The sequence below is a fragment of the Staurois parvus genome, unplaced genomic scaffold, assembly GCF_062004578.1.
Source record: "Staurois parvus isolate SC_StPar_1 unplaced genomic scaffold, SC_StPar_1.0 ptg000970l, whole genome shotgun sequence".
NCBI classification, from domain to species: Eukaryota; Metazoa; Chordata; class Amphibia; order Anura; family Ranidae; genus Staurois; species Staurois parvus.
The window spans coordinates 625,708-697,796 of NW_028318766.1; the positions used below are offsets into that span (position 1 = coordinate 625,708).

At 43.0% G+C, this 72,089-nt stretch overlaps 1 long non-coding RNA gene across 1 annotated transcript; it reads right to left on the reverse strand.

Annotated features, from left to right (window-relative positions):
- Positions 1–10,398: 10,398 nt before the first annotated feature.
- Positions 10,399–28,143, reverse strand: LOC149441588 (uncharacterized). Its single transcript, XR_016307325.1, has 2 exons — positions 28,024–28,143; positions 10,399–14,754 (listed from the first exon to the last, which is right to left on the reverse strand). It is a non-coding gene; the product is annotated as an uncharacterized LOC149441588 (long non-coding RNA).
- Between the last annotated feature and the right edge of the window lie 43,946 nt (positions 28,144–72,089).

The following is a 72,089-nucleotide window of genomic DNA, read 5'->3' on the forward strand; positions in this document are numbered from 1 at the left end:
TGTGTCTGGGTTTTGGGGTTGCCAGGAGAATGGTACTTGCCTGACTGTATTGTGCCAAGTGTAAAGTTTGGTGTGGAGTTGTTTTTCAGAGGTTGGACTTGGCTTCTTAGTTCCAGTGAAGGGAACTCTTAAGGTATCAGCAGACCAAGACATTTTGGACAATTTCATGCTCCCAACTTTTTTGGGGGATAGCCCCTTCCTGTTCCAACATGACTGCGCACCAGTGCACAAAGCAAGGTCCATAAAGACATGGATGAGTGAGTTTGGGCTGGAGGAATTTGACTGGCCTGTACAGTGTCCTGACCTCAACCCGATAGAACACCTTTAGGATGAATCAGAGCAGAGACTTTGAGCCAGACTTTCTCCCAGACTTTCTCGTCCAACATCAGTATCTGACCTCACAAATGTGCTTCTGAAAAAATGGTCAAATATTCCCATAGACACACTCCAAAACCTTGTGGACAGCCTTCACAGAAGAGTTGAAGCTGTTATAGCGGCAAAGGGTGGGACAACTCAATATTGAATCCCACAGATTAAGACTGGGATGCAATTAAAGTTCATGTGTGTGTAAAGGCAGGCGACCCAATACTTTTGGCAATATAGTGCTTATCAGTCCTTGCCTTTGCCTGCATCCACAAAGAGACCCTCTCTAATTCTGCTACCATCAGTCAAGGGGGAGTTTTCCTACTACTGTGCCTTTTCTTATTCAGGAAATTTTGCGGTTACATAAAAAGGGACCTCATCCAAGATGTGCACCAACTAGGACCCCATCAAGCACACAGAAGAGTTGTTTTTATATTATGGGGTGATACTAAAGGGGACATTATTATTTGCATATCCATCCTAAGAGTCATTGAGAACCCAAAGTATGTTAGCCCAAATGTTTGATAGCCTATTTCAGCTCATTTTGGAAAATATATCTCAGTGTGTTAATAACATTTAAATTCTGGTTCTGCAGGACATTTGTGTTTGAGGTGGAACTGTGCTTAATTATTTGGCTAAGATTTCAAACAGAGTGGCTAATGTTTTACACACTTACTGTTATTCCTTTTGTGCTTGCACTATTTATACCTTCACCTCAATATAATCAGAGTATTGGTTCACCTTAAACTGTGTGATTATTTTGTGTTTCAAAGCCAGGGGGTTCTCCTGATCAATGTTTGTATGGTGGTATCAGCAGGGGCAATGCTTCCAAACTAGGTTCAGAATGAACAGGGAACCCAAATGCGCTACACATATAAAGTTTTTTCGTGCTTAAGCAGGCAAGCAATTTCAGAAGCTGATTTAACCATTAACGGAGTATGCAACTTTATCTTTTAATACTATCCTATGTTCCAGTTTAAGCTGGTGCTGTGATCACTGTCCCAGGTTTTCTGTTTCAGGGTAGTTTCTTTCTCTTAAAACATACTATGGAGTCACTTTTGCATGCAGGAGCTAAAGTTGTGTCTCTCGACACTGTGTGCATCAATAGAAACATACAGCAAAGTAGCTTAGGATGCTCCCCCTTCCTGCTTGCACTTCCTTCTCCAGGCTAACACTGACTGGAGACTGCACTGTCCACTATTATCTCTTTCCTGAAAAGACCAGAGACCCAAGGAAGAAGTACAGAGCATGACGTCACTTCCAGGTCATGGCCGTCACTATTCTAGCTGTAAAGAGATGTATTGCATTACGATCTGCATTGCAATACATCCAGTGGAGCCCAGAGAAGACATGCAGGGTCTTTTAGACCCTGCATGTATCATTAAAGAGAACCTGTCACCTAAAAATCATCACATAGGGGACTTTGGGTACCCTATGTGATAAAAAAAAGTAAAAAATGTTTTTTTGCAGTGAAAAAAATGTACACTTAAGTCTAACACAAGTTACATTCAAGCACATCCCCCCCAAAAAATTTTTTTTACAGAGGATGGAAGAGGCATTGGTGAAGTCTTGGAGATGTGCATGGGAAGAGGAGACGAGAACTTCAGAGCAGGAGATCATGAGAGGAGCGGAGAGGACAGTTTGGGCAATATTTGGAGACAAGATTGGTGATGTACAGTAGCTCGGGGCAGAGTTGTGAATAGATTTGTATGTTGCAAGCATTTTGAATTTAATTTGCTGGGCAATTGAAAGCCAGTGGAAGGATGGGCAGAGAGGGGTGACAGACATTGAGCAGTTGGTAAGGTGGATGAGTCTGGCAGCTGTATTCATAATGGACTGAAGAGGGGATAGCCTACAGAGAGGTAGGCCTATGAGAAAGGAATTGCAATAGTTAAGGCAAGAGATAACAAGGGAGTGAATGAGTGAGTATTTTGCTGGTTTCATTAGTTAACCGTCTCCCGCCTGCCATATAAGGAAATGACGGGCGCAAGGCGGTTCTCTAGTTCTGGGAGGACCTCATATGACATCCTCCCATGCTAACCGCACGTGCGTGGCTCCCTCAGAGACAGCGGATCACCGATCAACGGAAAGAGCTGAAGATGTCGGCTCTGTCTTGTGATCAGCTGTGTCCAATCACAGCTGGTCGCATGTAAATAAGGAAATGCCGCTTATCGGCATTTCTATCCTCAAGAGCTGTCATGCTGACAGCTCATGAGGAGAGGAGAGCCGGTAATCGGCATTCCTCAGAGAGAAAATCTACACTGATCATCAGGGCACCGATGATCAGTGTAGCTCCAGCAGTGCCACCTGTCAGAGTCCGTCAATGCCACCTGCCAGTGCCCATCAGTGCCACATCAATGCCACCTATCAGTGCCAGTCAGTGCCACTCCTCAGTGCCGCCTAACAGTGCTAGTCAGTGCCAACTATCAGTGCCATATATGAGTGCTGCCTTTCAGTGATGCCTGTTAATGCTGCCTTTCAGTGATGCCTGTCAATGCCCATCAGTGCCACCTACCAGTGCCTCCTCATCAGTGCCCATCAGTGCAGCCTATCAGTGCCCATCACTGCAGCCTCATTAGTGCACATCAGTGAAGGAGAAAAATCATTTACAAAATTTTATAACAGAAACTAAGAAAAAACTTTTTTTTTTCAAAATTTTCAGTTGTTTTTGGTTTGTTTAGCAGGTGACTAAATACCACCAAAAGAAAGCTCTAACTGTCTCAAAAAAAATTATAAAAAATGTATATGGGTACAGTGCTGCATGACCGCGCAATTGTCATTCAAAGTGTGACAGCGCTGAAAGCTGAAAATTGGCCTGGGCAGGAAGGGGGAAAAAGTGCCCTGTAGCCAAGAGATTAAAAAGGGGCACATTTTAGAGATGTTACGGAAGTGAAGTCTACAAGCTTTCAACAGTGACTTGATTTGGGACTGAAAGGATAGGTCACAGTCCAGGATTACATCTAGTGCCCTGGATTGAGGGGAGGGACTGATAGTTGCATTACTGATCTTAATGGAAAAAGCCATGAAGGAGGGCACAAGCAAGGGGTGGGGGGGGGGGGGAGTGATATTATCAATAAAATCCACTTTAGTGTGTTTTTACCTGAAATTTTGGGTTTCCTAGACCTCTGAGGAAATATCGTGTGACATAAAAAATTGGAACTACCACTTTTATTTTCTTGGGTGTCTTCTTTCAGAAAATATATCATGTTTGGGGGTTTTGTGTAATCTTCAGGCCTAAAATGATTTTTTAAGCATGTGTGCAAAAAAAATGCCCCTGGTAGCGAAAGGGTTAATACTACTTCACGTTCTGCTTTGAAAATTGCCCTGTGCACAACTAACATGATTAGTAACAGGTGTTTAGGGTGTTATGCCCCTCCTGTTGTGACCCCTCCTGGTGTGACGTAATTGACCTATTAAGCAAGTACTAGGTTTCCAAGTTCTGGCACCACCAGTGTTTCCAGTCAGCAAATCAGGTGTGGGGGCTGGCAACAACATTACTATGATCTTAGACCCTATAGGGTAGATTTATTAAAACTGGAGCACTCAAAACCTGGTGCAGCTGTACATGGTAGCCAGTCAGCTTCTAACTCCAGCTTCTTCAATTAAGCTTTGGCAATAAAACCTGGAAGCTAATTGGGTTCTATGCAGAGTTGCACCAGATGTTACTTTTAGTAAATCTCCCCCTATGTGACCTCACAAAGGGACCCAAAGACCCCTTTACTAGTTCACTTACCATGTACATCAGTTTTCGAAGCAGATTATGAATCTATGCCAAATTTTCAGCCACTATTAGTCAGTGCAAAAACAAAATCACATTGTGCAAAACGCACTTCCAAATAGGCCTGTCTGTATGAATAATACAAAAAAAATCCTGATCAAGCCCATTGAATTGGCTTATTTTATTGAATCTATTTTGTGACCTGCTTACCTTGCAGAATGAGGGTTTAAAGCTAGATGAAGCAGTGACAGATCCTATAATTACTGTAAAAAACAAGACAGTTAATCTGTTTCTAATGAATCTGCATGTTCTGAAAAATAAAATACATTTATGCAATCCATATATTTGGAGAAGTTCCCCTTTACTCGCTTGCCTTAGCGGTGGGTGCAGGCCCCTTCAACTCCAATATGCACAATCCCCTGGGTTTCTGTCATCCCCTGGACTCCTGGTCATATGCATTCGCTATAATTCTAGCTTTTCCTGTCTTCTGGTGCCCAAAGTGGCCACACCTGATGGGACGGCAATGACTGGACAAATGAACTGTCACCAGGCGCTGGTAGTTTCAGAGTGGTATCCAGCGCATGGGACACTGGTACATGTAAGACAGATGACACTGTGCCAGCTGGTTGTGGAATACTGCCTTACGGTGCCTGCCTGGCAAATCCCACAACCCACTACCTAAACAGCTATGGCCAGCATCCTACAGGAAGAAGGGTCAGCCGCACTATGGAGGATGATGAATATAGTGTATATTTATTGATCCATCGGACACACAAAACACCAAGTCATGAATAAAGGACCTGTTAATGCGTTTCACACGATCTCGTGCTTAATAATAACAAAGAAAACAACAAAAGTGCTGTCTTATATAGGTATTAGTTGAAAATTTCCATTTTAAGCAGGAGATATTACGGTGGGCAGCTGACCCTTCTTCCTGTTGCATCATGTGTGGTGGCGAGCCAGAGCCTGCACCTGTCGTGGATTGATCTGGATTGTTTGCTTGAGCTGTATACCTCTGTTCTTTGGATATGGCCAGCCTCCTAGCAAGAGAATTGTTATGATCTCATTTACCGGGAACTGCAGGTAACTGTATTTGTTGTAATAGATGCTACACCTTTTGTTTCACTTACCCACTTTGGTCCACCTAAGGAAATTAGCTTAACAAACATCTGAGAAAAATCGGGTATTGTTAGGGTCATCACCCTAGGGCAGGGGTCTTCAAATTTTCCAAGCAAAGGACCAGTTTACTGTCCTTAAGCCTTTATGGGGTCCAGACTGTGGCCAGTGGGAGTAGAAAATGCCCCAGTATCAGTGCTTCTTCATTGGTTTTAAAGGGAGGAATAGTGCCCCATTGTTGGTATCAGTGAGATGAATGATGCCCCACTGATGTGTCGCATCATTAGTGTGAGTTGGTGGAATACTGTCCCATAATTGGTGACAGTTGGTGTAATAATGCCCCAAGTCTAAGATAAGGGCAAGCAAAGGGCCATATTCAACCCCGGAAAGCAGTTTGGAGACCACTGCCATAGTGCAAGTTAATTCTATGCTTGATCTCACAAACAGGTAAAGGCAGATCCTGTTACCAATACAGACTGCCCAAACCCTTCTTGCATTACCCTCCTCCTCCTTGACTTGAATAGGGGGGGACCTAAAATTTAACCATGTGTGAACCCCATCCATGTACAGCTACAGTCAACATCATTGTAAGAGAGGACTTACAACCCAATTTCCAGGGAACCACAAGTATCTGTACATGGGCATGTGCACAGGGTGTGCCGGATGTGCTTAATCACCCTGTTCATATTAGCATTATTGCTCTGTGTGGCGGTGGGAAGATGGGAAAGTTCTCCCACTGTATGGCTCTCCTTGTAAGAGGAGTGTGGAAGCATTTCTCTCTCTCTGAATCTGCAGGCAGGAAGACAATGTGCCAGTGGGGCAGAGTGCCACAAGGAAGGGTGTGTGTGTGTGTCTGTCTGTATGTATGTATGTATGTGTGTGAGTATATATATATATATATATATATATATATATATGGGTTTAACCTTTGGTGTGCACACCCTAATGCAATAGGTTGCGCACACCACACAAATTCATTCAAGACCATGTTGCAAAATTGAATACACGCTAATGAAATTCTTAGGAGCAAAGCTAAATTTTAGACAATCAAATCCTAATTAACAAGAATTCAACTACAGGTGAGTCTAATTATTCATTAAACAGGTGTCCAGCAGACAGTTGGTTATTAAAGGGCGTTACTTAAAGAAAACCCCTTCCAATTTCATGCTGTCAGCAATGGCACCACATGGAAGCAAAATGTCACAAGGCCTCAAAAAATAATTTCTTTACACAAGAAAGGTAAAGGGCAGTAAGATCAGCAAAGCTTTACTTATCAGTCAGAATACTGTAGCAAAAGTGATACAAAATTTTAACAAAGATGGAACTGCAACCATCTCACAGAGATGTCCAGGCTGTCCATGGAAGTTAACACCTTGTCAGGAGCGTCTTCTGATGAGAAGTGTTGAAGAAAATCACCAAGCAAGTTCACTGAAGTTAGCTATAGAAGTAGAAAGTCAAACTGGGGTGATTGTTTCCCCTGACAGAATATGGCGTACACTACAGAAGAATGGCATGCGTGGGTGTTGGTTCAGCTTAGAAATTGCCCCATTACCTGATAGTACTGTACTTAGTATTGTGTGAATAACTAGATACGGTACCATGGGAATTATTAACAAAAACTGGAGAGTGCAAAATCTGGTGCAGCTCTACATAGAAACCAATCAGCTTCCAGGTTTTAATGGCAAAGCGTAATTGAACAAGATTAAGTGAGAAGCTGATTGGCTACCAGGCACAGCTGCACCAGATTCTGAGCATTCCAGTTTAAGTAAATCTCCCCTTATATATCATCTGTACCTGAGATGTAAGAATAGGCTGTACTCACCCAGAACAAGTAGCTTGTCACCCTCTTTCTGAATTCTGTGAGGAACTGAATTCTCCTTTTTATGACTTTTTATGATGTTTGCTGCCTTATTTCTGGTGCACTTTTATGACCGTCTCAACTAAGACAAATGCGCTCATTACAATTTATAGGCAAACACCTTTTCTACTGTACGTTGTCCAGCATATTCACATAATCTTTGGCAGTGTCTTTGTTAGTAAAATTGTTTCATTTAATTTCATTTATTACCAGTTACTTAGTTAGTCTGGCTGAAAAAAAGACAAAAGTCCATCCAGTTCAACCATTAAAAAAAAAATTAAAAAAAATTGGAGGAACTTGATTGGTCCAACTCCTGAAAAACAACCCCACACCATAATCCACCCTCCACAAAGCCTTACACTTGGCAAGTACCATTCTCCTGGCAACTGCCAAACCCAGACACCTCCGTCAGATTGCCAGACAGAGAAGTGTGATTCATCACTCCAGAGAACACGTCTCCACTGCTCTAGAGTCCAGTGGCGGCGTGCTTTACACCACTACATTCAATGCTTTGCATTGCACTTGGTGATGAAAGGCTTGGATACAGCTGCTCGGTCATGGAAACCCATTCCATGAAGCTGTTGCTGTGCTCATCTAATGGCCACATGAAGTTTGGAGGTCTTTAGCTATTGGCTCTGCAGACAGTTGGCGACTTCTGAGCACTCTGCGCTTCAGCATGCTCTGATACCACTTTGTAATTTTATGTGGCCTACCACTTGGTGGCTGAGTTGCTGTTGTTTCCAGCTGCTTCCATTTTGTTATAATACCACTAGTAGTTGACCGTGGAATATTTAGTAGCAAAGAAATTTCCCGAATGGACTAAATGCACAGGTGGCATCCTATCACAGTACCATGCTTGAATTCACTGAGCTCCTCAGAGCGACCCATTCTTTCACAAATGTTTGCATGCCTAGGTGTTTGATTTTATACAGTATTGTGTATGTACACCGTGAACGCACCACACCATGAATGTAAGGGCGAGAGCAAAAATTCTAGTGTCTGACCTCCTATGTAACTCTAACTCTAAACTGATAACCTGTAAAGTCTTTTTATCTGCCTCCCATCCAGAAACGTACCAGTACATGACTAGCTAGGAAGGGTGATATCTTGGTCATCGCTGGAGCTGAAGCAATGACTGAGGGATCAGTGTTTCTAGCCAAAGCTGGTAAAAGTAATCCAAGTGGCTAGAAAGCTACTGGATTACTTTTTACAGGCTGCGGAAGGGGGTCCCGGTGACACCACTAGCACTCCACTAATCAGGCGTCCCCAGCGCACGGAGTCTAAGTCCCAGAGTACTTGTTCACCAGGGCCCCTGATGGTGGGGATGGACTTGGAGTACCTCGGGACCAGGTCGTGCCTACTGAGGATACCCGTCAGTGGTAGGGGTGTTCGCCAGGGGCTCCCACGGGAGAGAGCCTGATATGAGGAGGTCTGGAGACCCCGTTTAGAGAGGGATGGATGGCTGAGCAAGTGCAGAGTCAGGCAAGCCGGGTCGGTAACGGGGAGGACGGTACAGTACAAGGCAGCGGGCAGAGAATAGTCGGGTCACACGCCAGGTCAGCAACAGCAGGTCAGATCCAATAGGGGGCATTCAGGAGAGAGGTCAGGCAAAGCAAGGGTCTGGGCAGGAGAATACAGCAGTGGTCAGGTACAATCCGGGTCAGCAACTTACAGGTTCAGGTTACAGGATGCAGGACAAGGATAAGCCCAGAAGGCACCGAATGACAGCTCAGGGCCGTTTAAATATCGCGCCCTGTGCTACCATTGGTGCCCAGCGGGCGGATTTCAAATTCGCGCGCCGCGGCCGGTCCGGACCTAGAGCTCGCGTCCCTGCACAGGGCGGCATACTGCGCCTGCGCCGGGACCATCGCGGCGGGGATCGAGGAGATCCCTGACAGCTACATCCCACAGAATGAACACTTATATAAGGAACAAAAATAAGGCACTGTGTTAAAATATCCCACATTGATTAAAAAAAACATGTAATTTATTGAGATCCATTAAAAGGTGGATATAATATACCACCAAATGTATACATCATAACATATTACAAAATATTCAACATAAAATTCATCAGATAATTTGGCATCAGCAATAGCATGTCCCACCAGTAGAAGCCAACGCATTTCGCAGTTCACATCTGCTTCAGGGACACTGTGGACCACCTAAGAAAGATAGAATGCTTTACAGTACAATACAGTGATACAAATATGACAATGATTCTTATGATGTTCATCAAGATTTACAGCTTACAATGATATTGAGTTTTTCTTGGGGGGTATATTGTGGAAATTACATATTGGTTTGTCCCTCTTGATGTCCCTTCTTTTCCCTAGTCAGTTTTTACCTATATGGATATGGTTGGATATTGAGTGTGTAGCATTGCTGAGAGAACATATCAATTGGGGGTTGAGCTGTTGAATGGTTGGTCCACTATTCTTTTTATCATAGTATGAATTTAGGATAAGGAAGGGGGTCAAATTTGTATTCTGATAGGTTTTTGTAATGTCCTTTGAAGAGATGTATCTATACACATTGAACTTTTGCCCTAATCATATATTAAACTTTATATCTATGTATAGGAGCTGTTTGCGATCCCTTAGATTTTATGGTATTATTCTGACTATGGTTACCTTTGTAATGCATTACAGCAGAAGACTGGCGGTTGTTGGTTGCCTTCACCTCTCTCTCCCACCTCTGGCCCAGGCCCTGGCTTTCCTCTTCCTCTCCTATCCAGGGGCTAGGGTTGAGAGGTGTCTCAAATTAACAGACCCTGCCCCTATCCAAAAATGCAGCAGCTCAAAAAAACATGGATGTGAACATGCAAAAAGCACTAAAAAATGCATTGGTGTGATTGGAGCCTTAATGGATCTCAATAAACTGAAGTCAGTGTGCTAAAACATCACACATTTTTGTTCCTTGTATAAGTGTTTAATATACTGTAGTTTGTCACCATTCCACAGGCATGCACAATTTCAAAGTGTGACATGTTATGTAATTATTTATTCGGGGTAACATCATCTTTTCTAAATTATATTGTGTTTGTGTGCACTAAAGTTCAGTTTTTTCCCTGAAAATTTGCCATTGATAAATAGCTGCACAAATATTGTATGATATAAAAAATTGCAACAAAGACCATTTTATTCTTCAGGGCCTCTACTTTCAGAAATTTATATAATAGTTTTCTAGCAAAAAATGCTGATTTTAAAATGTATGGGAGAAATGTCAGAACTTGCCAGGGCAGATGATATACACAATGAGAATTTAAAGCACAGTGAGGAAGTCTGTCTGATAAACACATAAAAAGAACATTATATAAAAGAACACACAATCACGTACTTCATAACTTAAAGTGCAATTTTATTGAAATTATTTCTAATAATTTCTAAAGACTGATAATGTTCTTAATGATTTTATAATCACATTATAAAGGCCCACCTGGTCATAAAATTATACAAGCTAAAAATAACTCCTTGAAGTGAATAGAAAAACACATTTTTTTAACTCATAGAACCAAAAAACCTCCCAAAATATTTTAGAGGATACAAAACTGACTTTAAAGGCACCATTAAAGTACGTTATGCTTGCATCTTAAAGCAAAACTCCAGCCAATGTATACATACAGTATATATTTCGATTTTTCATTTTGAATGCATTTGTCAGGACCTGGATCACCTGCTGGTGGCACTGTGCTTCCCAAAGCAGAAGGTTGTAGTTTGTGTGTCCACCAGTGGGTGTCTACCAGCAGCCAGCCGATCCCAATAATCAGTTTACACCTGATGCTGGCTGCTAGGTAGGGTATTTAGATCCTTCCCTATGAGTGCCTTTCGCTCCAGTGTTGCTTGCTGCCAGATACTGCTAGGTTGTTTAGTTAGGTATTTTATGTTTGCTGGTGTTTGGATGGATTTTTTTTTTTTTACTGTAAATAAATCTTACTTCCCAGATTCAAAACCCATGATGCAGAAACTGCGAGTGGCAGGTTTTTGCTATATTTGCAAACTGTTCCAAAAGTAATACAAAAATGGGCATAACTTTTTTATTAACTTATGTAGTTATTTCAAATGTTGGTTAAGTAACTCTTCCTCTATAGTAACTCTTCTTTTTTATTGCCGGTAAATGAAAGATTTCTATCAGAAGCAACCTGCTGTCATTGCGTTCTTGATGAAGGAGAGATGTCTGACATTGGTATCCTACTACTACACGGTTTGTCTTGCATGCTGATTCCCACTTCTTTAAACTCCTTTATCCATCTGTGCCCATTGCTTTTGTCAATGGTGTCATCTCCATAAACATTCTGTAGCCTTCTGTGGATGTTGGACAGCCCGCACCCCTCTTTTGGCAAAAATTCAATGATGGCACGTTGCTTCTGCTGAATCCATTATTTACCTGCAGTGAGGAAAAGGAAGTGTTACTTTACCAACATGCGAAATTCAAATGCCCTACTGTAGGTAAGTTATTAAAAAGGCTATGCCCACTTTTGCATTACTTTCAGTACAAACCTTGTACAACTTTCATTACCGTCCAACTGAGTCTAGCATAGTACATAAACCCTGACGAGGGGGTGACTCACAAAGCACTTCTTTTTTACCAGTTTATTTAATTAAACTATATATGACTCTTTGAACATTGGTGTGCTGATCTTACTGCTTTCTATATAGTTGAGGTTTTTATTCATGTCTGTGTCCCCCATTGAAGAGATTTTCTCCATCTCCTGTCCTTAGGAATCCTATACAAGTAATGTAAGGGAATGGTTATCATCGGTACTTGTAGTCCAGACACCAATAAAAACATTTCTAGAAATTCTAGCTTTTCTCCAAGGGATTGAAGAGATTTGCCATCAAATGGCAATGACATCATGTGATGGTCTCCAACCATCTTTGCTGTATCCGGACCGAAATAAACATTTTTGGCTGGAGTTGGGCTTCAAAGACTTCTTGAATCTATTCTCTAGACAGATAAATACAGCGAGTATCAGATTTTTGTTGGGCTTTCCATACAGCTATTTGTAGAGATTCAAAATAATTTATAAAATGAATTCATTTATACAAAAAATACATCTTTATTTTAATTAGAGATATGTTTAATGATCATAAAGAGATTAGTCCATACATAATTATTTCTTTTATGTTGAAATTCTACAGTTCTGTACTCCAAGTGTATCCAGTACATCTCTGCAATACACTTTAATTTCCCCATGTTACATACCTTTTAAAATTCCTGCAAGCACAAAAAAAATCTGTTGATGTGCCAGGAATGTATTGAATTTCTTTTTGTGGGCTGAAAATGTACCATTTTTTTTTCTGCCAGCATAGTGTAGATAAAGGACCCTTTTTTGCTGTGTGTAGACTGTGGTCTCTCTGCATAGGTCCACCACCTCCTGTGAGTCAGAGCCATGGCTTTCCAATCAGAATAGACATGATCTTGGCTGATTGCAGAGCTATAGGCCTGACTCATCAGGGGTTGCATCAGACCTTTGCAGAGAGACTACTGCTTCACCACAGCGACCAAGTGTTCTTCCTTGGAGCATGCTGGCAGGGGTCATGCTTTATTACTCAGGCCATGGCTGCTCTTTAAAGAACACTCACTGTAAGGGCTCAGTCTCAGCAGTCTAATCTGCTGAGGTGCATTTAATGCAATTTGGTCAATGAGTGAAATGTTGCGTATTAACTTGTGTCAAATTACTGCATTCCATTCAGCCGAATAGGCTGTCTAATCCACCATAATGCATCTAAAATCTTACTTGCTGCATTGTTGTGCCTTGCAATGTCATTCAAAGTGAATAGCACCAGATCACACCAAAGCACATAATGTTTTACCATGCATTGTCATAATGAGCAAGGTAACATGTCCATTGCTGGAGCACAATTTTTGTGAAGACTTAGTATACCTTTTATTTTATGCACATAGCATGTATTTAATTATATGTAATTGTGCTTTAACTTTAGAACTAAATGAAATCCTCTCTCAAGATTTTGCTCTATGTTTCCAGACAGGAACCATCTGACCTTGTGGGCCCACGGACAGTTGTACCCTTCCATAGTTGCATGGGCAGGATGAAAAGAAGATGATGGTGTGAAATTTAATCCCCAAAAGTCAATGCAGAAACTTTTTGGTGGCAGGGACCTAAAAATGTACAGTTATCCCTTATTTTCAACTTTAGGGGTTTGCTTCCTGGACTGGGCAAGGGAAGGAGAGCAGATCTAGAAAAGAAGAGTAGTCCTTCAGGTGCAAAAACACAAGCAAAAACATGTTAAACCTTGGCATCACTCATTTAAAGGCACTTCTATTGAATATGGCCAAAAACACTTGAACATGCTTAGAAAAAAGGCTTATGCACCTTTTGAAAGTAGGGCATAGAGCGCAGGGCAACTAAGCATACAAGTGCAGGCAGACTTGATGGACTGCTCAGTCTTTTTCTGCCATCACTTTTCTATGTTTCAGTGTGAATGGGAACAATTAGAAAGAATGGGATTCTGCATGTTGAACATAGTCAGGTGTAGGGAGGCAAGCTTTCCTGATCACTTCACCAAGGATGAAGGTGATGGTAAATCAAAAATTTTGAGTTGCCACCAGAACAGGAATAGAGAGGAAATCTTCGAATGGGACACTAGTCCCTTAACAGCTGTTTACGAGAGGATATCCCTCACAATGGAAAGATATCTTCTTAGTTTATGTTGCATCTAAAGGACTGGAAGTAAGGGAAAATCTCCCTAATGAGAAATGAATGACAAAAAAACAGACTGCAGCTTTAAACCTCCACCACTGTACCCATAATTTAAAAAGTGCTTTGGCTTTAGGTATAATTAGTGACATTATTCAAGAAGTTCAAACTAGCAGGAAAAGTTAAAGGACAGCTGATCTTTCAGAGAAAGTGCAGCTATCTTTTTAACCTAAACCAGTGATCTACAATAGCCCCCCCTTACTGAACCTGATGGATTAAAGCATGGGACTGAAATTTTCTTTCCCCCTGGGCAACCAATCTCCATTGACTTCTAAGGGGCTGCCTGCTGATCTTGAAAATGTTTGACAATGGTGCCCATGTAACTTTATTGATATCAAATAGGCAGGCATGACCACAGGATTAAAGAAAGTTGTTCCCCTTCCAACTTTTATACCGTACACACTTACTCAGCATATTACCCACCAAAATGTGTGTATGTGCGCATTTCAATGTGTATGTGTAAAGGGAAACAAAGATCTGAGGTCTTGTTTTAGGAATACATTTGAATCTCCCAAAGAGAGTCAAAAGCGGAAACATAAGTTTTGGTTTGATTTACCCTTGAAAGACTCAAAGAAGACCCTTTATGTGTATTGATCATGTTAAGGGTCCCATTTCTGATCAGAACTTCATTGAAGGGATACGTGAAAAGGTTAACAGTTAATAAACCATATGAAACGGAAATCAGCAATTTTGTGGGAAAGTGGCATGCATAACCACTTTAGAAATGCAACCTGATGAATCTCTAAAATCTAGTAATATCATCTGATTCCTCAAACTAGTATTCATAAGTCACTGATTCCTAACCAACAGGCTGCACTCCCAAAGAAAGTGATCCATGCCGTAACATTTGTAGGTGTCAGGTTCTCTTTAATATTCCGGTGTAGCTTTGACTTCTGTGGCTGTATAGGGTGGTGGCTGAACAGGAAATTCAGGAAAAGCTTCAGGCTTTTTCATTCCATCATTCGGAATCACATACACCTTGAGAAAAAACAAAACATAAAAGTGATCAAGAAGTTCCCTCAAAAGGTAGGTCCATCCAACATTGATATTTTCTTGGGATAGGAACTGGCAAGTTTGGTTACCTGCTGTCTTCTCTGGAAGAAACCAGAATCCAAAGAGCTTTCCCTGAGGCGCCAACCCTCTTTTAGTGCTACTTAAACCTGCGTGTTGAATGAAAGAAATCTAACAGATTCCATCATCCAATGCTAACAGAGCAGATGAACAAAATCTCTCTGTATGGCTATCATACTCTCACAGACAGGGCTGCAGGCTCTCAGAATACTCAAACAGTGCCTGAACCTGATTGGATATAAGTGTTGTTCTACTAATAATTTTCCTCCCAGCACCTTTGATTTTGATGGATACATTTTGGAGAAATTGCCAACCCTGTTCACTAAGCCTTTTCTGACACTTTTTTCCATGTAAAAATCAGTTTTTTTATGCTAGAAAAATTACTAAGCATCCCCAAACATTACATATGTTTTTTTAAAGCAGAGGTCCTGCAGAACAAAATGCTGGGTGTCACAGTTTTTTAAGCCACACAGTATTTGTGCAGCATTTTTTTAAAAAGTAATTTAGAAACAAATTCTTGTTATGTTAATGCACAAAAACACAATATAATACCCACTTGTTTGGTAAAATATAAAAGATAATGTTACGCCAAGTAAATAGATACCAAATATGTCACGCTTTAAAATCATGTGCAGATGCAAGGACGACAAGCTACGTAAGTTTTATTATTCATAGGTGACACTTTAAAAATCTTTACAGGTTACCATTTTAGATTTACACAGGAAGTCTTGTGCTAGAATTACTGCCCATGATCTGATGTTCGCAGTAATACCTCACGTCTGAGATTGCTGTTTATGCACAAGCAAGAGGGTATGGGGGCGCCTTAATATTTGTTTTAATTATTTAATTATTTGTAATGTTTACTTTGTACATTTACAGTTTTTTTTAATCACTTTTATTGTTACCACAGGGAATATTTATATTCCCTGTGACAGCAATAGGCAGTAACTGGTACTCTTTACTGAAAGATCTGGGATCTATTAGACTCCAGATCTCTCCTCTGCCCCACAAATCTTTGGATCTAACCAAGATCAGTATTATCCGATACTTTTTTCAAACCACTAAGGGTTTGTTTACATCCGGCAAAACCAGAAGTGATGAAATACGGTACGCATCACTTCCACCTTCCTAGAACATAGAGATGATCTGAGCCATTCCAGTCTCCAAACAGCCCTATGGTCAGCTGTGGTCCCCCGATGGGGCTGGAGAGTCACGGAAGGAAGTGGAAAGGGGAACGTTCCATCCAGCTGCTTGTTAAAGCAATCCAGAGGCTAATTAGCCACTCAAGAAAACTGACCACCAGCTGAAAAAAAACTATTCTGGTATGATGCCTGCAGCTGAACGCCCAGCTATGTACCTGTATGTGGTTAAAAAAGACAACAACAGGGGAACTGGAATTGGAACCTCAACAGAAAACCTTTCCACTTCAGTGGCCTTTAGCTAGCTGAGATTTTAGCTTGCTGAAGCCTTAAGGTTTGCTGTAAAACTGAAAAGCGGGACAGGCTTGAATGTTATGGCGGAAGACCATACTAAAGAAGGGGACACCAAGGCCCTGATTCACTATTGGGCGTGGGCGCATATTTATGGGCTTAAGCCCAATTTTCATGGGCGTCGTTAATTTTTTACCCTGCAACCTAATTCACTATTGAGCAGAGCCCATAAGCAGATGCCCAATCTAATTCACAAAAAGACACACGCCCGAAATCAGACTCACAAAACAGACTTGCTAAGAAGCAAGTCTAAAACCATGAAAAATCACTGCAGAGACATGTTCACTTAGAAATTTGCTTTGCCAAATATCAGGACTTCACTTTAAACAATATCTGCTATTTCCAAAAAAATTAAGAATGTGTTAAAAATCGTTTTTTTCAAGGAAATCGACACAGTAAAAATCTAGAAGCCCGTGCAGTGTCTTTGGCAGATACAACTGAGCATGTGCAGAACACATTTTAGACCTCTGCCATGGGCGTTTGCTTTTTAGCCACTGACTAATAGTGAATCTTACTGTGCATTCCTCTGAGAGCCGGCACTCGGTCGTGACTACTGTGTTTAATAAACAGCACTCAGCATATCTTCATGTAATCTAACTAGATTTCCTTAGTTCTAGTGATTCTGTTTTTGTTTCTTATACTTTATAATTATTTCTGTAATGATTTTACTTATTTCAAAGGTCTAGATAATATTTATTTTGACAGCTGAATGTAAAAATAAAGGTCCGCAATAAAAAAAAAAAAAAAAAAAAAAACAGCGTGGGTCCCCCCTCTCATCCTTACCAAGCCCTTCAGGTCTGGTATGGATATTAAGGGGGAACTCCACGCTGAAATTTAAAAAAAAAACAGCGTGGGTCCCCCTCAATATCCATACCAGACCCTTATCCGAGCATGCAGCCCGGCAGGTCAGAAAACCTGAACCATACCAGGCCACGTGCCCTCAACATGGGGGGGTGCTTTGGGGCAGGGGGGGCTCCCCCCCCAAAGCACCTTGTCCCCATGTTGATGAGGACAAGGGCCTCTTCCCCACAACCCTGGCCGGTGGTTGTGGGGGTCTGCGGGCGGGGGGCTTATCAGAATCTGGAAGCCCCCTTTAACAAGGGGGCCCCCAGATCCCGCCCCCCCTACGTGAAGGAGTCTGCGGTACATGCTCCCGCAGACTCCTTCACAAAAAAAAAAGTGTGGTGTAAAAAAAACACAGTACAGGGTCCCCCCCCTTTTCTGACCTGCCGGGCTGCATGCTCGGATAAGGGTCTGGTATGGATATTGAGGGGGACCCACGCTGTTTTTTTTTTAATTTCAGCGTGGAGTTCCCCCTTAATATCCATACCAGATCCGAAGGGCTTGGTACAGATGGGAGGGGGGACCCCACGCTTTTTTTTTATTATTTCTGCAATAAAGGGAATTATTTTACATTCAGCTGTCAGTGGGGAACCCCGCTGACAGCTGAAACATTAACACATGGCTGTCGCTCCTACAATCCCAAATGATATGTTATCAACTCATGTGGCGTTTTAGTAGTGAAAACCAATGCAGCGCTCATGTTTCAGCTGTCGGCGGAGTTCCCCACTGACAGTTGAATGTCAAAGTATTGCAGGGAATTATAAACAGTGTTTTAAATAACCGGCGTGGGGTATTCCCTCCCAACCATACTAAGCCCTTCGGGTCTCGTATGGACAGGAAAGGGGGGGGGGGACGAGCGAGCGCCCCCCCCCCCTCCTGAACCATACCAGGCCACATGCCCATACCAAATTATTCAAACATTTGTAAACAGAACAATGAACTGAAATGGTTTGGCATTTGTACCCCAAATATGACGTTCCCTGAGGCGTTGGTAAACCGAGGTACGCCTGTATTAGTATTCCAATCCTTTGTATTGGGATACATAGAACCAACATACATCTGAATTGGCAACATACCACAACATTTGTGTCACATTGGAGATATCTGGCTAGTTACACTGACCTTGCCCAGGGACCTAGTATTGATTCACAGCACAGAAATACAGGCTGGGTTAGCAATGTAGCTCCGTGGATTAGTGGTTAGCACTACTGCCTCACAACTCTAGGGTTGTCGGTTTGAATCCCAACCATGGCAAGGAAGTAGCATGATCTCCATGTGTGGCTGTCTTCAAATAGATGTTCTGGCAACATCTTTGCTTTCTGTCTAAATGATCCCTAAAATGTGAATTAGAATGAGGCCTTGTCTGTTGAAACACCTTCAAAGCTGCACCTTATGTGAATGTCATACAATAGGATAAGGTAAGGGCCTGAATCACTAATAGATTTGATAATGATGGTTTACACTCCACCCACTTTTGTGAAGGATTTGGCAAGCAAAGAGCTGACAGAGAGAGAGAAGAGCGAGCCAGTGAGCGAGATATACATACTGAAGAGTGATAAAGAGAGACATTCAGAAGAGTGAGCGAGAGAGAAAAGACTTGGTTGGTGAATCCACACATCAAACTTGTCACAAATCCTGGTGTGCATTTTTCCCCCAAATGCATAGCAGACCCTTATCCCAGCAGGCAGGTACCGCACGCCTTCAAAGATTTATTTCCTTTGTTGATTTTCCTGCTTCGCTCACACTATATACAATTGAAAATTACTCTTTAAGTTGCCAATTTTACTGTGTTTTCTAGAGAATTACTAACTAGTTGTGTTTTCAATTGTGTGTAGCATTGCGATTTCTATTTGAGTCTAGATGTTAAATTGCTAATAAATGGCCACAATTCTCAAATACCTTTGAACTCTCGCTGCAACAAATGGCGTTTGTTAATACACTCACATTCACATTCATTATATCCAATATCAGGTACGATGTCAATGCACAAATCGCACCTGAAATTGCACACCCTGGATGTGACTTGTCATGTGATTGGCATGGCCAGCAGCTTGCTCTTTGCATGGCAAATTGCACACAATGATACTGGGGGCCAACACCACTGTCACATCTAATCCGATGCGGCAATTGCCTAACTTACAGTGAAGTTGCACGAGTTCACAATCCAATTGGATGTGAACAGAGCCTACAGTGGCCAATAGGGTGCGACTTGGTCTACGATTTGCAAGTCGCCTGTCATGCCAATTGCATGGCAATCGCAAACAATGTTACTGGGGGCCACCCGGTCACATTAAAGCAGATTTCTAAGTGGTGTTATTGACATTACAGTCACATCATGTGACTTGCATAGAAGTTGCATGATTTCAAAGTCGGGGTACATGGTGATTTCAAGTGCAATTTGCAAGACATCCGACACCGATCTCTCAGCAAATTGCATGAAAAGTAGTGTATTCATTACTCTATTATTACTTGCGGCTCCGACCAAGTTTGAACCACAACAATATGAACGCTACAATAGCGTGCACATTTAGTGGGACTTGGCATGTGATTTGCACAACATGCAAGTTGTAAATCGTCTGCAAAGTCGCACCCTATTGTCTGCTATTAGAGCAGTGTTTCTCAACTCCAGTCCTCATGGACCCCCAACAGGTCATGTTTTCAGGATTTCCATTATTTTGCACAGGTGATTTGATCAGTTTCACTGCCTTAGTAATTACCACAGCTGTTTCATCTGAGGGAAATCCTGAAAACATGACCTGTTGGGGGTCCATGAGGACTGGAGTTGAGAAACACTGTATTAGAGCGACCATATGGGTGTATTTCAAACACTGATTTCTTAAGTAGTACATGTTCTACTTTAGTGGCAATTTGCATAGAGATCTGTGTCAGATGTTTTTGAAAATTGCAGTGAAATGGTCAACATTACTGTAAGTCGCATGATTTGTAAATCCGCTTTGCCCAGAGTGTAATGTTTGGTGATGTTTGAGTTCTGGAGTGTTTCGCCAGTTGATGGGAAATTCACCATACTAGTCAAATCGATTTGTCATTTTCAGTATTGCATACAAGATGTGGTCATGTGACTGTCTTAACTCATGGGAGAATCTGGAGGGAATTGTGACCATAGTAGCAATAAAGGTTCCAATTGGGGTTCCCTTTCACATCCCTGCTCAATGTTCTGTTGTATGCTGCCCACGTACATTTCACTGTATATTTCTTTCTGATTTGTGGGGCCTGTATACCAAGGGTTAATGCAGGTAGGAAGAGGATTCATCAGGTGAAAACACTTTCACTGACCAACTTAAGGTCAGTGGTGGGTGTGGCTTCATTGGGTGTGGGGCCTTGTTTGGCGCGCTCCAAATACAACCTAGCTTATATAAAGATGTGCAGTAGTGAGTGATTTGGCCTGTTACTAGGCCGGGTGGTTTGTGACTAAGTCCTTGCATGGTGTGGTTTGGGGGAAGAAGAGATTTTGTGCTGAATTGCCCCAGACACCACTCAGGCTGTGTTTGGAAGTGGGCTGGAAATGGTTGCATATTTTTGGCCTTGTAAAGTGTGTTTGTGTGTTATTGCACAATGATTGTGTTTTTTCTCTTTGCATTGAAAGCCTCACACATGTCAATCGTTTTGTTTAAAATCTGCTCTTGTTTTAATTTTGCTTGCTTATTTAGACTCCAATGCATTTTTCTGACAAACCTGCTGACAAATGTATGTGTAGGGGATTTGTAGAGGTGGGAGGGGATTTGTAGAGGTGGGAGGGTTTTTTCACATGCTTTGTTTTCTTTATATTTTGATGTGTAGACTTTTTTTTGTGAATGGATCTTCATACTAAGTGATTGTGTAAGTAAATCTTATGTGCACGAAAATGTTACTTGATTCATCTTCCCCTTTGTTTCCTGCTATAACCTGAGCACACACAGTTCACTAGAAGTATCTTTAGATTGTAAGCTCTTATGAGCAGGAGTGTTTTATTTTCGCCACATCAATGCTATTCTTTTTGTGACTCACCAAGATATTGACTATACCTACTTGTTCCTGCTGACCAAATAAATGAAGATATATTTGATTAATAAATGTTGGACTGTTGTTTTTGTGTTTATTTTATGTTCAATATATGACCAACCTTAATAGTTACTTTGTATACTTACAAGCTACATTTGAGTAGATTATATAAGAGTGTGAATATGCAAGTGGGTGCAAACTGGCTTTTTCAAAAACAAAACAAAAAAAAAAGAACCAGTTTGCACCACAATATTATGTACCAATGAATACGTCACATTCACTGTGCAGCCAGCTACAGGTGTTCTACAATTCGATTTACAGTTATAAAAAAGTCCACACTGTGTTGATTTTTGGCCTTTGGAAACCAATATATATATTAGCCAAGGTTAAACAAATCACTAAGTAACACACATTCACGAAAGCTATCATAGCCGCGCATACAAATGCGCGATAGGGTACAAAATTGCGCGATCGCATACGAATAAGCGCCGAATAGGTGTACCCCATGGCGCACGAGCGGCTGTCCTCCCAGAAGTCCGTCATCACGTGCGCGCGCACCCGGAAGTGGTTGTGGGGAGTGTCAGTGGATGAGGAGTGGTTGGCGGTTTGCTGTGTGTCGTATATTTTGAGAACTCTAGTGGAATTTGGACATGGCGAGAGCACAGTTTTCAACTGAGGAGATGATCCTTATATGTAAAGTAAGTGTGGCCATTGCAAATATGTTTATAACATGTGAGGGACAGGTAATTGTGATTTTGTGGGTGGGGCCTAGCAGAATCTCACTTGGTGCACATGCTACTTATCTGTACATTAGCTCCTGGGTATTGATGGGTCAATTATATTAACCACTTGCCTACTGGGTACTCATACCCCCTTCCTGTCCTGGCCAATTTTCATCTTTCTGCACTGTTACCCTTTGAATGACAATTGTGCGGTCATGCCACATTGTACCCATCTTAAATTTAGATCATTTTTTTCACACAAATAGAGCTTTCTTTGGGTGGTATTGACTTGCTGCTGTGTGTTTTACTTTTTGCTCGATAAACAACAAAATAGCTCATAATGAATAAAAGTCTGTTTATATTATAACATTTGGTAAACTGGTAATTTAGCAACACTGATGTGCGTTGATGAGGCAGCAGTGGGGGGTGGCACTGCTGGCCACAGGTGGGCGGAACTGTTGGGTGGCACTGGTGGGCACTGATCATCGGGGCCGACCCCTGCTTTGATAACTGCTGGTTCTTGGCAGTACTTTCCAAACATTCTGACAGCGTGATGAAAGTGCAGCCAAGACCCAGCAAATGCATTTCCCTGTGATCAGCGTGTCATTGGACGTGGCTGATCACATGGTAAAAAGCCGCTGTGATTGGCTTTTACCATATGACGTGATCAGCTGTGTTCTTAGGACACAGCAATCACGGAGAGCTCGTTCTGCCAGGATGTCATATGACGCCCTCCCAGAGCTGCCTGGATGCAGTGTAGCGTTATTCGGCTATCTGCGGTCGCCAAATAGGAAACCAGCTAGGCCTTCATGGCTAATCTTTGAATATCTGGACATGTATACTGCGTATAATGCATTACATTCTACAATGTGTTGGTGTACACGGTATCACAGTGTGCAATGTGTAGCTCTATCCTGCATGATAGTGTACAGTGCATCACAGTCTACAATGTGTGGGTGTACACGGTATTACATTGTATTACAGTCTACAATGTGTGGGTGTACACGGTATTACATTGTACAGTGTATTACAGTGTGCAATGCGCTGTACACTGCAGTGTGCACTAAAGCATTTTACACTCATGCACTGTACACACTAATGCATTTGACATTTCTAGTGTGCAATGCGTTAGTGTGCAATGCCTTGGACAGTACAATGCATTTGCAGTATTGGTGTATGTTTATTAAGCACAGATAATTACTCTAATTTTAGTTACAAGGAGAAGTCTTCTCTGTCCCCCTGTTTATGAGGTGGAGGACAACTGTTTTCCGAAGAAGAGAGGAGACTTTTTTTCAAGGAGATCTGTATAGATTTCCAGAGATATGTGTAGATGGTTGAGGGGCTGCATGTGATCTCCGGAGATAATTGTGATTAATGATCACCTGAGTTAAACCAGTGAATGAAAAGTGTCAAAAAACATGGATTGAAAATAATCTGCACTGACCACTGTGCTTTGTCAAGCCACATATTGGCACATTCTGGTGTCACACAGATGCGATGTGAAATTTGCAGTGTTTTCTGTGCAAGCGCTGCACCGCATCACAACCGCAACCCCTTCATGCTACCTGCTGCGGCTTTCTAGGTGAAGTTACCAACACACCAAAATTGGTACACAAAGCGTATTGCGATTTGCCAAATTGGATGGCATGCCTATTCACACCCATGTGCATACCCTGAAAAAGGGTCCTGCACATTTTTGGCCCAGATGCGGTGCAATTTGAGGTGTGCAAAATGTTTGTCTCTAATTGCAACGCACACAAATTGCATGTGATTTGCCCAGGAGTGCGGTGTTAGACCACAATGCATGTATGTGAAGCCAGAATAAAAGGATGTGTATTTTGTCTACTTTTACTTGCGCATGTTAACATTATGTAAGTGCGTTATTCTTCTGTTTAACATGCTATAGAAATGCAACATGCATTTGGATGTAGTGTTTTTGTATGTGCATTTTGGAAGTATTCTAAACACACATTGACCCTAGGGCCACACCATATCTTATGCAGGCCATAGATAGGTCGAAAATCGGCCGATTTTTCGGCCGAAAATAAAATCGGCTGATTTTCGGATCGTTAGTGGGCTATTTGTTCGGCCATTTTTCGGTATTTTGGCAGATTTTTTTTTTTCGGTAAAGTTGGAAAAAAAAACGGCCGAATTTGCCGATCGGCCGATTTTCGCGGCAATGATGGGCAACTCGGCCGATTTTTTACTGATAAAAAATCTGCACATGAGCAGTGACCTGCAAGAGGAAGACAAAAAGAAGAAGAGGATGAAGAAGAAGAAGAGGATGATGATGAAGAAGAGGATGATGATGAAGAAGAAGAGGATGATGATGATGATGAAGAAGAAGATGAGGATGATGATGAAGAAGAGGATGATGATGAAGAAGAGGATGATGATGAAGATGATGATGATGATGATGAAGAAGAAGAGGATGATGAAGAAGAAGAAGAAGAGGATGATGATGAAGAAGAAGAAGAGGATGATGATGAAGAAGAAGAAGAAGAGGATGAAGAAGAAGAGGATGATGAAGAAGAAGAAGAAGAGGATGATGATAAAGAAGAAGAAGAAGAAGAAGAAGAAGAAGAGGAAGAAGAGGGATGAAAAATGAGAGGAATTCCAGTATGGCAAAAAGTGTCCCTGCAGAGAGCTCCGCTATTTCTTTGACAGTTCTTTGACATTTACAGCGGTTGCAACATTGTATCTATTTGTTTCTGAATAAAAACATCTGTATCCTATATGGATACAAATACATTGTTGCAACCGCTATAAATGTCAAAGAACTGTCAAAGAAATAGCGGAGCTCTCTGCAGGGACACTTTTTGCTGGCTGTAGACGGGATGAAAATCGGACGATTTTTTTTTACCATTGCTGGTAACGTCGGCCGCTTGAACAACCGATTTTTCATTTTTTAAAAGAAAAATCGGCCGTTTTTCTCCCCGTCTATGGCCTGCATAAGCATTAGTGTGCCTGGGGGAGGGGGGGACCTTGGGCCTTTTCAAACACAGTAGATGCTCCAAGAATGTTTCCTTGAACTCTTGAAATGGTTAAAAAGGAAAGACACTCTAGATAGCCTGCACTGAGAATTGACTGTCATGATGACGTGTCAATGATTATTTGCTCTCATTTTTCAGGAGTGGTACTGCTTGCGGTTGAAGCTGGTAGAAATCCACCTTCACGTCCTCCACTCACCTTCACTTGTGGCCAGTGGATATTTTGTGGCCGCAGGCAAGAATTGGCATCGAGGACCTGCATAATGACCCTGGCATGCCAGAGGTGGTTTGGAAGCAGCATAGCAATTTGACCATCCCTTTCCTCTATGTTGGTTTTAGGGGTGCAGGATTGCTTCTCGTTCGTGAACGGACTGTCGCCGGATATCAGAGTCCCCATATTTTCAAGATATGTTTTAGCCATGTTGGCTTATTTTTATGTTATTTTCCAAGTGTGTCGCACCTAACCGCACAGTAGTGTGGTGCCATGCGTATTTGTGGCTGTGAATGGAGCTGTTTTTAATAGACGTGTGTAGGTGCAACAACGTTTTCATCATGGTACCTGCGCACATCTACATAGGGCATTGCATTTCTTTGCTGTGCTGGAAAATGTGTGTTCTTGCATGCTTTTCTGCACCACCAATGGTGTGAACAAGTCCTAAGGGCCGGTTCACACTATAGAAACAGTCTAGATGTGTTCCTGATGGATTTTTTTCATGCCCTTTTGGCATGCATGTTTAGTGTGTTCCAGTACATTTTGGATGCGTTTTGGACATGTTTACATTGCATTTTTGTATCCCTTCCACTTATTTTTTTCTATTTTCTTTGTATTCAATGTAGTTAGGGACATGTGCGTTTTAGTACATTCAAGGACGTTTCAATGTGTTCCAGTACAGTTCTGTGCAGAAACAATGCAGCGTGGTCAGCTTTGTTTACAGCACCTGCAATGCACTGAAAATGCAAGCGCTGATGTGAACTATGACATTGACAACCACATAACCTTCTTTCTGTGCGTTTGTGATGCCGAAAAAGCAACTGAAACACATGTAGTGTGAACTGGCCTTAAAGGTTATTAGAGGTCAGGGAACGGGACTGACCAGGAATTGTGAATTCAATCAGACTGAGATACAATCAGCAATCGTATAATAATGTGAGATCTGAGCTGTAGCTGATAGAAAATGAGACACATTCACTTGATCAGTAAATAGTTAAAGAGTGGGGCGATGATCCATAGATTTGCATATGGGACAGGTGATGACGGGGTGGGGGAGGGGGTCAAGTTGTATAAGGAGACAGATTTAAAAGAGAAAAATGTTACAATGAAATATACACGACATGAAACTTGCACATTTCCTAACTGGCAGAAGAACAATACATAGGTAACATTCATCCACTTTCTAGTCATTAGGCAAAATCATAATTGATTGATCAATATTCCTGGCACTGACACAACCCAGAAAATTGATCTCCATTTTTTAGGATGTAGCCATGACTGGGATTAGAACCCATGACCCAAGTGCTGTAAGTTCTAAGCTCTAACCACTAAACCACTGTGGGAGACAGTTTGAGCTATAATGTAGAATAATTACATTGTTTAAAAATGATAGAGCGAGCGCTGGTCAAATGATATAGACTACTAAAATGGTATTACACAAGATAAATATAACCACGAACAGTAGTGCATGAACTCGTGAAAGGTCATCCACCCTTGTGACAGTGTACTACACTATTGAGCACCTTTCTGGCTCCTGTGGCTGAGCTAATTCCTCCCCAGGACCATTTGGGCACCCACCCTGATGGATGGATTGAGCTGGATGGCTAACCCATAGCTGCCAGCATACCGCTGCACCCCCAGATGTGTGATGTGTATAACCCATGCACATTAATACTTTTGTTCTGGTGAGTGTAGACCAGTCCCAAGGGTGGTTTACCTTTCACGAGTTCATGCACTACTGTCCGTCACGGAGAGACCACACGTGCCATTCATAGGCACTCTCTGAGTTGGTACTCTCACACGAAGGACATTCCATTATTCAGGAATGATTCTATGAACTTATTTTAGCACCATTTACATCATTGTTGCAATTCTTTGCACTTTTTGGTTTTTACATGCGTTCATTATTGATCACATGCATTTATAGAGCTGCACTTGTCTTTAACATAGAATAGTTACGTGATTAAAGAGAATGAAGATATATAATTATATTGGGAAATTAGAAGTATATAAATTATTTGAGATATAAGTGTGAAAATGTTTAACATTTGAATACAGAATGTATGACATTCATTAGTAAATGCATTAGTTTCCTGATCATTTTGGAGAAACAGCAAAAAAATAAAATAAAAAAAATAGGAAATTCTAATACAGGTGTACTATTTATTACATTCTAAGGATTCTCTTTTGCTATCAGAAAAACGCCAATATTAATAAAGCCCGCGCTTTATTAACATATCCGGTATTGCACCTAAAAATGTGCCAGACGGGATACCACATTTACTAATAGCAAAGTAGTCAGTAGACGCTCGTTAATGAGTTTCCTAGACGCTGGTCAGACGACTGATTGATTGACCTGAGTCTGCCTGAATGGTCAGTCTCTGCTAGTACACTCACATCTTAGTGAATCAAGGCCCAAGTGACAGTCCAAGTGGTTTGTTTTACACTTTTTCAGAAACACAAAAAACACAAAAAATGCCAGAGAACCTTGTACACCAAGGAAATTGCAGAAAAACATCTGTTTGTCCTAGTTACCAACTAATCTCAGGTCAGTTCCTGACTAACAGGGTACCACCTATGAGGTTCCCCAAAACCAACAGCCAGCAATTTACCTTTTAGTGTTTTGTCAGCAATCAGCCTTATCACATAGCAGCAGGCTCCAACAGCACAAATAGCCAGAGAAAAAAGAAAAGAAAGCCCTCTGGACAGCTGGCTACCAGATAAGATGTAGATCTAAGTATGGAGGCTATATCCCAATCATAGCTCTACAAATCTTTGGGAACATGACTTCTTAAAATTCTGAGGAAACAAAAACATAAACCCTGGAGCCCCTCATGCGCAAGTAAGAAACCTAGGTGAAACATATACAGTACACCATCCAAAATCTTGAGTCAGTGCCTCACACTCCATATGTCTCTTACCTGGGGGGCGGTTGCTTTTGCTGCAGAAATGGACCAGCATCCAAAAACAGAGATAATAAGGGTTAAGAAGAACAGGAGTACATTCGTGATCAGCAGAAGAGCGAGAACTACATAAACGCCTTCCTGTAAACACAAAAACAAGTACATAAAAAATTCAGTAGTTACCCCTACAAGATTTAACATTGCTTTTTAGGGTTAGAATTAAGTGTTAAGGATTTTGTTGGGTAGGAGTCAAGTTTTAAAGTGTACACTATGTATAGGTAAAATCAAAACAATACATGCACATTTATCTGGGGTTTGTTTCTTTACAAATGCTGAAAGTGCAGAAGAACGCCTGTTGACCCTGCCAGAAACCAGATGAGCTCCTCACTTTCTGTGCGATCTGCCTTCACTGCACTGAAATCCAATGGAAATCTTATGGAGATGAGGAGTGGGGGAGATTTTCCGTAGTCCAAATCAGGTGCAAGCATCCTAAGGTGACAAAGCTGCTCCTCCAGAGATAGAGTACAATTAGTGAGCGTTGTCACCTTAGGACAAATGTATTGCTGGTAGGATCCCCAGGTGAAAATAAAGAAGACAAATGCAAACACTACATTTCAGAACTTGTAAGCTACAATACATTACATTGTTTGTTCTTGGGTTTAGATACACTTTTAGAGGTAAAAGCACAAATGAACCTTAAAAAAATGTTTTTAATACATTTTGACTCCTAGCCAAGCAATAGTGTGGTGAGGGGTTAAAATCTCTATCATGCTTTGTTGGTGTCTTTTTGTTCCCTCTAATTTGAGAACACAAAAACTAGTTTTGAATGGACTTCACAGGTACCATATAGAGACTTCAAATTAAAATTGCATACATTTTATTGATATCAGTATACAAAACATTGGACTGGTAGACATTGGGTTGACGGTTGTTCCTTGTTTTTTGAGCTTATACTACAAAGCTAGTGTAACGTCCTCCAGGTTAGTTATGTTTACATTAGATAGAGGCCGAGTAGCAGCTTGGGGATGAGTCAGCCTGGGGAGACATGTAGTGAGATAACCTCAGGACAGGTTGGGAGGCTCTAACAGGTCAGGGCTTCTGATGCCCTCCCACTTCTCCAGAAGCCTTAGAGCTTTCTGGAGGAGGGGAGGAATCCCATATCTGCATGTTTGAGGGACCCTGGCCAATCCCCTGGCAGGAGTCTGGTCATGGTGTTTAGGGCAACCCTCAATAGTGGCAGAGCCTGTGCAACAGAGTCGGTGAGTGTCAGGTGGAAGATGGAGTGAGGAGCTGAAGTTTGGAGCCTGGGAGGGGGCCCACCTACGGTGGGAGAAGAGGATCTCCACTGTGCTGCAGTCTCCAAGGGAGGACATTCTGAATACCTTCAGGCAGAGATGAAAAGGAGGACTTGTCTGGGGTCTGAGGAGGTACACCAGAAAGCTGGAATGCTCTTAAAAACTATGTACAGATGTGGACAAAAATAGTCTCTTCTTTTAGGAGTTTATCCTCAAGTTTCTACAGTTCCTTGGGCATCCCATACACCCCTCAACCCCATCCAAGTTCTAAAACACTTAGTAAACAGTCCTTGAGCTTGGTTTTGTGATTTTATTGACTCCAGTGTGGAAAGTGTGGAAGAAAATGCTTGTTGCCTGGCAGTGCAGAGCTTTAGGGGACCAAAGGCTCAGCGACTCCTAAGGGGATAGTGCTACATTAGCATTGTTGTCTGGGACTTCTTCGTCCTGGATGATCTTTATCCATGTGAGGGTGAGTTGGCTAGTAATTTTAACTATTGGTTCATGCGCTCCTGTGACCCAGGATGTCACAGATCCAGGCTCTGCAGGAATCCCAACAATTATGTTGGGATCCTTCCAGATTTCTGACCAGCAGCTAGGTCAGCCTCTGTTGACAGCCAGCTGCTCCTGACTCCTCCATAGTCCAGCACTCCAGTGAGAGCTAGAGGGCAAGAGCAGAGAGCCGGTGACTGAATGTCACTGCTAGAGATGAGCGAATTATTCAAAAATTCGATTCGACTGATTCGGCGAATTCGTGAAAAAATTTTGATTCGAGTCGAATATATTCGCTGCGAATTTAACTTATAAAAGGGTGTTTCTAGGCTTCAGAGAGCCTTTATATTAGTGCAGAACACTGTACCTTTAATTTAAATGCCCTTGGAGTCTGCTGGGGAAGAGAAATAATACTGTCAGTCAGTATGACATGCAAATGAGTGCCATCGATCTTAGAATCACCGCACACTTCACTCATTTGGGCAGTCACGGGGCCAAAACCAGAGTGTGGAGCCACAGTGTGGCGGTGGAGGCAGCAGCAATGGGAGGCCATACAGCACCCTATGACAAAATGGAACCCACCAGCAGTGTGAGGAGACCTGAAAGTGGCACATGGCAGAGTGTGGCGATGGAGACAGCAGCAATGGGAGGCCGTACAGGGACCCATGACACACTCTGGACCTGGCAGCAGCATGAGGAGGCGGTACAGGGGCCCATGACAGATTACAGGCCTGGCAGCAGCATGAGGAGTCGGTACGGGGGCCCATGGCAGATTACGGGCCTGGCAGCAGCAATGGGAGGCCGTACAGGGACCCATGACACACTCTGGACCTGGCAGCAGCATGAGGAGGCGGTACAGGGGCCCATGACAGATTATGGGCCTGGCAGCAGCATGAGGAGTCGGTACGGGGGCCCATGACACACTCTGCACCTGGCAGCAGCATGAGGAGGCGGTACAGGGGCGCATGACAGATTACGGGCCTGGCAGCAGCATGAGGAGTCGGTACGGGGGCCCATGGCAGATTACGGGCCTGGCAGCAGCAATGGGAGGCGGTACAGCACCCTATGACAAAATGGAACCCACCAGCAGCGTGAGGAGACCTGAAAGTGGCACATGGCAGAGTGTGGCGATGGAGACAGCATCAATGGGAGGCCGTACAGGGACCCTTGACACACTGTGGACCTGGCAGCAGCATGAGGAGGCGGTACAGGGGCCCATGACAGATTACGGGCCTGGCAGCAGCATGAGGAGTTGGTACGGGGGCCCATGGCAGATTAGGGGCCTGGCAGCAGCAATGGGAAGCCGTACAGGGACCCATGACACACTCTGGACCTGGCAGCAGCATGAGGAGGCGGTACAGGGGCCCATGACAGATTACGGGCCTGGCAGCAGCATGAGGAGTCGGTATGGGGGCCCATGACACACTCTGGACCTGGCAGCAGCATGAGGAGGCGGTACAGGGGCGCATGACAGATTACGAGCCTGGCAGCAGCAACTTGGACAGGAGGACGTTCAGCTTCTGCACCGTCGGGTGCGTGCTCGCAAACTGTTGTCTCTTGGAAACGGATTCCAAGTATGACTGCTGACGGAATCCGTGAAGAGGAGTAGCTGGAGAAGGAGCATCTGAATGAGCGGAATATGCCAACAAGCGACAACAGGGGCCCATGACAGATTACGGGCCTGGCAGCAGCATGAGGAGTCGGTACGGGGGCCCATGGCAGATTACGGGCCTGGCAGCAGCAATGGGAGGCCATACAGCACCCTATGACAAAATGGAAACCCACCAGCAGTGTGAGGAGACCTGAAAGTGGCACATGGCAGAGTGTGGCGATGGAGACAGCAGCAATGGGAGGCGGTACAGGGACCCATGAGACACTGTGGACCTGGCAGAAGCATGAGGAGGCGGTACAGGGGCCCATGGCAGATTAGGGGCCTGGCAGCAGCAATGGGAGGCCCGTAATCTGCCAGCACTCTATGACAAAATGGAACACACCAGCAGTGTGAGGAGACCTGAAAGTGGCACATGGCATGACACACTCTGGACCTGGCAGCAGCATGAGGAGGCGGTACAGGGGCCCATGGCAGATTAGGGGCCTGGCAGCAGCTATGGGAGGCCCATAATCTGCCAGCATCCTATGACAAAATGGAACCCAGCAGCAGTGTGAGGAGACCTGAAAGTGGCACATGGCAGAGTGTGGCGATGGAGACAGCAGCAATGGGAGGCGGTACAGGGACCCATGAGACACTGTGGACCTGGCAGCAGCATGAGGAGGCGGTACAGGGGCCCATGGCAGATTAAAGCCTGGCAGCAGCAATGGGAGGCCCGTAATCTGCCAGCGCCCTATGACAAAATGGAACCCAGCAGGAGTGTGAGGAAACCTGAAAGTGGCACATGGCAGAGTGTGGCGATGGAGACAGCAGCAATGGGAGGCCGTACAGGGACCCATGAGACACTGTGGACCTGGCAGCAGCATGAGGAGGCGGTACGGGGGCCCATGGAAGATTAGGGGCCTGGCAGCAGCAATGGGAGACGCACGTAATCTGCCAGCAACCTATGACAAAATGGAACCCAGCAGGAGTGTGAGGAGACCTGAAAGTGGCACATGGCAGAGTGTGGCGATGGAGACAGCAGCAATGGGAGGCCGTACAGGGACCCATGAGACACTGTGGACCTGGCAGCAGCATGAGGAGGTGGTACAGGGGCCCATGGCAGAATAGGGGCCTGGCAGCAGCTATGGGAGACGCCCGTAATCTGCCAGCAACCTATGACAAAATGGAACCCAGCAGGAGTGTGAGGAGACCTGAAAGTGGCACATGGCAGAGTGTGGCGATGGAGACAGCAGCAATGGGAGGCCGTACAGGGACCCATGAGACACTGTGGACCTGGCAGCAGCATGAGGAGGCGGTACGGGGGCCCATGGCAGATTACAGGCCTGGCAGCAGCAATGGGAGACGCCCGTAATCTGTCAGCAACCTATGACAAAATGGAACCCAGAAGCAGTGTGAGGAGACGTATAAGTGGCACATGGCAGAGTGTGGCGATGGAGACAGCAGCAATGGGAGGCGGTACAGGGACCCATGAGACACTGTGGACCTGGCAGCAGCATGAGGAGGCGGTACGGGGGCCCATGGCAGATTAGGGGCCTGGCAGCCGCTATGGGGGGCCCGTAATCTGCCAGCACCCTATGACAAAATGGAACCCAGCAGCAGTGTGAGGAGACCTGAAAGTGGCACATGGCAGAGTGTGGCGATGGAGACAGCAGCAATGGGAGGCGGTACAGGGACCCATGAGACACTGTGGACCTGGCAGCAGCATGAGGAGGCGGTACGGGGGCCCATGGCAGATTAGGGGCCTGGCAGCAGCAATGGGAGACGCCCGTAATCTGCCAGCAACCTATGACAAAATGGAACCCAGCAGGAGTGTGAGGAGACCTGAAAGTGGCACATGGCAGAGTGTGGCGATGGAGACAGCAGCAATGGGAGGCCGTACAGGGACCCATGAGACACTGTGGACCTGGCAGCAGCATGAGGAGGCGGTACAGGGGCCCATGGCAGATTAGGGGCCTGGCAGCAGCAATGGGAGGCCCGTAATCTGCCAGCACTCTATGACAAAATGGAACACACCAGCAGTGTGAGGAGACCTGAAAGTGGCACATGGCATGACACACTGTGGACCTGGCAGCAGCATGAGGAGGCGGTACAGGGGCCCATGGCAGATTAGGGGCCTGGCAGCAGCAATGGGAGGCCCGTAATCTGCCAGCACCCTATGACAAAATGGAACCCAGCAGCAGTGTGAGGAGACCTGAAAGTGGCACATGGCAGAGTGTGGCGATGGAGACAGCAGCAATGGGAGGCCGTACAGGGACCCATGAGACACTGTGGACCTGGCAGCAGCATGAGGAGGCGGTACAGGGGCCCATGGCAGATTAGGGGCCTGGCAGCAGCAATGGGAGGCCCGTAATCTGCCAGCACTCTATGACAAAATGGAACACACCAGCAGTGTGAGGAGACCTGAAAGTGGCACATGGCATGACACACTGTGGACCTGGCAGCAGCATGAGGAGGCGGTACAGGGGCCCATGGCAGATTAGGGGCCTGGCAGCAGCTATGGGAGGCCCGTAATCTGCCAGCATCCTATGACAAAATGGAACCCAGCAGCAGTGTGAGGAGACCTGAAAGTGGCACATGGCAGAGTGTGGCGATGGAGACAGCAGCAATGGGAGGCGGTACAGGGACCCATGAGACACTGTGGACCTGGCAGCAGCATGAGGAGGCGGTACGGGGGCCCATGGCAGATTAGGGGCCTGGCAGCAGCTATGGGAGGCTCGTAATCTGCCAGCATCCTATGACAAAATGGAACCCAGCAGGAGTGTGAGGAGACCTGAAAGTGGCACATGGCAGAGTGTGGCGATGGAGACAGCAGCAATGGGAGGCGGTACAGGGACCCATGAGACACTGTGGACCTGGCAGCAGCATGAGGAGGCGGTACAGGGGCCCATGGCAGATTAGGGGCCTGGCAGCAGCTATGGGAGGCCCGTAATCTGCCAGCATCCTATGACAAAATGGAACCCAGCAGGAGTGTGAGGAGACCTGAAAGTGGCACATGGCAGAGTGTGGCGATGGAGACAGCAGCAATGGGAGGCCGTACAGGGACCCATGAGACACTGTGGACCTGGCAGCAGCATGAGGAGGCGGTACGGGGGCCCATGGCAGATTAGGGGCCTGGCAGCAGCAATGGGAGACGCCCGTAATCTGCCAGCAACCTATGACAAAATGGAACCCAGCAGGAGTGTGAGGAGACCTGAAAGTGGCACATGGCAGAGTGTGGCGATGGAGACAGCAGCAATGGGAGGCCGTACAGGGACCCATGAGACACTGTGGACCTGGCAGCAGCATGAGGAGGCGGTACAGGGGCCCATGGCAGATTAGGGGCCTGGCAGCAGCTATGGGAGACGCCCGTAATCTGCCAGCAACCTATGACAAAATGGAACCCAGCAGGAGTGTGAGGAGACCTGAAAGTGGCACATGGCAGAGTGTGGCGATGGAGACAGCAGCAATGGGAGGCCGTACAGGGACCCATGAGACACTGTGGACCTGGCAGCAGCATGAGGAGGCGGTACGGGGGCCCATGGCAGATTACAGGCCTGGCAGCAGCAATGGGAGATGCCCGTAATCTGCCAGCAACCTATGACAAAATGGAACCCAGAAGCAGTGTGAGGAGACCTGAAAGTGGCACATGGCAGAGTGTGGCGATGGAGACAGCAGCAATGGGAGGCGGTACAGGGACCCATGAGACACTGTGGACCTGGCAGCAGCATGAGGAGGCGGTACGGGGGCCCATGGCAGATTAGGGGCCTGGCAGCAGCAATGGGAGACGCCCGTAATCTGCCAGCAACCTATGACAAAATGGAACCCAGCAGGAGTGTAAGGAGACCTGAAAGTGGCACATGGCAGAGTGTGGCGATGGAGACAGCAGCAATGGGAGGCGGTACAGGGACCCATGAGACACTGTGGACCTGGCAGCAGCATGAGGAGGCGGTATAGGGGCCCATGGCAGATTAGGGGCCTGGCAGCAGCTATGGGAGGCTCGTAATCTGCCAGCATCCTATGACAACATGGAACCCAGCAGGAGTGTGAGGAGACCTGAAAGTGGCACATGGCAGAGTGTGGCGATGGAGACAGCAGCAATGGGAGGCCGTACAGGGACCCATGAGACACTGTGGACCTGGCAGCAGCATGAGGAGGCGGTACGGGCGCCCATGGAAGATTACAGGCCTGGCAGCAGCAATGGGAGGCCCGTAATCTGCCAGCACCCTATGACAAAATGGAACCCAGCAGCAGTGTGAGGAGACCTGAAAGTGGCACATGGCAGGGGCATGATTCATGGCGGATTTAGTCAGTTGTGTCAGGAACTGGTGGTTTGAAATCCAGACTAATCCACGCCTGATTCATTTTCACAAACGTGAGTCTCTCCACACTTTGGGTGGACAGTCGTGTCCTCCGCGGAGTTACAATAGCTCCTGCCGCACTAAACACGCGCTCCGATGCCACGCTACTGGCCGGGCATGACAGCCTTTCAAGGGCAAATTCAGCTAGTTGGGGCCAAAGGTCAAGTTTCGTTGCCCAGTAGTCAAGGGGATTGTCTACCTCGGTTGGCAGGGTGCTGTCCAAGTAGGCCCAAGCCTGTTGTTTGAGCTCCTGCTGCAGGTCCACCTGATGCTGCTGCTGCTGCTGCGGCTGGTTAGTAGTTTCCTCACTGCGCTGGTGAAGAAAGCTACTCATCATCGACTGCAGACTGAGGCAGCCGCTGCTGGTGGAGCTGCCACTGCTCCTACCACCCCACCCCTCCCCTGCTGCCATGGCAGCGGAACGCGAGCGCACAGGGCCCACAGTGTCTGAGGATGGACGTTGGCGCAGAAAGGCAGAGACCAACTGACTACATAGGTGGTTCTTATAGTACGTAATTTTGGCCTCCTTCTCAGCAGGTGTGAAAAAGGCCACCATTTTTGAACGGTAGCGAGGGTCCAACAAGGTGGACAGCCAAAAGTCATCCCTCTGTCTGATGGTTATTATTCGGCTGTCGCTACGCAAGCAACCGAGCATGCTATGGGCCATTTGTGCCAAGGAATGCGAGGGACTCCCTGCCTCCATCTCCACAGCATACTGCCACGGTGCGTCTGGGTCCTCTGTCTCCTCCTCCTCCTCTACCAGATGCTCCTGCTCCTCCACTCCTGTCCGCTGAGTGGAAAAACCACCCATTTCACTCAATAATTCCTGAGCACCAATGTCCTCCTCTACCTCCTCCTCTTCTTCCTGTCCTGCCCCCACAGGGGTCATGTGGCGTTGAGATCTGTGCGCCACGTCTACCGCACCCTGACCATCCATTGTTAACAGCATTTGTTCCAGGACGTGCAACAGAGGAATGACGTCGTTCATCCCATAGTCCTGCCGACTCACGAATAGCGTGGCCTCCTCAAAGGGCCTGAGCAAGCGGCAGGTGTCACGCATGAGCTGCCAATGGCTGACAACGAAGTTACACAGGGGAGTACCTTTATCCGCTTGTAACATCAGGAAATCGGTGATGGCCTTTCGCTGCTCGTAAAGGCGGTCTAACATGTGTAGGGTTGAATTCCACCTTGTTGCAACGTCGCAGATCAGGCGATGCTGTGGAATTCCGTTCTGCCGCTGCAGCTCAAGGAGGGTGTGATTTGCGGTGTAGGAATGGCTGAAATGCATGCAAAGTTTACGTGACATTTTAAGGATGTCTTGCAGTGGGATGGTGGATTTTAGGAACCGCTTGACAACCAGATTGAACACGTGAGCCATGCATGGCGCATGGCACAACCTTCCTTGACGCAGAGCAGACACCATGTTCTTTCCGTTGTCGGTCAACATGGTTCCGATTTTCAGTTTGCGCGGAGACAGCCATCTGTCGATTTCTCTGTTCATTACACTCAGAAGTTCCTCCCCTGTGTGACTACGTTCGCCAAGGCATACCAGGTGCAGCACAGCGTGACACCGTTGCGCCCTGCACATGTGATATGCCGGTCGGGTAATGGGACTTGGCACGGGGGTGGCGGCTGAGGACACGGTGGAAGAAGAGGTGGTAGAGGCGGACATGTTTGCTGGACCAAGGACGTGCAAACGTGGAGGCAAAAGCGGCGTGACCTGTCCAAGTTGCTGGTGCGGCTGTGCCGGCACCACGTTCACCCAGTGGGCCGTAAATGACATGTACTGTCCCTGACCGTAGTTACAGCTCCACACGTCGGCGCTGCCGTGCACTTTGGCAGAGACCGACATGCTCAAAGACTGGCCCACCATCTCTTCTATATGTGAATGCAGGGCTGGCACTGCCTTTTTGGCGAAGAAATGCCGGCTTGGCACTCTCCACCGTGGCGCGGCACAAGCCATCATTTCTCGGAAAGGTGCTGAGTCCACCACTTGGAAAGGGAGGGACTGCAGCACCAGCAACTTGGACAGGAGGACGTTCAGCTTTTGCACCGTCGGGTGCGTGCTCGCAAACTGTTGTCTCTTGGAAACGGATTCCAAGAAAGACTGCTGACGGAATCCGTGAAGAGGAGTAGCAGGAGAAGGAGCATCTGAACGAGCGGAAGATGCCAACGAGCGACAACTCCCCTCAGCAGAGGTGTTGGAGCCTTGACTGGCTGATAGAGGGCGATTGACGTCGGGTGACGGAGCAAGTAACGGAGCGGGTGATGGAGCGGGGGCTGGGGCAGGCAGAACCGCCGTATCTTTATCACGGTTTTCCCAGGCCACCGAATGGCGACGCTGCATATGCTGACGCAACGCTGTAGTCCCATCATGGGCCCCCTGGCCACGCTTGACTTTCTGGCCACATAGTCGACATACGGCTACGTTTACTTCCTCGGGCGGCTTGAGGAAAAATTGCCACACTGCCGAGTAGGAAACTTTGCCCCCGCTACTCCTCACTGGCTGACTGCTACTTCCTCCGTGCACACCGGCACCACTACTGGCCGTGGTGGTAGGCTGCAGTGGAGCTGGTGCTCTACTCCGTGGCCGTTTGCCTCCACTGACACTGCTGCGACCCTGCTGCCTCCTGGCCAACCCACCGACTGTTTTGCTCGCTGCCAAGCTGGCTCCCTCTTCTCCTGATGATGCGGAAGAAATTGCCTGATGACGACGAGGTTGCCAAGTGCGATCAGCCTCCTCATCTTCAATTAGGGTCTCCGCCTCACTACTAGCCCCCTCGGCTGCGTGTGGGTCAGGAGACAGACCTGTCTCTAGACCGGCTACCGAGCCACTCTCCTCGCCAGTACTTCTTCGCCTGGCTGCTGAAGAGGCGGATGTCTCCCCCCGTTCCTGACCGCCCTCTGTTAGCTCTTCCTCACTGTACAGTGGGGCTGAGCCCACAGCATGCGATACTTCGCTTGGTGAGGGAACACCAAAGGACAGGGGCAGGTAGAGGACACGTGATTTCAGTGGGCTTGCTCCCGGGCCATGCCAACTAACGGTTGTGTCTGACGTACCCACCGACCGTTGGCTGTAGGTGTCAGAGGTGACCTGGGAAGAGGAAGACGACCGAGCCAACCAATCGATGACGGCAGGGTTGTCGGTGGAGACACGACCGCTGGATGACACTGGGAGCAATGGCCTCTGGCTGCGACTAGTGCTGCCTCGACCCCTTCCTCTGCTGCCACGTCTGCTCGCTCCTAAAACATTGCCTCCTCTGCCACTCCTCTGCATGTTGTCTGACATACTCTTTAATTCAACGATTATGTGTCCCTGAGTAACAATTCTGTGTCCCTGAGTAACAATTCTGTGTCTGTCCCTGAGTAACAATTCTGTGTCCCTGAGTAACAATTCTGTGTCCCTCAGTAACAATTCTGTGTCTGTCCCTGAGTAACAATTCTGTGACTGTCCCTGAGTAACAATTCTGTGTCCCTCAGTAACAATTCTGTGTCCCTCAGTAACAATTCTGTGTCCCTCAGTAACAATTCTGTGTCTGTCCCTGAGTAACAATTCTGTGTCTGTCCCTGAGTAACAATTCTGTGTCCCTCAGTAACAATTCTGTGTCCCTCAGTAACAATTCTGTGTCTGTCCCTGAGTAACAATTCTGTGTCCCTGAGTAACAATTCTGTGTCCCTGAGTAACTATTCTGTGTCAGTCCCTGAGTAACAATTCTGTGTCCCTGAGTAACAATTCTGTGTCTGTCCCTGAGTAACAATTCTGTGTCCCTGAGTAACAATTCTGTGTCCCTCAGTAACAATTCTGTGTCTGTCCCTGAGTAACAATTCTGTGTCTGTCCCTGAGTAACAATTCTGTGTCCCTGAGTAACAATTCTGTGTCCCTCAGTAACAATTCTGTGTCCCTCAATAACCATTCTGTGTCCCTCAGTAACAATTATGTGTCTTTCCCTGAGTAACAATTCTGTGTCTGTCCCTGAGTAACAATTCTGTGTCCCTGAGTAACAATTCTGTGTCCCTCAGTAACAATTCTGTGTCCCTCAGTAACAACTCTGTGTCCCTCAGTAACAATTATGTGTCTGTCCCTGAGTAACAATTCTGTGTCCCTCAGTAACAATTCTGTGTCCCTCAGTAACAATTCTGTGTCCCTGAGTAACAATTCTGTGTCCCTCAGTAACAATTCTGTGTCCCTCAGTAACAATTCTGTGTCCCTCAGTAACAATTCTGTGTCTGTCCCTGAGTAACAATTCTGTGTCTGTCCCTGAGTAACAATTCTGTGTCCCTCAGTAACAATTCTGTGTCCCTCAGTAACAATTCTGTGTCTGTCCCTGAGTAACAATTCTGTGTCCCTCAGTAACAATTCTGTGTCCCTCAGTAACAATTATGTGTCTGTCCCTGAGTAACAATTCTGAGTCCCTCAATAACAATTCTGTGTCCCTCAGTAACAATTCTGTGTCTGTCCCTGAGTAACAATTCTGTGTCTGTCCCTGAGTAACAATTCTGTGTCCCTCAGTAACAATTCTGTGTCTGTCCCTGAGTAACAGTTCTGTGTCCCTGAGTAACAGTTCTGTGTCCCCGAGTAACAGTTCTGTGTCCCTCAGGAACAATTCTGTGTCTGTCCCTGAGTAACAATTCTGTGTCCCTCAGTAACAATTCTGTGTCCCTCAGTAACAATTCTGTGTCCCTCAGTAACAATTCTGTGTCTGTCCCTGAGTAACAGTTCTGTGTCCCTGAGTAACAGTTCTGTGTCCCTGAGTAACAGTTCTGTGTCCCTGAGTAACAGTTCTGTGTCCCTCAGTAACAATTCTGTGTCCCTCAGTAACAATTCTGTGTCCCTGAGTAACAATTCTGTGTCTGTCCCTGAGTAACAATTCTGTGTCTGTCCCTGAGTAACAATTCTGTGTCTGTCCCTGAGTAACAATTCTGTGTCCCTCAGTAACAATTCTGTGTCCCTCAGTAACAATTCTGTGTCCCTCAGTAACAATTCTGTGTCTGTCCCTGAGTAACAATTCTGTGTCTGTCCCTGAGTAACAATTCTGTGTCCCTAAGTAACGATTCTGTGGCCCTAAGTAACGTTTCTGTGGCCCTAAGTAACGATTCTGTGGCCCTAAGTAACGTTTCTGTGGCCCTAAGTAACGATTCTGTGGCCCTAAGTAACGTTTCTGTGGCCCTAAGTAACGTTTCTGTGGCCCTAAGTAACGTTTCTGTGTCCCTAAGTAACGATTCTGTGGCCCTAAGTAACGTTTCTGTGGCCCTAAGTAACGTTTCTGTGGCCCTAAGTAACGGTTCTGTGGCCCTAAGTAACGTTTCTGTGTCCCTAAGTAACGTTTCTGTGTCCCTAAGTGGCTGCTGATTGGCTAATGCGATCACATGTCATGAATGAATGCATTATGGGTCAGCGCGCCTTGTCTGCGCGCCTTCCCAGACATCCCCGCTCCTTCGCCGCACATGTCGCCGCCATTTTAGGAAAAATTTCGATTCGCGCATCCGAAGTATGCTAATTTTCGGATTCGGCGCGAAATTTTTCTAATATTCGAAACGAATTCCACTTCGCCTAGTTCGATTCGCTCATCTCTAGTCACTGCATAGAGCAGATTGTGAACTGAGTGATCAGGGGTCATGTGGTTATTCAGTTCTTGGTTTTAGAATCGACAGGGGACATCTGCAGAATTGGACTGATACTGCAGCCATAGTTAGTATGTATGTTCCTTTTTTTCTTTTTTAATCCCACACTTCTTTTAATATCTAGTTGACCTCAACTAGGAAGAGTTCTCCTTCATTTATAAAAGGGACATGATTTAGTATCTGGCGGATGGATTTGTCTTTTTCCCTGTTCTAGCTGTCCCCTCTTTGTCCATGTGCCTGCCTGAGAAGTAGCTTTTTGATTGAGCTGGTTTCAATATATTTGTAGCACCCTCCTAGTTAGGCAAATTTAGCTTCTTGGTTCTGCTGTTAGAAGTGGAAACATAATTGTGTTTTGCTTACTCTGAGTTCCGCAGTTGCAGGCTAGCCCATCTCCTGACTTTCCAGATATACCTGGAAACATAGTGAGAGGAGAGGGTAGAGTCTGAGCTGGCCCTGTATGCAGGTTCAGCCAATCCCTGGTCAAGAAGAGTGATCAGCAGGGGGCTGAGAGTGGTATATAAGTATGATTGCAGAGAGTAGCAGGGTCCTTCACCTGCTAGAGATTGACCCAGCCTGGAAGTGGTGGCAAACCTTCCTAGGCTTTGAAGAAGCCCAAAGAAGTTTCAGATGTCTCTAGCTCATTAAGGAGCAGAAAAGTCATCCCCTAAAGTCGCAGAAACACCCGAGCAACACCTAGAGAGGATCTTTCTGGGATACCTAAACCCCAGAGAATCCTGCATGATTGTTGCTTGTGCGCCCCTTTCCGGATAGAGGGACTGTTCCAGACCTAGCTACCAGGGTTGCGCCTTAGAGGAAGCCTCTTTGTGCTAAAAGCGATTGCTGCCCTTTTTATGGAGGAAACACTGCTTCGTGTCATTCATCTGTTTCAAGATAGTGTCCTCAGATAATTTCTCTAGTTCCAGGCATCCCAAAGCTTTTTCCAATCCCTAACCCCCGCCTGATCATTGTCTGAGGATTGAATGAAATTTAACACCCCTAGACAAAAATACTTTGTGCCTGGCTGCTTGTACCATTAAAGTAATATTAACCTACAACAGTAAAGTTAGTCTGTATATACAATAAAGCATGCTTGTTAAACTCACTGTGGAACCTAAGGGGATAATCCTCTGCATTGAGTAAAAAGGCTGTTTGATCCTGTCTTCTCTGATCCTCCCCTTCTACTATCCCCAATCCATCTGCTGATAGTACAGAGCTCTAGGAGTCACTCTGCACATGCTCAGTCTGGTGTGTATGGGAGTATTTTTGTGATCAGCACAGAGCCAATCAGCACTGTCCAGACAGAGGTCAGGAGTTATGCAGCCTCATAGGACAATCAGAGGAGAATAAAAACTCCTCCTACACACTTTAGCCAGTTCTCAGCTGGACATTGATAGAAGTCACAAGACTGCTCTAACTGCTGATGTGAAAAGGTATTTAGCAGTTTATATTTAATAAAATAATTGCATTTCCATGCTGTGTGCACTGTGGGAGACCAGATATAGTGAATACCAGGCCCTGGGTTTAGTAGCACTTTAGTGGATCAGAACCTGGGTTTAAATGCTTGACCAATCACTGGGTCTGCACTATATATTATATACTACCATTTTACCATTCCATCCTGAGGAAGCGGACCAACGTCAGTGAAGCGTGTCGATGATATGGAAAGTCATTTCAACACTTATCATATTAATGGCAAAAATAATTTTTTGCTTCATTGATAATTGGATGACGTAAAGTATCTTCTGTTTTGTCACTGGTGCTAAGCTTTCCATGGGGAACAGAGATGTATATAAAAGTGAACAGACATACTGATATATAATTTTTATACATAACACTGTATATTTTTATATAATATTGATATGTAATTTTTTAAGGCCTTTTAATCCAATGTTTTATATATCGATATCAATAAAATGTATGTAATTTTAAGTCACCATATTGTACCAGTAGAGTCCGTTCAAAACCTATTTTTGTGTTTCAGAATACTTTTTACAGATGTGATACGCAAAGTGGAAGGCAAATCAAAACCTAGCTATGCTTAAATGTACTCCCACATTCATCCTAAGCCTATTCTATCTACCCTGGAAAAGGAAAGATGTCTATAATGACCTATTCTAAAGTCGCTCTGGTCCGATCACATGATCTCTCGAGCTGGCTTCAGTGAAGAGGAGAGATCCCGGACAATGGCTGCAGAGCTTGCGCCATGACATCACTTATAAGCTTACTGTGGGCATCCATTTTCAGCTGTCTCTCTTCTAAACTAGATCCGGTGCTGGAAGCTGATTGTGTTACCGGACCGGAGCAACTTTGGAATCGGTAAGTCAAGACATCTTTCCTTCTACAAGGTAGATAGAAAAGGCTTTGAATGGGGGTGGGAGTAGATGTAAAGGATAAGTTCACCTTCGAGAACATGTTACATGTTCCACCCATTTCTAGTGTTCCCAATGCTGCATCGGTTGTCCGATCCTCCCCTCCCTGCGACAGCAGTACAGGGATATGTTCCCGTACGGTAAGCAGATATACTGTCAGGTCTGCAGGGGACCTGCATGGCTCCAGGGATCTGCTGATCACTGGTGCAATGCTTTCCAGGCTCCTGCAACAAAAAATAATAAATGCACTTTTTTTAATATGCAAAAAAATGTGCATTTATTATTTTTTTTCAAAAGGTGAACTTCTCCTTTAAACTTGCCTTATAATTTTACCTGGCCTCCATTCTATTATTTGTCCCATCTATATTTTATGCTGGTGGCTATTGCCACTGGGACTGAAAGTGGAGGAAAATCTTAAATATAAAAAGTATTTCGTATTTCAGCCTGTCAAACTCGCCGATTGAGATCAATGGGGCCACACAATGAGCCAAACACTTGAATCACAGTTGTGGCATGGTCCCGCAATGTGAACGCCTGCTAGACACTGCTAGATTACCCTCTGGACAAAAACAAACAAAAACTTATAAACATCTCATTTGAAGTTAGCGACTAGAGATGAGCGAATTATTCAAAAATTCGATTCGACTGATTCGCCGAATTTGAGGAAGAAATTTGATTCGATGCGAATTTATTCGCTGCGAATTTAACTAATTAAAAGGGTTTCTAGGCTTCAGAGAGCCTTTATATTAGTGCAGAACACTGTACCTTTAATTTAAATGCCCTTGGAGATGAGGAAGGAGAAGAAGGAGAAGGATGAGAAGAAGGAGAAGGATGAGAAGAAGGAGAAGGATGAGAAGAAGGAGAAGGATGAGAAGAAGGAGAAGGATGAGAAGAAGGAGAAGGAGAAGGATGAGAAGAAGTAGAAGGAGAAGGATGAGAAGAAGGAGAAGGATGAGAAGAAGGATGAGAAGAAGGAGAAGGATGAGAAGAAGGATGAGAAGAAGGAGAAGGATGAGAAGAAGAAGAAGGATGAGAAGAAGGAGAAGGATGAGAAGATGAGAAGGATGAGAAGAAGAAGAAGGATGAGAAGAAGGAGAAGGATGAGAAGAAGAAGAAGGATGAGAAGAAGAAGAAGGATGAGAAGAAGAAGAAGGATGAGAAGAAGGAGAAGGATGAGAAGAAGGAGAAGGATGAGAAGAAGAAGAAGGATGAGAAGAAGAAGAAGAAGGATGAGAAGAAGGAGAATTCCAAGCCGGCAAAAAGTGTATCTGCAGAGCTCCGCTATTTCTTAGCGGAGCTCTGCAGATACACTTAGCGGAGCTCTGCAGATACACTTTTTGCTGGCTTGGAATTCTTCTTATTTTCATCCTACTTCTTCTTCTTCTTCTTCTTCTTCATCCTCATCCTCAGAAGAAGAAGAAGAGGATGAGGATGAGGATGAAGAAGAAGAAGAAGAAGTAGGATGAAAATAAGAAGAATTCCAAGCCGGTAAAAAGTGTATCTGCAGAGCTCCTCTATTTCTGACAGTTCTCTGACATTCACATTTACAGCGGTTGAAACATTGTATCTATTTGTTTCCATTTATGGAAACAAATAGATACAATGTTTCAACCGCTGTAAATGTGCATGTCAGAGAACTGTCAGAAATAGCGGAGCTCTGCAGATACACTTTTAGCCGGCTTGGAATTCTTCTTATTTTCATCCTACTTCTTCTTCTTCTTCATCCTCATCCTCATCCTCAGAAGAAGAAGAAGAGGATGAGGATGAGGATGAAGAAGAAGTAGGATGAAAATAAGAAGAATTCCAAGCCGGCAAAAAGTGTATCTGCAGAGCTCCTCTATTTCTGACAGATACACTTTTTCCCGGCTTGGAATTCTTCTTATTTTCATCCTACTTCTTCTTCTTCTTCATCCTCATCCTCTTCTTCTTCTGAGGATGAGGATGAGGATGAAGAAGAAGAAGTAGGATGAAAATAAAAAGAATTCCAAGCCGGCAAAAAGTGTATCTGCAGAGCTTCGCTATTTCTGACAGTTCTCTGACATTCACATTTACAGCGGTTGAAACATTGTATCTATTTGTTTCCATTTATGGAAACAAATAGATACAATGTTTCAACCGCTGTAAATGTGAATGTCAGAGAACTGTCAGAAATAGCGGAGCTCTGCAGATACACTTAGCGGAGCTCTGCAGATACACTTTTTGGAATTCTTCTTATTTTCATCCTACTTCTTCTTCTTCTTCTTCTTCTTCATCCTCATCCTCATCCTCAGAAGAAGAAGAAGAGGATGAGGATGAGGATGAGGATGAGGATGAAGAAGATGAAGTAGGATGAAAATAAGAAGAATTCCAAGCCGGCAAAAAGTGTATCTGCAGAGCTCCTCTATTTCTGACAGATACACTTTTCCCCGGCTTGGAATTCTTCTTATTTTCATCCTACTTCTTCTTCTTCTTCTTCTTCTTCATCCTCATCCTCTTCTTCTTCTTCTGAGGATGAGGATGAAGAAGAAGAAGAAGAAGTAGGATGAAAATAAGAAGAATTCCAAGCCGGCAAAAAGTGTATCTGCAGAGCTCCGCTAAGTGTATCTGCAGAGCTCCGCTATTTCTGACAGTTCTCTGACATTCACATTTACAGCGGTTGAAACATTGTATCTATTTGTTTCCATTTATGGAAACAAATAGATACAATGTTTCAACCTCTGTAAATGTGAATGTCAGAGAACTGTCAGAAATAGAGGAGCTCTGCAGATACACTTTTTGCCGGCTTGGAATTCTTCTTATTTTCATCCTACTTCTTCTTCTTCATCCTCATCCTCATCCTCAGAAGAAGAAGAAGAATGAAAAGAAGAATGAGAAGAAGAAGAATGAAAAGAAGAAGAAGAAGAATGAAAAGAAGAATGAGAAGAATGAAAAGATTCTTCTTCTTCTTCTTCTTCTTTTCATTCTTCTTTTCATTCTTCTTCTTCTTTTCATTCTTCTTCTTCTTCTTTTCATTCTTCTTTTCATTCTTCTCATTCTTCATTTCATTCTTCTCATTCTTCTTCTCATTCTTCTTTTCATTCTTCTTCTCATTCTTCTTTTCATTCTTCTTCTTCTTTTCATTCTTCTTTTCATTCTTCTTTTCATTCTTCTTCTCATTCTTCTTTTCATTCTTCTTCTTTTCATTCTTCTTCTTCTTCTTTTCATTCTTCTTTTCATTCTTCTCATTCTTCTTTTCATTCTTCTCATTCTTCTTCTCATTCTTCTTTTCATTCTTCTTCTCATTCTTCTTTTCATTCTTCTTCTTCTTTTCATTCTTCTTTTCATTCTTCTCATTCTTCTTTTCATTCTTCTTCTCATTCTTCTTTTCATGAAGAAGAAAAGAAGAATGAGAAGAATGAAAAGAAGAATGAAAAGAAGAATGAAAAGAAGAATGAGAAGAAGAATGAGAAGAAGAATGAAAAGAAGAATGAAAAGAAGAATGAAGAATGAGAAGAAGAATGAAAAGAAGAATGAAAAGAAGAAGAAGAATGAAAAGAAGAATGAAAAGAAGAAGAAGAATGAGAAGAAGAAGAAGAAGAATGAAAAGAAGAAGAAGAAGAAGAATGAAAAGAAGAAGAAGAAGAATGAAAAGAAGAAGAAGAAGAAGAATGAAAAGAAGAAGAAGAAGAAGAATGAAAAGAAGAATGAAAAGAAGAATGAAAAGAAGAAGAAGAATGAAAAGAAGAATGAAAAGAAGAAGAAGAATGAAAAGAAGAAGAAGAAGAAGAAGAATGAAAAGAAGAATGAAAAGAAGAATGAAAAGAAGAAGAAGAATGAAAAGAAGAATGAAAAGAAGAAGAAGAATGAAAAGAAGAAGAAGAAGAATGAAAAGAAGAATGAGAAGAATGAAAAGATTCTTCTTCTTCTTCTTCTTCTTCTTTTCATTCTTCTTTTCATTCTTCTTCTTCTTTTCATTCTTCTTCTTCTTCTTTTCATTCTTCTTTTCATTCTTCTCATTCTTCATTTCATTCTTCTCATTCTTCTTCTCATTCTTCTTTTCATTCTTCTTCTCATTCTTCTTTTCATTCTTCTTCTTCTTTTCATTCTTCTTTTCATTCTTCTCATTCTTCTTTTCATTCTTCTTCTCATTCTTCTTTTCATTCTTCTTCTTTTCATTCTTCTTCTTCTTCTTTTCATTCTTCTTTTCATTCTTCTCATTCTTCTTTTCATTCTTCTCATTCTTCTTCTCATTCTTCTTTTCATTCTTCTTCTCATTCTTCTTTTCATTCTTCTTCTTCTTTTCATTCTTCTTTTCATTCTTCTCATTCTTCTTTTCATTCTTCTTCTCATTCTTCTTTTCATGAAGAAGAAAAGAAGAATGAGAAGAATGAAAAGAAGAATGAAAAGAAGAATGAAAAGAAGAATGAGAAGAAGAATGAAAAGAAGAATGAAAAGAAGAATGAAAAGAAGAATGAAGAATGAGAAGAAGAATGAAAAGAAGAATGAAAAGAAGAAGAAGAATGAAAAGAAGAATGAAAAGAAGAAGAAGAATGAGAAGAAGAAGAAGAAGAATGAAAAGAAGAAGAAGAAGAAGAATGAAAAGAAGAAGAAGAAGAATGAAAAGAAGAAGAAGAAGAATGAAAAGAAGAAGAAGAAGAAGAATGAAAAGAAGAATGAAAAGAAGAATGAAAAGAAGAAGAAGAATGAAAAGAAGAATGAAAAGAAGAAGAAGAAGAAGAATGAAAAGAAGAATGAAAAGAAGAAGAAGAATGAAAAGAAGAATGAAAAGAAGAAGAAGAATGAAAAGAAGAAGAAGAAGAAGAATGAAAAGAAGAAGAAGAAGAAGAATGAAAAGAAGAAGAAGAAGAAGAATGAGAAGAATGAAAAGATTCTTCTTCTTCTTCTTTTCATTCTTCTTTTCATTCTTCTTCTTTTCATTCTTCTTCTTCTTCTTTTCATTCTTCTTTTCATTCTTCTTCTTTTCATTCTTCTTCTTCTTCTTCTTTTCATTCTTCTTTTCATTCTTCTTCTTTTCATTCTTCTTCTTCTTCTTTTCATTCTTCTTTTCATTCTTCTCATTCTTCTTTTCATTCTTCTCATTCTTCTTTTCATTCTTCTTTTCATTCTTCTTCTCATTCTTCTTTTCATTCTTCTTCATCTTTTCATTCTTCTTTTCATTCTTCTTCTCATTCTTCTTTTCATGAAGAAGAAAAGAAGAATGAGAAGAATGAAAAGAAGAAGAAGATGAATGAAAAGAAGAATGAGAAGAATGAAAAGAAGAATGAAAAGAAGAATGAGAAGAATGAAAAGAAGAATGAAAAGAAGAAGAAGAAGAAGAATGAAAATAAGAAGAAGAAGAATGAAAAGAAGAATGAAAAGAAGAAGAAGAATGAAAAGAAGAAGAAGAAGAATGAAAAGAAGAAGAATGAAAAGAAGAATGAGAAGAATGAAAAGAAGAAGAAGAAGAATGAAAAGAAGAATGAAAAGAAGAAGAAGAATGAAAAGAAGAATGAAAAGAAGAAGAAGAAGAATGAAAAGAAGAATGAAAAGAAGAATGAGAAGAATGAAAAGATTCTGCTTCTTCTTCTTTTCATTCTTCTTTTCATTCTTCTTCTCCTTCTTTTCATTCTTCTTCTTCTTCTTTTCATTCTTCTTTTCATTCTTCTCATTCTTCTTTTCATTCTTCTCATTCTTCTTTTCATTCTTCTTCTCATTCTTCTTTTCATTCTTCTTCTTCTTTTCATTCTTCTTTTCATTCTTCTCATTCTTCTTTTCATTCTTCTTCTCATTCTTCTTTTCATTCTTCTTCTTCTTCTTTTCATTCTTCTTCTTTTCATTCTTCTTCTTCTTCTTTTCATTCTTCTTTTCATTCTTCTCATTCTTCTTTTCATTCTTCTCATTCTTCTTCTCATTCTTCTTTTCATTCTTCTTCTTCTTCTTTTCATTCTTCTCATTCTTCTTTTCATTCTTCTTTTCATTCTTCTTCTCATTCTTCTTTTCATGAAGAAGAAAAGAAGAATGAGAAGAATGAAAAGAAGAATGAAAAGAAGAAGAAGAATGAAAAGAAGAATGAGAAGAGAGAATGAAAAGAAGAATGAAAAGAAGAATGAGAAGAATGAAAAGAAGAATGAAAAGAAGAAGTATTCCAGTACAGCAAAAAGTGTATCTGCAGAGAGCTCCGCTATTTCTGACAGTTCCTTCACATTTACAGCGGTTGAAACATTGTATCTGTTTCCGAATAAAAACATCTGTATCCTAAATGGAAACAAATAGATACAATGTTTCAACCGCTGTACATGTGAAGGAACTGTCAGAGAACTGTCAGAAATAGCGGAGCTCTCTGCAGGGACACTTTTGCCGGCTGATCGGGAAAAATCCGATTCGCGCACCCGAAGTATGCTAATATTCGGATTCGCCGCGAATCAAATTTTTCCTGAAATTCGAAACAAATTCCACTTCGCCTGGTTCGATTCGCTCATCTCTAGCCAAGTCCATCACCTGACCTGAATCCGATTGAGCATGCATTTCACTTGCTGAAGACAAAACTGAAGGGAAAATGCCCCAAGAACAAGCAGGAACTGAAGACAGTTGCAGTAGAGGCCTGGCAGAGCATCACTAGGGATGAAACCCAGCGTCTGGTGATGTCTATGTGTTCCACACTTCATGCTGTAATTGACTGCAAAGGATTTGCAACCAAGTTTTAAAAAGTGAAAGTTTGATTTATGATTATTATTCTGTCCCATTACTTTTGGTTCCTTAACAAGTGGGAGGCACATATGCAAACTGTTGTCATTCCTACACTGTTCACCTGATTTGGATGTAAATACCCTCAAATTAAAGCTGACAGTCTGCAGTTAAAGCACATCTTGTTCGTTTCATTTCAAATCCATTGTGGTGGTGTATAGAGCCAAGAATGTTAGAATTGTGTCCATGTCCCAATATTTATGGACCTGACTGTATATAGTAAGAGCTTCACAGCCTACTTAATGAAAGCACTAGTTCAGACATTTTCATGAACTCCATTGAACCTTAAAAATTAGTTCTGGCCATTTGTAAGGATGATAAGCAAGAAATTGTCAAACAAAGGGCATCGGAACTGGGTACTGCCCAGGCGGGCATGTACCAAATGCAAAAACAATTGGAGGGTATATTCAGGCATCTTAAAGGCATCATTGATAATACACACATTCTGCAAATAGCATGCTTGGGGGATGAAACCACATCTGGCAGAATACCTTTTATGGAACCTTTTAATTTCTCTATGTGATCAAATGTCCGAAACCAATGCTTTACAATGCCAGAAGGCAAGGATGCACACACAGACCACATTCACTAAATGTCTTACTAGTGATTTTCGTACAGACTTCCAGTGGCACATTGCTATGATGAAGGGAGAAAAAAGTAGGTATTTTAGGTACCACATGGTCAGTAAATGTCTGTACTTGTGTCCAAAAGGTCTGGAGAACTGGACGTGACCAAAAGATGTTTAACACATTTCTTCAGTCTCTTGTACATCTACAGCATAACTCAGACACTGAAGTTTATATTTATTGTAAAATTGTTGGTGTGAGGTACCATCACATGCCTATTTGTAGTCCATTTCTTGATATCTGTTACTAACTGAAGATTTAAATGAGAGCGTCATAATTTAGCGTGTGCTTGGGGCATTAAAGAGAGTTGAATCACAAACCACATCTATTAAGCTGACTTTGGATAGACTGTTTTTCTGAGGGAAAAAGCAGGCAGATTTCATCCAGAAATATTAAAATAGACTATTACTTTAGACAGAATATTAATTTAGACAGAATATAACAATTGTACAGATTTGCTGCAAAGAATATCATCCTTTTTAATGAGAGGCAATTTCAGAGAAGAGCAGGCATATTTCAGCCAGAAATATTAATTCACCCTCTACTTTTTCTGAGACAGATTATAAAAGTTGTACAGATTTGCTGCACAAAATCACATGCTTTTTAATTAGGGCACAATTCCAAAAACTTAGACATATTTCAGCCGTAAATATTCAGTTATATTGTATATTTTTGGGACTTATATAAAGATTGAACAGCTTTGCTGCATAGCATCTCACCCTTTTTAATAGGAGTCCATATCAGAGGAAGGGAGCAAGCATATTACAGCCATAAATACTAAATTACACTGTACTTTGTAATAGAATATAACAATTGTGCAGATTTGCTGCATAGAATTTCATCCTTTTTAATAGGAGTAAATTATAGAGCAGACAGATTTCCATATGTCATTTAAAAGTTACATTGTATTCCTCCACAATTATAGCAAGTGACACCAGGCAGTTTCTATTGAAGGTTTTACTGTTAGGCCACAATATTTTAAAGAGACTAAAACAAACCAAATTATACCATCTGCAGCAGGGGCTTAGATGTTATCGCTGCTCTAGGAATAGCTCATTTTCACACAGGTTAGTCAGTCAACTGTTTATGGAGACAGGTGGACTCTTTCTGTAACAAAGCTCCCTCTCCCCACCGCGCAAAAAGTGTATGTTCAGAAAGCACACTGGCTGCAGGGCAGCCCAGTGGTGTGATTGCATGCTGGACAAGCTCTGCCCTTGCAAAGCTGATAGAATCTCAACCCCAGTATGGTTCCTGCCCTCTAGGCATACCAGCTTCAAAACAACAAGGGAGAGTTTTGCCTGAGCCATTACATAGCCTCTTAAATGATTCAGGGCTCTGGTGGTTTTGAGGATGAATCATGGAAAGAGGGCATTGAGGAGGAGTTGGAAGTGGCTGATCTGTCACAGTCAATATGTTTGAGGACATGGGGCAGCACAACCAGCTCCAGTCCGTATCCTGCATCCTTCTCAGCAGCCAGCAAAGTTACTCAGCAAGCCATGAACTACTACTTCTGCTACACGGTTGTTGCTGACATCTGCTCATCTGAGCATGCATCCAAGATCCAGTATCCTCCTACTGCCAGTTCGTCTGCTCCAACTCTGCTTATGCTTCCAAGATATTCTGAACCTGATCTCCTACAGGCACCCATGCCACTCTGTGCCCTGTTATACCCTCTCATCATCCCCAAGGGAAACAGGACAAGAGGTGTAAGAGCAGCCCTCTGGTCAGCTCAGCCTCGATCAGGTATGTGACACATAGGTTATAAAAGAAATAGCTGTGCAAGTTGCTGCCCACTTTTAAGTTGGGAGACCTTCCCTAATGTTGATTTTACATTACCTCAGCTCCCTGCCTTTGGTTTAGACATTAGCGAGTGCAGTTCCACAATGTCCCTGCTAGGGCACCTTAAGCTCCATCCACGCACTGCTAAGAAAGAAAAACGTATGTGCCCTGCTTCTTGATGCTGTGCTCCAACCACCACTTTGGCCTGGGGATGCAGAATCCCCTCACTTAATAGTTGCACAGAAACAACTTTATTCTCCAGTTTCAGTAACAACTGCTGATCCATAAACAAAAAAAGGGAAAGGCCCAAACAAAATTAAACACATAAAATATACATCAAAAAACAAAAATGAACTCCCAAACATCAACCCTAAAACACGTGAAGCAAAGCAAAACTACTTTTTTAAAATTATAAACATGTAAATAAAAAAATGGATGGGACTACCGATCAAAAAAAGGAAAAAAAGGAAAAGCAACAAACAACCCTACATAAAACAAGAAAAGGAAACCGCAACAACACAGCAACTGAACTTGTCACTGACACACAACAGCAGAAACAAAACTGTCTTAAAAAGGAGTGATGGATCTCTCCACACTGAAAACAGATGGGTTAACACTCCACTCTCCTTAGTCCTCCAAGCTGCAATTCACTGAAATACACTGCTCAAAAAAATTAAAGAAACACTTTGAAAGCACATCAGATCTCAATGTGGAAAAATATCATGCTGGATATCTATACTGATATGGACTGAGAAATGTGTTAGGAACATAAGGATGCCCCATTGTTTGATAGAAATGAAGATTATCAGCCTACTTAGGACTGAATTCAAAGACACCCCAAAAATCAAAGTGAAAAAATGATTCAGCAGGCTATTCCATTTGGCTGAAATTTTATTGCAGCAACTCAAAATGGTACTTAGCAGTTTGTATGGTCCCCACGTGCTTGTATGCATGCCTGACAACATTGGAGCATGCTTCTAATGATACAACGGAAGGTGTCCTGAGGTATTTCATCCCAGATCTGGACCAGGCCATCACTGAGCTCCTGGACAGTCTGAGGTACAACCTGACAGTGTCAGATGGACCGAAACATAATTAGGATTTAGGTCAGGTGAGCATGCGGGCCATTCAATGGTATCAATTCTTTCATCTTCCAGGAACTGGCTGCATACTCTTGCCAAATTGTTGTTCGCCAGGAGGAACCCAGGACCCACTGCACCAGTGTAGGGTCTGACAATGGGTCCAAGGATTTCATCCCATATACATAATGGCAATCAGGGTGCCATTGTCTAGCCTGTAGAGGTCTGTGTGTCCCTCAATGGATATGACTCCCCAGACCATCATTGACCCACCACCAAAACGGTCATGCTGAATGATTAACAAATCCCTCTGCTACTTAACTGACCAGATCAATATCTCAGGAGTTTAATTAACTTGATGCTATACTCTGATTAAAATGTGTTCCTTTATTTTTTTTGAGCAGTGTATATAAGCAACAATATACAGCACTGAATATAACACTGCATATGCATTGTATAACTCTGTGGTAGCATGCTAGCACAGTAGAATAGCACAAACGTTTCTCTCCCCATAAAAGTACTGTCACTTGTCTCTCACTGCTAACTCCAACAAACTTACAAAAGGCTGCTGAGAGAGGAGCCTTTTACAGTGAGGGGGCTGGGACCAAACAATTGCACCTGACTAAAGGTCACAGTGCACCACATTGCATTATGGGATGGAGTGAAAGTTTGGATTTCATTTGAACTCTGACCATTTAAAATGTGGGCCAGATATACAGTAGATTCAGGGCAAACCCGAAGCGAATCCCTAGAAAATAAATGGATTTCCAGTTTGGACTGTTTTAACAATGTGAAAGAAGGATATTGTTAGCCTAATGAAATAAGTGGACACTCAATGTTTCACAGGAGATGAAAGCTGCGCTCAAGATATCCAATACAGGAACAGTAAATAATAATTAACACACACGTAAGAGTTGTAAAGCAAGTCTGTAAAAAAATATGTATCCAGTATTGAATTGAAAAAAAATTGTTTACATAAAATAGCCAAAAATATTGTATAGTTAAGGCAATGCATGTAAGCAGGTTTCAAAAAAGGAAAGATGTGGCAGGTTTTTTTATCAAAAAATCAGAGTATTATTGTACAGGAAAAGCCAGAAATAGTGCACCGATTCAATGTACATGTTACCATATAAGCATACTATATGATTAGTATATAAGCATATTTATTAGGGCACAATTTAAGAGGGATATCCAAAACAATTTTCTGCGAGTGTTACTTCATAGACGATAGTCAGAAATATTGTATAGACATGTACAGACATGACATGAAAAACACTACTTAACCACTTGCCGTCCGCCTGCTGTTTATAAACGGCAGGACGGTGGCACTCCAGGGGCGGGTTGCTGTTTATAAACGGCACCTGCCATTTCTAGCTGTGCGCGCTCCCTGGGAGCACGCAGCACCGCGATCCGGTGCCCGCTGTGTCCTCCGGACACAGTGAAACACCGATATGTGATCACTGATTGGCCAATCTGATCACATGCAAAGTAGTAAGCAAGATGTCACTTGTGACATCATTGCTTACTACGTGTGAAATCTGTGAATGATCACAGAGGTCACATGGTACAAGGCTATTCACAACAGCCTTGTACCATGTGACAAGCTGTGACCAATATCAGCTCACTCAGTATTTCTCAATGGCTGCAAGAATGCAGACAGAGAGAAGGAGAATGATTGCTTGTACATCCTATATGGGTGTAAAAGCAATCAGTGTAAAAAAAAAAAAAAAATCTTCATCACCCCCCACAAGTAGTACAGTGTCACCATGGTGACACGGTACTGCTAGGGTGACAGTATGTAAAAAAAAAAAACATAAATAATAATATAAAAAAATAAAATAAAAGTGTAAAAAAAATAACAAAATGTTTAAAAATTATAATTTGTGGTTATAAACTAATTTGGCTTTTTTTTTTTTTTTGTTACTAAAAAGACATTTCGGCCAAGATTTATGATGAAAGGTTATTTATTTGCTAAATTTTATAAGAAAAACACTTTTTTTCAAAATTTTTGGACATTTTCATTTACATAGCAAAAAAAATAAAAATCCCAGCGGTGAATAAATACCACCAAAATAAAGCTTTATCTGTCTCAAAAAAATGGTAAAAAATTCATATGGGTACAGTGTTGCATGACCGCGCAATTGTCATTCAAAGTGTGATAGCACTGAAAGCTGAAAATTGCCTTGGACAGGAAGGGGGTAAAAGTGTCCGGACAGGAAGTGGTTAAGCAGCTTGGCCACTATTTACGAGGGAAGACCCAGGCAGGTTTTATCAAGAAAAAAAATTAGAGTGTATTATTCCCCAAACAATAGCCAGAAGTATTGTGCAGCTGAGGTACCATGTGTGTTATTAGGCTGCAATTTAAAAAGGAAGAAACAAGGTGGGTTTTATAATGAAATATAAATTGGAGTGTATTATTTCAGAGACAATAGTCAAAAATATCGCACAAACTTAGTACATAGTATGTCATCAGCTTTAGTCAGCTACAATTCCAGAGGCAGACTCCAGGAATCAGAGTATAGTAATACACCGAAGAGAGCCAGAAATATTGTACAGACTTGCTGCACAGTATGTAAGCAATTCTAATAGTCCACAATTTCAGAGAGAGAGACTAGGCAGGTTTTCATGGAAAAAAAATTAAAAAAAAAATCTCTCCCTTTCTACTGGCATCTTCCCCAACTCTTTAAAACATGCGCTAGTCACTCCCATACTTAAAAAGGCTTCAATGGACCCCACCAATCTTAGCAACCTAAGACCCATCTCATTACTCCCTTTTGCCTCCAAACTACTTGAACTTCTAGTCTACAACCGGCTGAGCTGCCACCTGGAGAATAACCTTCTCGATCCCCTTCAGTCTGGATTTCACACTCCACAGAAACTGCTCTCCTAAAACTCACAAATGACTTACTAACTGCTAAAACCAATGGTCACTATTTCGTACTCTTACTCTTGGACTTCTCCGCTGCCTTTGACACAGTGGACCACCCCCTCCTCCTCAACAAACTCTATTTACTTGGTCTCCATGACTGTACTCTCAGTTGGTTTGAATCTTACCTATCTCACCGCACCTTCAGTGTCACTTACAACTCTACTTCCTTCTCTCCTACTCCTCATACTAGAATGTTATTTAGAAAAGCGCCACACCCTTAATTAGTATAGCAGCAACTCCAAACCCAAAAATTATTATATAATCTTGGTCAAAATAAATTCAACTGGAATGAGCTAAAAACATAAAAAATCTCCCAATAAAATGTGCATAGATCAATATGAAATAAAACAGGACATTTCAAAAATAAATTGTGAATAAACCATAAAGTGTCCAAAAATCAATGTGTGAAAGTCCAAACACTTTTTGACAAAGTCCCACAGAATAAATTTGAAACCACCATGTGCAATCCACCCCCAAATAAAGTTGGGTAACTCACTAGAGCTATATGCTGATCAATTCATAGACCAACATAAGCGCTATTGCTCTGGGAGTGATGAATATTCTGATTCCAGGTATAGGGTGCAATATTCTGCAGTATTGAATCCCTTAGGATGTGAAAAAACACCACTCTGTACTAAGGATTGATTCCAGACAATCATGGAAAAGCTCTCCGCAACCACTCTCTCCTAGATGGATATGCGATTCTCCATAGGCATTGGAACCATGTTCAAAGACAAAGAAAAGGCATAATAGTGCAGCATGTTTAAAACCAAAGCATATTTTAATGTAGTAACACACTTACAAACAAGGTGTCTAGACCGACACCAGCATCAAAGGCATAGGCATAAATCACTAGCACCGCTCACAGTGGGTCCTCTTCGACAGATACAGGAGGAGTGTCACAACGTCAGCATCCAGTTGGCCACGCCCTACACGTTTTGTCACCATGACATCCTCATGGGGTGGTCCTAGTGAGGCTAGTGACTTATGCCTATGCCTTTGATGCTGGTGTTGGTCTAGAAACCTTGTTTGTACCTACCCACAGAAACTTCCATCACCTCAGCCCTTCCCTTCTTCACTCTGCTACTGAGTGCTTTTATGATAAAACTGCACCCCTGTCCTGCCCAGACCTGGCCACATCTGCCTACCACAACATACTATCATCCTCCCTGGACGCACTTGCTCCTCTCTCTACAAGCAGAACCTGGCCCTGCCTGTCACAACCCAGGCAAAAAGATGACACCAGAAGTCTCAAGAGATGCAGCCGTGCTCTTGAGCGAGCATTGCGTAAAACTAAATACCTGCAAGACTTCACCCTCTACAAATTCACCCTTCTCAAATACACTTCTGGCCTCCACGCTGTTAAACAAACCTACTACAATAATCATCAAAACCACTCTAATCTGCCACCATTCTCCAGCTGGAGTCCTGGAAATCGTTTAGCTCAATAGAGAGCCAGTCTTCAGATGTGGTGGCTGCATTCGTTTTCTGTCTTTCCAGGACAAGAACATTTTCAACAAGTACAGAAAATAACTGCTGAACTGACCAGAAATGCAGTGTCCTTGTCATTTCCTGTGAGCTGAATCCTGCAGGAGCCACTTGGTATGATGGGTCCTCTGCTCTTTGCCACGGCTCTGCAAACAGCTCCGTCTCATCTAACACACCAGGTGTGTTTTCTGTACTTGTTGAAAATGTTCTTGTCCTGGAAAGACAAGTTGTTGTGGAACTTTTAAGTTGAATATTTGAATATTGCTTCAATTTGCAATATTCTTCTATCAAAATTGCCTTCCCTAGGGTGGGGTGAACACTATCCAATGCTACGAACCATTAACTGTCAGTTTTGTATCAATGATATTTTATGTAGTGTCAGCCACCTGGATGTTTTTTTCTACATACTGTAGAGTATAGTCATTATTTATACAGTATAATGGGCATCTGTGTCCACACATTCTGATTTCAGTAGTCAGAGTCATACCTAGTAGAATTCATTTTGATGTCTCTGTAGCTTACTGAAGTAATATGTGTCACAATTTATCACCACTCTGTAACCAGATAATGATAAAGCATCTCTCAAATAAAAAGACAGACATTTTTGAAGATCCACACAAGAGAAAAACAGAAGTACCAAGTTTCATTTTAAACTGCATGTCTTTCATAAAGCAATATACCAAAATATGTATGAATATGTATGAATGACAATGTCTATCCAGATAGCAGCATTGATAATGGAGCAATGGCACAAATGTCAGCATGACAGCTCGGGAGGAGAGAAATGCCGATAACAGGCATTTCCTTATTTACATGCGATCAGCTGTGATTGGACACATCTGACCACATGACCGAGCCGACATCTTCGGCTCTTTCCATTGATGGGTCATCCGCTGTGTCCGAGGGACACAGCACACTACCAATCGCCGCGCTGCGCGCTCCCGGAGCCGCACACGTGTGGTTAGAGTGGGAGGACATCATATGATGTCCTCCCAGAAAGAGAGAACCACCTTGCGCCCATCATTACCTTATATGGTGGGAGGGAGGCAGTTAACGAAGAAGACTCCATCATCTTTAAGCTTCAGCAACACCATCTCAAATGGAGGACATTTATTAATGCATCCCCAGCATGAGTCATCATTTTGTGGAATGTTAAAACACAGTCTGTGGGCAGGAAGGGATGAGACAAAACCTAAGTCCCAGTGTGTTCCTTTGTAATTTTGAATATGTCTCGGTTCCGCACCTTATACAATTTGAAGTGTAACTAAAGGCAAAAATTTTTTTTTTAATCCTATTCTATTTCTCCTATTCACCATTATCATTGAAAGTGAAAAAAATTTCATGTTTTGGGTTGTCACCAGAAGAAGAATAAAGGGGGAATCTTCCAGTGGGGACCGTAGTTCTGGTGATTCTGGTGGGAATAAGGGATTCCTCTCACTTCATGTGACAATTCATGTGTCACTTCAAAGGACAGGGCATGCTGAACTATTTGATCTGTTAAAAGAAGTTGAAAGATAACAGACTTTCTGGCCAGATCAACAGTGAATCAATATTTAAAAAAACACACCACCACCACATCTAAGAATTATAAGCTGTAATAAAATACATTTTTGTTTTGGGTTGAATCTTGCTTTAACCATGTGCCGCCCCACTACAGGGCAGGGCAGCAGTTGCAGGTAGTTACATGTGTGTGTGTATGTATATATATATATATATATATATATATATATATACACACATACAGTGAGGAACAGAAGTATTTGAACACCCTGCGATTTTGCAAGTTCTCCCACTTAAAAATCATGGAGGGGTCTGAAATTCACATTGTAGGTGCATTCCCGCTCTGAGAGACAGAATTAAAAAAAAATTTAAAAAAATAAGGAAATCACATTGTATGATTTTTAAAGAATTTATTTGTCTTGCACTGCTGAACATAAGTATTTGAACACCTAAGAAACAGCAAGAATTCTGGCTCTCAAAGACCTGTTACTGTGCCTTTAAAAAGTCCACCTCTACTCCATTCATTAATCTAACTTAGTAGCACCTGTCTGAGCTCTTTAAAGATATCTGTCAACCCCACAGTCAGTCAGACGCCAACTACTACTATGGGCAAGACCAAAGAGCTGTCAAAAGACACCAGAGACAAAATTGTGGACATCCACAAGGCTGGAAAGGGCTACGGGGCAATTGCCAAGCAGCTTGGTGAAAATAGATCAACTGTTGGAACAATTGTTAGAAAATGGAAGAGGCTAAAGACGGCTGTCAGTCTCCCTCGGACTGGGGCTCCATGCAAGATCTCACCTCGTGGGGTATCACTGATGATAAGAAAGGTGAGGAATCAGCCCAGAACTACAAGGGTGGAGCTGGTCAATGACATGAAGAGAGCTGGGACCACAGTTTTCAAAGGTCACTGTCGGTAGAACACTACGCCGTCATGATTTCAAATCATGCATTGCACAGAAGCTTCCCCTGCTCAAGTCATCACATGTCCAGGCCCGTATGAAGTTTGCCAATGACCATCTGGATGATCCAGAGGAGGCATGGGAGAAAGTTATGTGGTCAGATGAGACCAAAGTAGAACTTTTTGGTCTAAACTTCACTCGTCGTGTTTGGAGGAAAAAGAAGGATGAGTTGCATCCCAAGAACACCATCCCTACTGTGAAGCATGGGGGTGGTAACATCATGCTTTGGGGGTGCTTTTCTGCAAAGGGGACAGGACGACTGCACTGTATTAAGGAGAGGATGAATGGGGCCATTTATTGTGAGATTTTGAGCAACAACCTCCTTCCCTCAGTCAGAGCATTGAAGATGGGTCGTAGCTGGGTCTTCCAACATGACAGCGACCCGAAGCACACAGCCAGGATAACCAAGGAATGGCTCCGTAAGAAGCATATCAAGGTTCTGGAGTGACCTAGCCAGTCTCCAGACCTAAATCCAATAGAACATCTTTGGAGGGAGCTGAAACTCAGTGTTGCTCAGTGACAGCCCCGAAACCTGACAGATCTAGAGGAGATCTGTGTGGAGGAGTGGGCCAAAATCCCTGTTGCAGTGTGTGCAAACCTGGTCAAGAACTACAGGAAACGTTTGACCTCTGTAATTGCAAACAAAGGCTTCTGTACCAAATATTAACACTGATTTTCTCAGGTGTTCAAATACTTATGTTCAGCAGTGCAAGACAAATAATAAAAAATTGGTGCAGCGCTAAACAAATATCATTATATAAATGAACATAACCCTAAAACTAATAAATAAATACATATATATATATAAATACATGCATGCAAGGATGAACCCCTTTCAATCCCCAGTGGGGGGAAACGTGACCATGTATATGATGGTTACTATACACATGCAAAGGGACAACACACTGCAGCAGGTGATAAAAAGTGAATAAATGCAGTCCACTCCAAACAAAAATGGTGATTCTTCAGAACGTGAAAGTGCCAATAGTGCCACAATCCTACAATGGTCTGAGTGCCTCCTCACCTCCCCGCATCGACCACAAGGGCCAATACGCCTTGATAATAAATAGGGTGTAACCCTCAGATGTCAGCCGGTCACAGATCCACAGTAGATTCCACCTCATGTACTGTATTCCAAAAACCACCTCCAGCCGCTGATAATGGTGGTAATAAGCCACCAGGCGATGCTCAGAAACACAAAACAGAAACTCCCATAGCGTAATACTGTAATTTTAATTGTAAAGCATAGATACAGAGTTCCTACTCACATTTCCACATAAGATAAAACCCAGGGGGCCTATAAAAAACATCGATGTCTATGTGGGCGGTTACCCTGATGAAGTCACGTGCACCCGTGACGCAACGCGTTGGCACGCCCTGACGACACTTCCGGTACGCGGTGACGTCACTTCCGACGTACGCGCCATATTGGGACTCCAGGTACACCCGCAGTACCAGGATTACATGAGGACTTGTGACATGCTTTTTTATCTTATGTGGAAATGTGAGTAGGAACTCTGTATCTATGCTTTACAATTAAAATTACAGTATTACGCTATGGGAGTTTCTGTTTTGTGTTTCTGAGCATCGCCTGGTGGCTTATTACCACCATTATCAGCGGCTGGAGGTGGTTTTTGGAATACAGTACATGAGGTGGAATCTACTGTGGATCTGTGACCGGCTGACATCTGAGGGTTACACCCTATTTATTATCAAGGCGTATTGGCCCTTGTGGTCGATGCGGGGAGGTGAGGAGGCACTCAGACCATTGTAGGATTGTGGCACTATTGGCACTTTCACGTTCTGAAGAATCACCATTTTTGTTTGGAGTGGACTGCATTTATTCACTTTTTATCACCTGCTGCAGTGTGTTGTCCCTTTGCATGTGTATAGTAACCATCATATACATGGTCACGTTTCCCCCCACTGGGGATTGAAAGGGGTTCATCCTTGCATGCATGTATTTATATATATATATGTATTTATTTATTAGTTTTAGGGTTATGTTCATTTATATAATGATATTTGTTTAGCGCTGCACCAATTTTTTATTATTTTTTCATACACTTTTTGGTCAAAGAGGGTGCTGGCCGCTTAGTTAGTCTTCATTCATCTGAAGCGCAGGAGGTTTTATCACATATCAGTGCAAGACAAATACATTCTTTAAAAATCATACAATGCGATTTCCTGAATTTTTTTTTTAATTCTGTCTCTCAGAGTGGGAATGCACCTAAAATGTGAATTTCAGACCCCTCCATGATTTCTATGTGGGAGAACTTGCAAAATCACAGGATGTTCAAATACTTCTGTTCCTCACTGTATATATAGATATATATATCTATATATACTTAATGAGACATGTAGAATATTTTGGCCTAAATGTATGAATTATTTTATATATACAGGTGAAACTCAAAAAATTAGAATATTGTGCAAAATTTCATTTATTTCAGTAATGCAACTTAAAAGGTGAAACTAATATATGAGATAGACTCATTACATGCAAAGCAAGGTAGTTCAAGCTGTGATTTGTCAAAATTGTGATGATTATGGCTTACAGCTCATAAATCCCCAAATCCACAATCTCAGAAAATTAGAATATTGTGAAAAGGTGCAATATTCAAGACTCAGTGTCCCACTCTAATCAGCTAATTAAGCCATAACACCTGCAAAGGGTTCCTGAGCCTTTAAATGGTCTCTCAGTCTATTTCAGTAGGAATCACAATCATGGGAAAGACTGCTGACCTGACAGTTGTGCAGAAACCATCATTGACACCCTCCATAAGGAGGGAAAGCCTCAAAAGGTAATTGCAAAAGAAGTTGGATGTTCCCAAAGTGCTGTATCAAAGCACATTAATAGAAAATTATGTGGAAGGGAAAAGTGTAGAAGAAATAGGTGCACAAGCAGCAGGGATGACCGCAGCCTGGAGAGGATTGTCAGGAAAAGGCCATTCAAAAGTGTTGGGGACTTTCACAAGGAGTGGACTGAGGCTGGAGTCAGTGCATCAAGAGCCACCACACACAGACGGATCCTGGACATGGGCTTCAAATGTCGTATTCCTCTAGTCAAGCTGCTCCTGAACAACAACAACATCTTACCTGGGCTAAAGAAAAACAGACCTGCTCTGTTGCTCAGTGGTCCAAATTCCTCTTTTCTGATGAGAGCAACTTTTGTATCTCATTTGGAAACCAAGGACCCAGAGGATGGAGAAAGAATGGAGAGGCACACACTGCAAGATGCTTGAAGCCCAGTGTGAAGTTTCCACAGTCTCTGTGGATCTGGGAAGCCATGTAATCTGCTGGTGTTGGTCCACTGTGCTTCATTAAGTCCAGGGTCAATGCAGCCGTCTACCAGGAGATTTTGGAGCACTTCATGCTTCCTTCCGCAGACGAGCTTTATGGGGATGCTGACTTCATTTTCCAGCAGCACTTGGCACCTGCCCACACTGCCAAAAGCACCAAAACCTGGTTCAATGACCGTGGGATTACTGTGCTTGATTGGCCTGCAAACTCGCCTGACCTGAACCCCATAGAGAATCTATGGGGCATTGCCAAGAGAAAGATGAGAGACATGAGGCCGAACAATGCAGAAGAGCTGAAGGCCGCTATTGAAGCATCCTGGTCTTCCATAACACCTCAGCAGTGCCACAGGCTGATAGCTTCCATGCCACGCCACATTGAGGCAGTAATTGCTGCAAAAGGGGCCCAAACCAAGTACTGAGTACATATGCATGCTTATACTTTTCAGAGGTCAGATATTGTTCTATGTACAATCCTTGTTTTATTGATTGTGTGTAATATTCTAATTTTCTGAGATTGTGGATTTGGGGTTTTCATGAGCTGTAAGCCATAATTATCACAATTATGACAAATCACAGCTTGAACTATCTTGCTTTGCATGTAATATGTAATGAGTCTCATTAATTAGTTTCACCTTTTAAGTTGCATTATTGAAATAAATGAACTTTCGCACGCTATTCAAATTTTTCGAGTTTCACCTATATATATATATATATATATATATATATATATATATATATATATGTGTGTGTGTTATAACAGAAAGTAGAAAATCTATAATATATATACAGTGAGGAACAGAAGTATTCGATTTTGCAAGTTCTCCCACTTAGAAATAAATTCTTTAAAAATCATACAATGTGATTTCCTGAATTTTTTTTTAAATTCTGTCTCTCAGAGTGGGAATGCACCTACAATGTGAATTTCAGACCCCTCCATGATTTCTAAGTGGGAGAACTTGCAAAATCCCAGGGTGTTTAAATACTTCTGCTTCTCACTGTATATATATATATATTTATTTATTTTTTTTAAACATTGTTTGTCTTTTTTCATTTATTTAAACAACCCATTGGAGAACAAATACCACAAAAAAAGATAACTTAATTTGCGTACAGTGTTGCATGACAATGTGTGAACTGTATAACATTGGTATTTAAAAGAGAAGTATGGGGTTTCCTTTTTTTTTTCTAAAAATCATACTTACCTAGGTGGATGCAGCATAGTTCTGATGCTGCATCTGTCCCCTGCTGGCTCTATGTGTGCGAACTCGGCGATCACATGACTGCTGATCGCTGAGTTATCACAGCCGCTCTGAGCAGAGAGTGGTGACTGTCAGTCACTGCTCTCTGCTCTGCCCCTCTCCACACTCACTGGAGCACTGGGCTGTGGAGGGGAAGGGAGAGGCTGGATCAGGCTCTCACCAGATCGCTGAGAGTCTGAGCCAGGTGCCACTGCAGACTCTGGGGTGGATCACGAACAAACTGAACTCCTGTGATCCACAGGAGCCAAGAAAGCTTTGGCTGTAGTTCTTTAATCTTGAAATGCGGAAGCCATTCTATTACAGAAGCAGATATTGCACCCAGACTGCAGTACAGCACAGCACCCATGCTGTGCATAGTGGTGTGTTCATCTTGTCCATACATTAAGGCATGCTTCAAGCCCATTTAAAGGCAATAGGCTGCCCTAAATCAACATACCCTTACACATTGTGATGAACTGTGGTAACTCCAAGGGTGTTGCTAGGATTGTAAAAGACCTGGGGCACTTTTGTGCACCCCTAGGAGAGTAGTAATGTGGGAGCGTGGGTATGAGCGAATTTCATTAAAAGTGGGAGGGGCTTGAATAGGCCTCTTAGCTTAAATCCTCTCCAAGCACAAACCCCCTCCTCCTTAAATACCCCCCCCCCGAAACAAATTCTTTCCTCCCTCAATTCCCCCCCCAACACAAATACCCCCCCCCCCCCAATTTACGTCCTAACACAAATCCTCTCCATACAAATTACCCCTCCCAGCACTAATCCTCTCCCCTCAAATCCTGTCTTCCCAGCACAGATCCTCTCTTCCCCCAAATACCCCAACACTAATCTTCCTCCCCAAATTCCCCCTCCCAACACAAATCTGTGCCCCCTCCCAATTCCACCTCCTAACACAAATCCTCTCTGCCAGAATTTACCCCTCCAAGCACGAATCCCCCCCCCAATGCACACACCAGCACAAATCCCCCCCAACGCACACACCAGCACAAATCCCCCCCAACGCACACACCAGCACAAATCCCCCCAACGCACACACCAGCACAAATTCCCCCCAACACACACACCAGCACCAATCCTCTGCCCTATGCCCTATCTACCCCCCCCCCCCCATTTCCACCTCTCTAGCACAAATCCTGTCCTGCCCCTAAATTGACCCTCAACACTAATCCTCTCCACCCCCTTCCCAGCACAAATCATCTTCCCCCCTCAAATCCACTTCTTAACACAAATCATATTCCCTATTTCCCCAATCCCCCCTCCTTGCACTAATCCTCCAATTATCAGCACCAATCTTGGTTATCCCCCCGGGTCATTCTGTCCCCCAGTACAATTACCCCCTCCGTGAACTTACAGACCCCATATATAGTGCAGCATGGAGAATGTAATTCCTTCCAGGCTCCTTCTCCACATGTGTCATGTGAAAGGTCAGAGCCAAAGAGGAGCCTAGGAAAAGCTAGAAATTTGGGGAGGCATGCTGCTTGGTGCAAAGGTGCAGGATCAAGGCATTGGGAACTGCTCTGTAAAGGCTCAGAATATAAGGCTTCAATTTGTTTTAGAAAACAGTTTCATAGAGTTCTTGCTTTGTGTTAAAATTGTTAATAATTGAGTTTGATAAAAGCTAATTAGCAGAGTTAAATGGTTTATTTTCAAATAATTTCTTAGAACATAATTTTCAATGAAAACCAGCTATTTATCCTCTCTTTTTTTATGAAGAGGTTTTCTATGGTAACACTCAAGTTCTTAGAGATCATATATTTCCATTAAGTAATTATGCAAAACAAGGTTCAGTTCCAGGGCACTGTGTGGTATTTGTAGACCATGAACACCAGCAATGCCTGTATATTCATCTTTATTTATTCTTTATTTCCACCATTTAAGTTAATTTTATTTTCTTTGCTCTGTCAATACATAATAATTATTCAGTAGGAAAATTTTAAGACCTGTCAGCCACGACTGAAAATGAAACATTCAATTTATTAACATTTTACTCATTTTTATTTGCGCGTATGAATAAATTTCAATTGTAAATACGGTTTGAGTAGGCGATCTGTTTTTATATATATTTTGACTACTGAGGCGTAGCCTGAACTGCGAGTCCTAATATAAAAGATATATACAGTTGAAAATATTTGTATTTTATATCATTTATAATATAGAGTTATTGCTACAGAATAGTTACATGATAAATAAAATACACTCTATGTATTCTTAAAGGAAACCTTTCAAAAGAGGCTACTGTTGCTAACTATTCTACTGAAAATGCTAGTTGCCTGGCTATCAAACTGACCTAGCTTCAATAATTCAGGGGTTTGGAAATTTTTGAGAAAACTACTTGTTGAGGGACTAAATCAGTGCCCCAATCTACAGTACTTGTCCTTCATGACAATCTACTTGTCCTGATAAAAAAAAATATATTTTAACCAAAACTGTATTTAAATCTGCTTTAAGTAATGTCTGGGATTTTTAAAAACAAAAGGGGCTTTATGGCAACTTAAATGTTTAATATTTTTAACATTGTGCTGTATATCTCCTCCTCCCCTCCCTGCCTGTCTCCAGCACCGCACCCGGGGACTAGCAGGGAGGAGAGAGATCTTGCAGTACAATGAGCACTGATTGCAATAACTCGTCAGGAAAGGGGAGTGTCGGGCTTATCCTTTATCCCTTACGCTGCCAGAGCTGTATTTCTGTTTTTTGCACACCTTTAAAAAATAATGTAAGTACTGAAGATAACACAAAACTACAAAACATGATATATTTCCTGAAATCAATAGACCCTAGAGAATAAAATAGCAGTAGTTCCAATTTTTTATGTCACACAATATTATCACAAAGGTCTAGGAAACGCACAATTTTCGTAAAAAATACAATTATTTTAGGGCACAAAAAGCAATAAATTATCCAATTTTTTTGTAAGATATAAAAGACGAGGTTGCATCGAGTAAATAGATATCCAACATGCCAAACCTTAAATTTGAATGCGCTCATGAAATGGCATCTAACTTTAGTACCCTATATTTTCTATAGGTGACGCTTGTAAAGCCCCTTATAGGTCATCAGTTTAGTGTTATGAAGGATGTCTGGTGCTAGAATTATTGCTTTCATTCTGGCGTGTGCGGCAATATGTAACATGTATCGCAATCGTCATTTTCATGCATAGGCACCCCAGCATGTGCTTTTACCTTTGTACGTGCGTACATATGTGGGGGTGGGGGGGCCTCGAAAAATTTTGGTTGGGTTATATGCTTGGGTGTTACTTTAATTTTTAAAAAATAAATAAAAAATGTTTTTTACTTAACCCTATGTGATGATTTTTTGATGAAAGGTTCTCTTTTTTGAGACATGCAGGGTCTAAAAGACCCTGCATTTCTCCCCTGTACTTCATTGGATGCAATGCAGTGCACATCGCACTGCATTACATTCTTTCCCGGCCTCGATGGCTGGGAAATCTGTCAACGGGTACCCGGAAGTGACGTCACATCACTTCCGGGTCAGGACAAGAATGAATGTTTCCTCCCCTATACCTGCCGGCACCCACTGAACTGGTCCTGGTCCCGCAGATGGGCAAGCAGATCCCGGGAAACATAGCGTGCAGGGGGGCAGAGACTGGCACAATAGTGGGCTGTGTGGAAGCAATCGGGTGGCACTTCTGCTGCCCGAATGCTTCCACTTGACAAATGCGCCCTGCTGCTTGCCCGCAGCAGGGCTAAAGGTAAAAAAAAATAGCTGCCCGGCACCTGGAACTAATTGTCCCGGCGATATAAATTGAATATCCCTGTAAGTTTATGAAGAGAAGAACCTCTGACTTTCCTGATCTGCCAATTTGTTTCAGGTCAGTGAATGAGTGCAACAAGGTGCATTCTTAGGACTGCTGAATGTATTAGTCCCCTTGCATCATAATTTACTAATATTTACTCAGGAACCTGTGACGCCCATATGCAAGGGGCCAAAAACTATGTGTAAAGACTTGAGTAATGTTGAGTATAGGTGTGTAGAGGTGCATAAGCGTGTAGATGCGTATAGATGAGTAAAATTCATCTTCATTGCCAGTATTGTAATATACTCATTTATACTCGTGTAAATAGGCTTTGTAGATGAGTAAACATTCGTATGCGAGTAAATTCCTGCACTCAAATGAAACATTTTTCTATTTTTGTTTTACTGCTCTGTACGCAACGCCGTATTACTGATTTTACTCAGCTGTGTGCAAAATCCTATAGACAACAACGCATCTTATTTCAGATCAGTAAAAAACGCAGCATTTTTTACTCCTGTGTGCAAAAGGCCTTAACGTGTATATAAAACCTAACAGTGAACATCTATTTGTTCCCATTGGTAAACTGTTTTGCTATATTGGTTTGATGAATGCAAAAAGATACCTGTTGGTCATGTCAGACATTCAGAACTGTCCTGTGCCCTCTTTACACTTTCTTTATCTCAAGAAGACTGTTATATTGTGCTAGAGTACAATCTCTGTACTATGGAGATTCTAAGAGTGGATGGGATTCAATAGTTTAACAACAAACAACTGGGCAGGGCTGGCACCAAGTCTTTTAATGTCAAAAGGGCATGTTGCGCCATTCCACAGGAAGGAATTAGGTGCTCAATGTATTTATGGCAGATCATTAGGTTTTGTCCATACTTCTTGTTCTGACATACTGCATGTTTTAGGGTGCTTACTGTAGTGTGTTGGGGTGCATGTTGCTGAGTATAATGGCGTGTATGGCACAGTCTGTTGCATGTATTGTGGTGAATGATTATATTGGTTTTTACAGTATGTGGCACAGTCAGGTCCATCTTTAATATTGATTGGACCCTGGGCAAACATTTTCTTGCCCCCCCCCCCCCCCATGGAATTTCACTCTCCACCTGCTCTGAGACATACAATAAATAGCAGCTGAACTAAAAATCAGTTTACTGCAGCAGATCAGGCAGCAATTGCAATTGATTGCTGGAGGTTACAGCATATCACTGATTGGTTGCTAGAGGTTACTGCACATTATTACTGCTCACTGATTGGTTATTAGAGGTTTATGCACATCCTTACCACTCACAGATTGGTTGCTAGAGGTTTCTGCACATCCTTACCACTCACTGATTTGTTGCTAGAGGTTACTATACATTATTTCTGGCCACTGGTTGGTTGCTAGAGGTTACTGTACATTATTACATCTCACTGATTGGTTGCTGAAGGTTACAGCACATCATCTCACTGCCTGCACACCATGAACTGAGAAGGTTAGGGGACCCACCAATAGACAGAAAATTCATAGGAGTCCAGGGATCAATGGCAGTGCTGGGCAGGAGGATGTGATCAGTGGCATTGGTGGGAGAAGGGTTGATGGGATCAGTGACAGTGCTGTGGGGAGGGTTGATGGGATCAGTGGCAGTAGTGTGGAGGATGGGATAAGTGGCAGTGCTGGGGGGATGGGATCAATGGCAGTGCTTGGGGGGATGGGATCAATGGCAGTGCTTGGGGTGCATGGGATCAGTGGCAGAGCTGGATGGGGATGTGAGGTGACTTTTCTACAGTAACCCCCAGTGTTAGGGGGGATTAAAACTGATGGCCAATGTAAAGGGGATTTACACTGACCACCAGTGCAAGGGCAATTCTGCACTTACAACCAATGTAAAGGGAAATTTGCAATGGCCACCAATGTAATGGGGAATTTGCACTGACCATCAATGTAATTAATAATTTACACTGACAACCAATGTAATAGGGGATTTCTACACCAACAACCAATATATTTCTACACTTGTAAGCCGTGTACCGGGGTGGGCTCCCCAGGATACAGTGACGTCATGAACGAGGAAAGCAACCCCAACACCAGCTTTTGCCACAACAGAATTTTACTTAGATGTGGCAAATAAACACAACCACAAATGCTGGAAACATACAATAAATTTACATACACCCAGCCCAAAGGCTGAGACCCTTGTGCTGCACAGCACTGCACCTTCTGATGGATGAAGGTAGAAAGTGAAGTCATTTACCTACTGGCAGGCACAATTTAGCTGCCACACCTTACCTGTTATTACCCTAAAAGTGCAGGAATCAGTGTATGGGTGTATGGTATGGACTAGCCTGCGATGCAGCACAACAGCTTACAATCTTACACAAATCTACAGTATTCCCTCTCGCATAACTGGTCCTGTAGCACGTTCCTGAGTATTCCTTCTGAGCAAAACGCCAGACTGGCTTGAGTTTGTAGGATTTTATCAGTTCTCCAATGTGAAATGTCACTTTAAGTTGTGGAGTTCTTCCAATAATCAGTAACAACACTTGTGGCCTGACAGAAATAGAGACCCTAACTAACTAACTATAGGCCTGGTCGCAGTCTATCAACGCCAACATTGAAATGAGGTGCGTGCACGATCTTACCGACCCGGGTCTGCTTTGTATCCGCTGGTGACTCTGAACAGAACAAATGTCTCTCCAACAGGCCTGCGATATTGCAGTGTATGCTGCGTTGTTCCTCTGCTCTCATCAGCTTCCTGGTAGAAATCTCATCAGCTTCCTGGCAGCAATCTCATCAGCTTCACCCAGCTGCAGCTCACACGGCCCCTTCATTCAGCATTCTCCAGAACATGGCTCCTGCATTCAGCATCATCCAAAACATGGCTGCAGTCTCCTCCTCCTGTTCATTAAAAACCCCAACTCTGTGTGAAAACCCCACCTCTTCATGAATATACAAATATCTATGCAGTTTGAGCCTGTGTTAGAAAAACAGTGACATCTT